This window comes from Trematomus bernacchii, unplaced genomic scaffold, assembly GCF_902827165.1.
Source record: "Trematomus bernacchii unplaced genomic scaffold, fTreBer1.1, whole genome shotgun sequence".
Taxonomy (NCBI): domain Eukaryota; kingdom Metazoa; phylum Chordata; class Actinopteri; order Perciformes; family Nototheniidae; genus Trematomus; species Trematomus bernacchii.
Genome location: NW_022987656.1, coordinates 3,095,337 through 3,167,425, shown reverse-complemented (window position 1 = coordinate 3,167,425; position 72,089 = coordinate 3,095,337). Strand labels below are relative to the sequence as shown.

The window sequence follows — 72,089 nt, the reverse complement described above, 5'->3', positions numbered from 1 at the left end:
ACATACATTATGCAACACTTATTTTATCACTTAGTTGACCCTGTATTTGCATGGCCTAATACCATAATGATTGTCTCCCCTTTAGACAACATAACCATCTCAAGTTATTCACTCACAGAGTGAGGGGTTTGTAGCCCCAGTTAGCTGCAGTCTAACGGTTATATTACATATATTTGCCTTGAGTAACATTAAGGACATGTTTGGGTTTTGTGTAGCCTTATAGTCTCCAGTCACACAGGGCCTGCCACTAACTTAGCATTGGACTGAGAAACAGTTTTGTTGACAGTCGATGTGCACATCAGGCTACAATATAGAAAGAAATGTGGCTCATAATGTTCTCTCACTTACTTTCTGCTTCGTCATTCTATACCATAGGGGGTTCTGAATATATCAGTGATTTTAGCACATTTCGCTGCCTTTTTTTGCAGGATGGGGGTCCATCCTTCCACAATAATTAACCTTGCCGTCAGTTTCAGTCGGTCCAGTCCACACTAATGTAAACAGCAGCGCGCTGGTCTCATGAGAAACGGAGAGTGGAACAACCAATCACATCTTCATTATTCTCCTGAAATTTAAATGTGCCCATTCGCCAGTCTGACACATAGACTGTATATATAAAGGTCTGGTCTGACAGGTGCGTGGTTCTCACTGCGCTTCATACCGGTGCAACTTTGAACACCTTCAATATATGCCACATTAATGGATTTGGCCTGCAGTCACCGCATCTGGGCTGAATTAAACACGTATTATTTTAGTCCTGTGTGTTTATTAGAGGCCATGTCAGCAGGCCACATCACATCATGCCAGCGTTGCGTTCACAAGACATACAAGCCACAAACTGGCAATCGAAACATGCTACAACCTGAGGGACAGTGAATGAGACACACAGACACAGACACACCCACACACACCTTGAGGGAGGGAGAGACAGCTGATCGCAGTGCAGCGATCAGCTGTTCCCGAGCAGAGAGAGAGAGAGAGAGAGCTGCTAGACACAACTCTTATTAATCCCCGTACCGGACAATTGTTATTTGTTCCAAATCGGAACCGGATTTCGGTTCCCGATCCTCATCACATCCCCAGCCACAGCCGTGGTCTTAACCGGTCTTGACATAACATCTCGAGTCCTATAGGTCTGATACAGAGACAATACGAAACCAAATGCAGTCGATTCCGAGACCAATACCGTTAAAAAGTGGTCTGGAGACCGGTCTCGAGTACAACACCAGCAAATATTCTCATACTAATGATTATTAATTATTATTCCCCTCTCTTCTGATACCAATACTGTGCCGATGAGAAAGTGTACCTGTAACACTCTCCAAACTACTGTAGGAGCGGAATCATTCGAAAAATATAATATAGGATAATGCTATACAATGCTAACGGAGGCGAGACGTACGTTATTCACGCGCTTATCCACACGCTTATGTACACGCTTATGTACACGTACGTTATCAACACGCGTATCTAAGATAGCACTTTCAAAGCTACGCCGCCGCCACGTGAGCGCGTACTTTGAGCGCACCTATGATACGTCGCTGTGACGTCTGACGTCTGACAACGTCGTGACGTCGCCTGTATCGTACGTCAACCCATTCAAAATTGATGGAGGCGTTGGCGCACGTTGACACGTCAGTTCTCCGCTCAGTGAGCTTAGTTATCTGCTCTTTGGCACAAATCACACCTCATAGTGTTGAAGTAAAAAATGCCACTGTAGCGCCGCGGCCGCCGCCACTGTGGGCTAAGCCCCGAATGTTTTCAGGTCCAGGCGACGCCCCTGCCCCCAACATAACGCGATGGAGAGACAGAGTAAAAAAGGTCTTTATTATGGAAAAAACTATAGCAAGACTACAACTGAAACTAGAAACATTTGAGAGAAGATGGAAACCAAGTGATATCTGAGCTCCAAACACCTCTTTTATTTTTTTCTTGTATTTATTTTATTTACATATTATTTTTGGTTGGGTATTATTTTCTTTTATATTTGATTTTTAACTAGCCCCTGTTTCGGATTTGTAAGCATACCTGTCTGTACCGACTACCCAGGGAAAGGTCGCGGAATTTAAATGAATGTCTGTATTTATATATAATTTGCCAAGACTTGGAAGGAAAGGGGTAATGTATGTATGTGAGCAATAACGTGTAGATTTGAGTGGACTGTAAACGGAGGCGGGTGTGATTTTTATGTACATCTCCATGTATGTTATATATTTTAGGAATAAATAAAAAGTAAAAAAAAAAAAAAAAAAAAGCAGATGGATCGCTTTGGATGGACCTCAACGGTATCGTGAGTAAACAAGCGGAATACGCTGCTTATTGAACCTGAACCAAAGATCAAGCATTATTATAAATATTACGAAATGTTTGATGAAGAAAACAAGGTAATCCACATAACTTTGTGATCGATAAGAATAAAATAAACTATGAAGCCTACAAAACAGCTGATCACTTCCGCCTCGCCGCTGTGCCAAACACTTTAAAATATGAACCTCTTCTACCAAAGCAATATGCGGATAAAACACTGACTGCCAATGGAAATAAAGTGTCGGAATCAAACAAAATTTTGATTAACAACAATGAACAAAGTGCCTGATTAAAATGACAGATGGAATCGAAATTTAAGTAAACATCTGACGGCGCATTTTGATTAAAGGAGATGGATAAGCGCAGGAAAAAATAATGGATTCTGAACTAAATATTGAACTAAACCAGACGAACAAAACGGAAAACTGATGGCTGAAGGAACTGAATCTGTGGAAGACGAGATGGCCACTGAAATGAATATCAAATCACAACGAGGCATTTAAATCACTCAGTGCAACGCGCAGAGCCAAACTTGCATTGCATTGTACACGCAAAATGAAAGAAATGAATACACTGATGCAAGAGAATGTTGATGTTGAAAATGTACATGAATGTGTTGCTGAATATAAAAGACTGCTGGGTAAATTTAAATCATGTCATGAATCTGTGCAAAGACCTTTACCTGAGGAAGTGAGAGAAAATGAAACTCTGGACTGGTATGAGCCAAAGATGAAACATTTCACAGACTTTTTAAGCAAAGTTGAAAGATGGACAAATTCTCAGTCTGATTGTGGGTCTCTTGTGAATGCATCTGACAGTGTTTCAAGGAGTGGCTCAAAATCATCATCCATTTCATCAGAGAGAATGAAAGCAGCTGCAGAAAAGGCTACTCTGCTGGCCAGAACTGAAGCTCTCAAAAGGAAACATGCACTGGAAATGGAGTAAATTAAATTCAAAACTAGAATCCCTAGAAATGGAAGCAAACATTGCTGCAACTGATGCAAAATGAAAGACACTGGAAGAGGATCACCTGCAGCTCTGCCCGCTGTGAGGGGACCGGTGAGCGGAGCAAAACACACGTTTAGAGTTGGACCTATCACACTTAGCTATTTTATCTACCTCTGAATCTACCTAAATTAGTTATAAATATATTTATTCTTTACTGTCGGATCACTCATTACTGGATCAGCGAGCTGCATGAGACGGATACTGACGGGCTGTCAGGAGAGGGAGAGAGGAAAAGAGAGCGCTGCGTTTACCATGTCAACGGAACACTTTTTGCAAACCGCAAATCGCGGATCTCTGGGTGAAACAGTGAAATAGTCCCACACTGCCGACATGTTGTTTTTTTGTTTTCTTTAGTTCATGTTTTTTTTATATATACAACTACTGGTGCCGCAGATGTTATGACGGAACGCGAGAAAAATTACTTAAAGAGCAACTTGCAGGTTAGAGACCCCAGTGAATAAATGTGTAGGAAAATGATGTATACACTAGATTTTCAAAACAATATACAAAAATATACACTACAGCAGGGGTATTCAACTAAAATTCAACGAGGTCCAGTTAGAGAACATGTCCCCATGCAAAGGTCCGGAACATCAAAATGTCTAACTTGCTTTATGAATTAGTGTGATATATATTGAAGTAGCCTGTAGCTTTATCAACGTCTGCATGTCATCAACAACTGACTGCCAATCAAATAAAGAAAGTACAATTCAAAAACAACAATATTTATTGTCAATGAACATTGAGCTATACAGATATACAGTAAATACTGTGGATATGTGTAATGTTCCTCTCGGGCTGCATTTAAAAATAAAATAAAGAAATAAATAAAATAGCTTTGTTAACCGTTTCACATCATGACTTAACAGTTTCAGACGATTATAGAACAATATCAGTCTTTACACATCATAACAATTGAACAGTTTTAAAGTTTCTCTTTCTTTCCCTCTTATATTGCAGTCCCTCACTCACTTTTCTTTAATTCAGTGCGAGAATTGAGCTTGAGCTTGTCCTGCCAGGAGTTTAAATCTGGGCTGAAATGGTGTCAGGGCCATTCTCATACACACATGCAGGTGCTCATTGGTTAGCCTCGGTTAGCCTGCCCTGGAACCATATTTAGTTTTAATTTTGATCCTGGTGGACTGATCATATTGGGCTCTGAGACTGCTTATTTTTTGTGACCTCAGTTCTGACTTGAGAGGGAATGTTTGGTCAAACACTTTGTGTTTTGTCTCATAGTGGCGTTTTGGCACTTTTAATCAGGGTTGGGAGGGTTACTTTGTAAATGTAATCGGTTACTGAATACCAGAGGTGGGACCAAGTCATTGTTTTGCAAGTCCGAGTCAAGTCTCAAGTCTTTGCGCTCAAGTCCGAGTCAAGTCTCAAGTCTTTGCGCTCAAGTCCGAGTCAAGTCTCAAGTCAGGATGGGAAAGTTCAAGTCAAGTCCAAGTCCTAAACTTTGACAAAACGAGTCTTAAACAAGTCATTATGTGCTTTTCAACAAATGTAATGACATCGATCAACAGAATAATACTTAATAATCAAACTGCTCTTTATTAGTCACATTAATCATTTAATAATCCATTTTCTCTCTGCTGGTAAAGTAACGTGTTTGTCTTCTATTGTAAGAGCTATCAGTAAGGTTAGGCTACCGTGACGGTTTGATTCAGAAGGAGTTTAATTGATAAGATCCCTGATGTTGAGGTAACCAGAATGTTTATTTCCACTGTGTACAACATGTTATAAGGGACCCACAACCTATCTTTATGCAAGGGATAATGTGCAGCGAGGCAGTCTTTATGGGGAAAAGAACACCTGAATCTAGATCCCTCTGCAGGTGGTACTTTAACTATATTTTGATGCTAATACTTTTGTACTTTTACTTGTAACATTTTGAATGCAGGATCTTTTATTGTCACCGAGTATTCCTACACTCTGGTACTTTTACTCAAGTACAAGATCTGAACTTCTCCCACCTCTGACAATAAATCCTGAGTGGTTACCAAAAAAAAACCCTGCTCTGAAGGTTATTTTCATTTTACAAATCCTGCACTCAGCTTTGCTTTCTCCAATATCATTGAAATGCAGCCAGATGCTGCTTCTTTTTTCGGTTTTCGCTCATTTCTTGACTTTTTCCGACGCACTTGCATTTAAATCCGTCTCCCCGTCTCCCCGTGACTCTGTGTAGCTGGCCTGTACCACTACACCTGCTGTCTTTGGAGCGTCTGCCCCCCACCCTTCTTTCACATAATGGTATGATCTTAGTGTGTCCTCGCATATGATTGGCCGCATGGTGGCTCAGCAAAATAAAGTCCCGCCCCTGCCTGCAAGGATTCTCAGCAAGAGTTGCAGCGGCTGAAGATTCTGCTCTTCCTAACGGGAGTCTGCTCTTCAAGCGGCATCTCGCGATCGGCGTGTTGGAGACCCGTGAATTAAAGTATCAAGTCACCTCAAGTCAGAAGGCTCAAGTCCAAGTCAAGTCCCGAGTCATTGGTGTTCAAGTCCAAGTCGAGTCGCAAGTCTTTTGTGATGTTGTCAAGTCGAGTCCAAAGTCATCAAATTGGTAACTCGAGTCTGACTCGAGTCCAAGTCATGTGACTCGAGTCCACACCTCTGCTGAATACTGAATACATGGCTCTGAAAGTAATCCGAATACAGTTACAGTTACGTGTCTTAAAAAAGTAACGTATTCAGATTACTTTTAGAATACTTTATTTTTCCATAACAGATGGGTATGTTTTGGTGAACAGGAGACACGTATTTTACTGTTTTAATGGCTTATCAAGAGCACAACTCAAACACAACATCTTGGTGTCATTCTGGACAGCTCCCTCTCATCTGCACCCCACATAAAAAACATCACCCGGACTGCATTATTTGTACTCTCTTAAACCTTTCCTTAGAATATGTTATGAATTGTCAGGTGTCCTAGGGTGCTTTGAAAGGCACCCCTAAATAGAATGAATTATCATTATTATTTATTATCTGAAACGACGTAATAACTTTTAAAACTGTTTCCAGTCACTTGCCCCATGCATTCAGCAGCAGCAGGCCATTCACTTTGATTTGATCCCGTTATGAAATGTCATCATTTCGACAATAAAGAAGTGATACATAAACGTTATCTTGCACATTTTATCGAACCATCTCCGTTTCTAACTTTCAATATATTTTAAAAGAGATCTCTCTCTCTGATCTGCGTGCGGGGGCGGGGCCTCACAGACACGCTGCATCTCTCTCTCGCTCACAGACACGCTGCAGCGCTGTGCAGTGTGCACACAGTTCTGCTAGTAATGACTATTACATTTTATGAGGAAACTTTTCCACCAATAATTCCCATAAGTATTCCAAAATGTATTCACTTCAGGTTTACGAAAGTAACTGTAATCAGATTACTCGTTTTTCAAATATAACGCGAGCTGAGTACAGTTACTTGATTTTTGTATTCTGCTTGAGCGCCACAGTCTCTGAACAAATGAGACACACTGGTTCTGTGCTCCCAGTGGGCAGGATGAACATGAATGAGTCCGTCCACTCAGGGTTAAAAGCTCTGTTCTCACTGTCCACTTTCCTCTTATTGGAGAGCGCCATGTGTCATTATTTGTCTCTCCCTGTCTGCCGCTAACACGCCTGTTCACTCTCCTCTCCGTCTTCTCTCCCTGTATCGCTAATTATTCTCTTTACTCACTTTCCTCTCCGCTTCTCTCTGCCGCGCTCTCGTCTCTTCTTCTGTGTTTCTCTCTCTGTATCGCTCACTCGTCTCTTTCGCCCCCTGTCGGCAGCAGTTAAAATAGAATCGCCCCGTCAAAATTGAAATCCCCTATTAATGTATTGATTATAGGTCCGGGTCCGTATAGGTCGGCGTCTGGGTCCGGATCCGGACCGCGGTCCGCCTGTTGCCGACCCCTGCACTACAGTGACATCTGGCGTCGTTTTTGTAAGACATTTTTACTTCCGCATAAAAAAAGACCACCTGCGTGTGATGTCACATCAGGGCAGTGGCGAGCCGTCAGGGCCCTCTAGGCCCTCTGTGAGGGCCTAAGATATTCCAAAAAATAATATTTAAAAACATTAAAAAAATATATTTTTTTTTAAAATATATATTTTTTTAATATTATTTTTGTTATATTTTTCATTAGTTTTACCGAAAAAAAACTTGATTTAATAAAATAACATTTCCAAAGAAATAAATCCTTCGAATCTGCCTGTTCAGTCTCTGTTTGAATGTCAGTTACTATAGCGGGCCTCTCTGCGATTCACAGAGGGCCCGCTATAGTAACTTTTTTTTCGGAAGTACGTCACTTCACTTTGTCTTCTTCGTCCCTTTTACGTTCCAGACAGTGGCGGCCGGTGGTCTTTTTTTTTGGTGGGGCTCTTACAATATGTCAATTTATTGAACATGTCAGAAACAAAACATACATCAATACTAATAATAATATATATTGCTTCTTCCTTTTCACTCATAATAATAATAATTATACCAAAGTACAATAAAATAAATAATAATGATAATGCAAAAAAAAAAAAAAAGAAATAAAAAGAAACAACAACAATAAATCTTAAATTAGTCTCTGTCGTGTTCAACAGGGGCAAGAAGAAGCTTAAAAAACTTTTCTGGTCCTACCCCTTCTAGCGTACATTTTCCTTGCAGTATAAATGAAGTAATTAGGTCATCGTCATCAGCGACATGTTTGTCTTGATACTTTTTTACAAAAACAATCAGGAAGTAATTACTTTTACAATTACAGGAAATAACAAAAAGGAATTTTTACAGGTACTGTTCATAACCACTAATGGTTTGGCTCTTGAATAATACTTTCATTTTATATAAAGTTGTACAATTTGTCAGTGCATCACTACATTTATTCCACAGACTAACACCTTTTGATGAGATGCAATGAAGTTTGGCATTTGTACGTACGGGTGGTTTTTTGAAAATGCAGTTTCCTCTCAACATGTGCATGCCTTCTCTCCGTGTAAAAAGTCCCTGGACACCATGAGGCAAATGATGATTTGCGGCCTTGTACATAATTTGAATGGTTTTATAGTCAACCAGGTCTTGTAGTTTTAGTGTTTTTAGTTTGATAAATAATTTATTTGTTGGTTCTCTGTACGAAGTTTTGTGTATAACTCGTATTGCTCTTTTTTGCAGGATGAAGATAGGATGTGTATTTGTTTTGTATGTGTTCCCCCAAACCTCCACACAATACATCATGTATGGAAGTATGAAGGAGCAGTACAGCATAAACAAGGAAGCTTGATTAACTAGGTATTTGGCTTTATTTAGAATTGCTATTGATTTGGATATTTTGGCTTTGATATAGCTTATATGTGGTTTCCAACTTAATTTATTGTCTATGATTATTCCAAGGAATTTTATTTCCGTTACTCTTTCTAGTTGGACGCCATTTATAGTGAGTTTCTTCTCTGTATTGGTCGACCGATTCCCAAATATTATGAGTTTGGTTTTGCTTGCGTTCAATGTTAATTTATTTTGGTCAAACCAGATCTTCATCCTGCTCAGTTCCTTTTCCATTGTGACCAATAGCTGTTCTAGATTGTCCCCACAGCAGAGTAGACTTGTGTCATCTGCAAAAAGAATGGTTTTAACAGTTTTTGATACTTCACATATGTTGTTAATATACAGAATAAATAATAATGGCCCCAAGACAGAGCCTTGAGGCACCCCGCATGTAACCTGTAGTAGTTGTGATGTATGACTTTGTATTTCAACGTACTGATTCCTGTTATAGGTAGCTGGATAGCCATGATAGTGCAACACCTCTAATTCCATATCTCTGTAGTTTTTTTAGTAATAGTTCATGGTCAACCGTGTCAAATGCTTTTTTAAGGTCCAGAAATATCCCTATTGCATATTCTTTCTTTTCTATTGCCTTAGTAATGTGTTCCATAAATTCTATAACTGCAAATGATGTGGTTCTGTTTGCTCTGAAACCATATTGTTGTTCATAGAGTATGTTATGTTTGGTGAAGAAGTCATTTAGTCTTACATAGTAGATTTTTTCCAGTATTTTAGAAAACTGTGGGAGCAATGAAATTGGTCTATAGTTTGACAGTACATGTTTATCTCCAGATTTATGTATCGGTATGACTTTAGCAGTTTTCATTTTATTTGGAAATACACCGGTTTGTATTGACTGATTACAGATGTGAGTTAGTGGTTTGGCTATACATTCAATAATGTTTTTAACTGTATACATGTCAATATCATGACAGTCTGTAGACCTTTTACTCTTTAGTTTTTTAACTGTGTCAATAATTTCATTTTCATCAGTCCCTCTTAAGAATATAGTTTCCTTCACATTTATATCTTTACTTTCTACACCTTCACTACTACCAGTATTTGGAATTTCCCCAGCTAGACAAGGACCAACATTAACAAAATACTCATTAAACTGTTCAGCAACTAAGGTCATGTCATAAATGACTGTATTGTCTTTTGACAGAAAACTGTTTGGGTGCTGTGCTTTTCCATTTCCTTTTTTAATAATGGTATTTAATACATTCCATGTGTTTTTAATATTATTTTTGTTATCTTCCAATAATTTGTTGTAATGATCCATTTTGCTACATCGTATTATCTTTGTTAATTTGTTTTTGTATGTCTTGTATTTTTGTTCAGCCTCTACTGTTCTATTCTTTAACAAGTCTTTATATAATTAATTTTTCTTTTTACAAGCATTTTCTATTCCCTTAGTGATCCATGGTTTTTCAGCATATTTTTGTTTCACAATTTTCTTTACACGAGGACAATGTTTTTCATACAGCCCTGATAGAATATCTAGAAATGATTCATAAGCTTCATTTACATCTGGTACATACACTTTGTTCCAGTCTTGTTTACGTAGTTCTTCTTTAAAATAATTGACAGACTCTGGTGTTTTGTGTCTTGTAATTACGACTGTTCTGGTGTCTTTTTTGATCCTAGTACAGTTCTGTATTGTTGCAAAGACTGGCAAGTGATCACTTGTGTCATTTATTAATATTCCACTTATTACTTTCCTATCCATAACATTTGTGAATATGTTGTCAATGAGTGTAGCACTGTGTGATGTTATTCTGGTCGGTCGTGTGATTGTAGGATATAAACTGTTGCTATACATAGAATTAATAAATTCTGTAGTTGCATTGTGTTCTTGTGGGTTCAGCAAATCAATATTAAAATCTCCACATACAAAAAGCATTTTCTTGCTGCTTGTGTAGTTATAAAGTTCAGCTAGCTTTTTCTCAAATGTGTCAACACATGATCCTGGTTTTCTATACACGCAGCTTATCAGAAGGTTTTTAGATTTTTTGATTTCAATTTCTACTGTTATGCATTCCATGATGTTGTCTAAAGCAAAAGACATATTACTGACAGATCTACTTTTATAACTTTTGTTAATATAAAGTGCAGTCCCCCCAGCTTTAGAATGAGTCCTATTAGTAAAAAACATGTTGTATCCCTCGATTTCAACCATGTCAGCTTGCTCATCACTAAGCCAGGTCTCTGATATTGCTAGGGCTGTAACTTGTTTCTCCAGTTGCCTTAAACAGTGTTTGATCTTTGATACATTTGAAATTAGGCTTCTGCTATTGAAATGTAATATTGATATTGCTCCATCCATCAATCAATTTCTTTTGAGTTGATCTTCTGTGTAGTATTCACATTGGTTATGGATGTTCTTGTAGACATTATTTTCAGGGTCAATATCCTTTTCAATATCTTGCGATTTATGTTCCGTGTATTTGAAACATTTCAAGTCCAGTTTTTTATATTCAGCAATTTTGTCCAAGCTTATCATGGGTGTTCTTAGTGTGTTCATTTCAGTGTGTAGCGATTGAGTTACCTTATGTTGATTTTGATGTTTCATTCATCAAACTGATCCAACTCGGTGATGTCCCTGATAATGAGCACTTTCGCCATCTCTGCTGTTGATCCGTTTAGTTTGATGAAAATTTTACAATTTGTCGACCATGTTGCTTGAATCTTGTTTTGTTTCTTCAGTATACGTGCTCTCCTTGCGATGTCCGCGTTCTTCTTCGTAAGGTGTTCGTTGATGTAAACATTGGTCCCCTTCAGTTTCCTTCCTTGTCTGAGGAGTGCATATTTCTTTTTCCTGTTGAACTGAACGAGAGAGTAATGTCAAATGACAGTACAATTGACCAATCATATCTTCCCTCTAAATGGGTGGGTTTTATTATCGCGGACTTTATGACGAGTTCCGCCCGCTGTGAAACTGTTCTTGTTTCCATAGCAACAACAACTTCCTGTCAACAGCGTGAACTCGCCTTCAAAATAAAAGCATGCCAAATTACACTTAAGACATACAACTGCAATGAAAGTAACAAACACAATGCAATATCATTTTCAATGTCAAAGAACACAAATTGGGTTCACAGGTGTTGTTTTGTGTGGTAGAGGGTCGCTGTCATTGATGCGTTTTGCACCCTGGGCCGTTGTTTTGATATTCCGCTGAAGTATACGCTGTGACGTAATAACGTATTTTTTTCGAGGGAAGGGGTGGGGGTCAGAGGGCCTAGGTATAAAGCTCACGGCTCGCCACTGCATCAGGGAGAGCGGCCGGTCTAACGTATGAATAAACATGGTTCACAATGCTAGTTTTGACACAGAAGAGGTTGAAAATGTATATTCGTATGCATATGACGGACCACAACCTTATAATTATGAGCCTGCTAGGCGTCCAAGAGACCAGGAGCAGCAAAAGGATTAGAAGAAATAACGGCCATCGGAGAGAAATGGAGCTGTGGAGTGAGGAGAACCAGTGGAGAACTGGGCAGCTGTCTTGATGAGTGACCGGCGTTAGCCACAGTTAATGTTAGCTAACGTCGGTCACATCACAACATTGTAAAGTTAGCTATCATATATCAGGCTATAACTAAAGTAGTATTGATAATATAGTAACGTTACTGGCAAGACTGTTGATACTGATCCATAACAGAAACTAATGCGCAACTATCAGCCGTATTTCGCGTTACCTAATGCAACTCCACACTACGTCTTACGGTAGTACCGGAGGGGAGAGAGAGAGGAGCGAAGGGGGGGAGAGAGATGTAATACGGTTTCCTGATAAACGTTTTGTTTGATAGGTGCTTGCTGCTGACTTTAGCACAACATGACTGTTGTTTAATCTTCACATCTTGTAATCATGTCTATAATTTTGAGCACCAAATTATTGAAAAGTATCGATAAGAGTATCAAAAGATACCGGTATCGATAAGCAGTATCGGTATCGGTATCGATAAAATCCTAACGATACCCATCCCTAGTATCTACAATCAGAGATTTGACACACAAATCACAATGGCGCCACATAAGGACGGATATCAACCCTGCAGACATTGCATCCAGAGGTATAAAAGCAAAAGAGTTTCTTGCGGAAGGTCCTTGGCTGAAGGGTCCGGACTTCCTGACTGAACCAGAAAAGGACTGGCCAACACTCCCCCAGGAACGACTGGTACTCTCTGACAGTGACCCAGAGATCAAGAAAGCTGCTGTTTTCACAACACTTCAGAATCCTAGTCTTCTGACTCGCTTGGCTCATAAAACTCAAAGACGCTCTGAGATGCATGAAAATGGAAAGTCAATCACCGCCAACACCTGTAAAATCCTCTTGCTCAAAACAACTGTCTGTGGAAGACATTGCTGAGGCTGAGAAATCCCTTGTCTCCTACATACAACAAAATTCCTTCTGTGACGAGTTGACTTCTCTCAAAAGGGGACAACCCGTTAAAGGGAGCAGCAGGATTTACAAGCTGGACCCTATACTCCAAGACAGAACCTTGAGAGTCAGCGGTAGATTGAGCAAATGGGCGATGCCAGAAGAGACCAAACACCCGGCTATCCTCCCCAACGACAGCCATTTCCCCAGACTACTGTTGAACCATATTCACACTCAGGACTGCGTACTATGCAGGCGATGGCATGGCACTACAATGAAACCTCTAAACTGCGTAACACCTGACCTGCCACCCTTCACCAATACTGGTTTGGAATACTTTGGCCCAATTGAAGTAAAGAGGGGCCGCAGCAGAGTGAAGAGGTAGCGCCTCATCCGAATCATTAAAAAGATCCTCTACTCAATCACAAAGGAACAAGCCTGTCATTGTTAGATCCTTGTTTGTCTTTGACTGTGTTCACGGGGAAGAGTTCTATATGTTACTATTTAGCCTTGAAATAAAGGTATTTTCTGTTTATTCTGCATTTGGGCCTGCCTGCTTCATTCATACAGACAGCCTGTACGAGGTGACGTACAATTTAACATGCTTAAAAAATGACTGTCGATATGCCTCCAGTAGTGAAGAGAGGCACGCCAAGAAGTAACCTCAAGGCCCTGGTTAAGGGAGTTACTACCCGAGTGGGTGGAGGACCTTTTTGGTAGCTGCCGGCCACAGTTCCCAACAAGGCTCCTTTCAAGGACCCTTTCGCTGGGTCTCGTCTGACCTTTGGAGGACCTCTGAGCCTCCACAAGGCTTCAAGGCAGCATGGAAGGAAACGCAAGGCCAGGATTCCAGCCCGTGCCCCAGCAGCCATGGTCCCGGCCCCAGCAGCCATGGTCCCAGCCCCAGCAGCCTTGGTTCCGGCTCCAGTACCGGCCCCAGCAGCAATGGTCCCGGCCCCAGCAGCCATGGTTCAGGCCCTGGTTCCGGCCCCAGCAGCCATGGTCCCAGCCCAAGAAGACATGGTTCAGGCCCTGGTTCCGGCCCAAGCAGCCATAGCCCCAACTCAAGTCCCTATTCAAGTCCCTAATCTAGTCCCTTCTCTAGTCTCTTCTCAAGTCCCTTCTCTAGTCCCTTCTCAAGTCCCCTCTCAAGTCCCCTCTTAAGTTCCTTCTCAAGTCCCTTCTCAAATCCCTTCTCATTTCCCTTCTCTAGTCCCTTCTCAAGTCCCAACTCTGTGTCCTGTTCCGTTGGGGGTCCCGCCGTCACCTGTCTCGGCGGGGGTCCTGCCAACTCCTTGTCCTGTTTCGTTGGGGGTTCCGCTGAGGGTCCTACCAACTCTGTGTCCTGTCCTGTTGGGGGTCCTGCCGACTACTGTTCTGCCGGGGGTCCTGCCAACCCCATGTCCTGGTCCGTTGGGGGTTCCGCTGGGGGTCCTCCCAACTCCATGTCCTGTTCCGTTGGGGGTCCCGCCGTCACCTGTCTCGCCGGGGGTCCTGCCAACTCCTTGTCCTGTTTCGTTGGGGGTTCCGCTGGGAGTCCTGCCAACTCCGTTCCCTGACCTGTTGGGGGTCCCGCCAACACCTGTTCCGTCGGAGGTCCAGCCAGCTCCGAATCCTGTTCAGTCAGAGGTCCCGCTGCCACCAGATCCTAACCCGCCTGGGGTCCCGCCTACACTATGTCCAGTTCTGTTGGGGGTCCTGCTGATGCCTCTTCCGCCGACACCTTGTCCTGTTCCGACGGCGGTCCCGTCGACACCAGCCCTTGTTGCGTCTGGGGTCCATTCGACACCAGCCCTTGCCCCGTCCAGGGTTCCACTGACACCAGCCCATGTTCTGTCCAAGGTCCCGTCTGTGCCTGTTCCATCGTGGGTTCCGTCTGCACCTGTCCCGACGGCTCCGGTTCCTGTCCTAGTTTGTTCATGCTTTTTAGTTTTTTCTGATATGTGCTTTAAGTCATTCATATCTGTCTGGAGCCATGCTGGGTCTGGTCCATAGACTGGTCTGATCCTGACGTTTGAAAAAGGAGACAGGGGAAGCAAAATATAGCACTGGTGTTGCTACAGGTAGTTAGCCAAGCCTTCTTGCTAAACCAGCTCCTTTGAAAGAGCACGTATACTGCCTTCCTCTGTCCTCTGACTCCTGCCTAATGGCCATGTCAGACTGATCAGGTCCGAGCTATTTTACTTTCAGCTTTCCCTCCAGTGTCCTCCTCTCAAAGGGTGTTTCTTTAAGTGATTAAACATAATTTTCCTTCTCCATATTTGCTATCTAGTTTTGTTTACACTCCGTCTCCGTCTTAAGGCCCTGACACACCAAACTGACACCCAAGAACATGTCCCGACGGACTCGATTGTTGTGTCGCCTCACGTCTCCTGCGTCTTGGCAAAGACTTCAGCCGACGGCCAAGTAGCACGTACGCACTGTGCATGCGTGAGTGGCAATAACTCTCCTTACCAGCAAGCGGTGGTAGTGTGTATTCTTAATTCAAAAGAGGCAACCGGAAGACAGACTGCGTGATATATACAAACAACAAATAGCGTGCGTTCCATTTTCACTCTCTTCCATCACAGACTGTTTCACAGACTGTTTCACATAACGACTTATAATCGAAAACATGTTTAGTGCGGTACTGGAAAATGAAAAATAATAGCCGTCTGTGTGTTCCTTCTTCCCTTCCGTTTCGCTTCTCATGCACTGATTCGCTAAGCTGAACAGATTTATTTTGCCGACAGCCTATCGGCGGCGGAAGGTATTGGCACGGCCGAAAAGACACGACGGTGCTGGACACACCAATCTGAGTAGGGCGACAGGACGCTCATCGACGGCCAGACATCTATCGACGGCCGAAATCGGCCCGGGCCTTAACTCTCTCTCACTCAACGTCAATCACTCCCTCTGGTGCTCCTGCTGCCACCTAGTGGTTGGCGGCGCTAACAGCTGCATTAAATGCTCAGGGCGCAGCTTGTGTGCGCCCCGAGCTGCTCCTATCTGTTGCATTGAATAGGTGCGGACAGCGCGTGCACCACTTATAACGAGAGTCAATGGGCAAATAGTTCTGCGCCCCAAGCAGGAAACACGTGACTTGATACATTTTACTGATAAAAATATAAGTATTTTTTAATGACCATCTAGAATGTGGGAAGAGGTGGGGCGGCGCCCCCTAGCGCCCCTATGGGCCGGCCGCCACTGGTTGGATACCTGATTTGTTAAAGAAGAAAACGGTGTGTTTTGAATAATGTATTAAACTCAAACATTACATCTGTAATCTTTAGTCCTGTATATTGTATATGCTGTGGTTTTCTTCTCAACAACTGATTTGTTAAAGATTATGTGGATGCTATACTGTTGTAAACATGAACTGGAATATTCTGTCTCGTGTAAAAGGATCAGATTGTATTTCTTATTGTAAGCTATACTGTTCTGCAGAGGTGGGAGTACCTACAGATGGAGCATCTTATTTCAGACAGTTTGAAACGCGAGGGTCGTGATTGGTCCGTGATTGGTCCGTGATCGGCCCGTGATCGGTTCGTGATGAAGAGCCGGCCCCCAGTCTGACTTGATACCGCCCCCGTGATAAATAAATGTAATTATTGTGAAGCCAGCTGCAATGGATCATTGATCCACCAGGGGGTGCAGTGGGGTTCCACACTGGAGCTCATGTGAAATCAACTTCGATACAGTAAACTGGATGTACAGTATGTCTGGTACTAATGTATAGCGGATCTTTGTTAAGATCCATATGTCACGGATAGGATCATAGTCTGTGCTAAATAAGACATGTAATCATTTACAAAACATCACCATGTTGTTATTTAACAAAATAATGTTGTTTAGTCGAAAAAAACGAACGAGAGGAAATGCAGCGGGCTCTCCCGATTTTGATTCATTTCTTATTTCATAGTTTCTCTTCATTATTATAACAGTTCTGTTTCATATGAGTGTTGAGAGCTGTATCCATAAATCTCTTAATTTTGACCTCAAAGTGCACCAGATTGATGCATTTAACTTCAATATAAAGAAAAACATCTTAACGTATGTTGATTTTTGAATGTTTGCCTACATGTAAATGGGTGGCATTTAGTACCTACCCCCCTCTGAGTGAATACCTGTTGTACCTGTCCGGGGCTAAGCCCATAGGACGATGCTCTGATGTCATCACCCTCGCACATTTGTCATATGTTTACAAAAAACGATGTTAACACTTTCTCGTTCTTAATATATGCTATATTTAGGGTCGATATGTGTTGAATTTACTTTAAAATAGCAGATCACTGTGACCGGATATAGTTTTTTCGGCTTAGTGAACGTGTGTCTCTTCCTCTGCGGCTCCTCCGTGCAGAGAGTTTGCAGCAGTGTGTGTCAGCAACGTGCAGTCAGGGGAGGCACGGATTGGCCGTCGGGAGAGTCGGGACTTATCCCTGGCCAGCTGTGAGTTCTGGAGAATCACAGAACGGCCGGACGCCAACGGCCCGGTTCGCTTACGGCCGACAACACCCCCCCCCCGTCGCACCTTCTAACAGAGCCCCCCCGAATATCAAATCCCAATTTAACCCCTGGCCTCTGGAGCAGAAATGAAAGAGTTTTAAAAATGTTTACGTTTTGGTAAGTTTTTAGGGAAATGTTGTAATATTGCAACGTTGGCCTTAGGTGGGAGCAGAATTTCTGTATTTCTACTCACATTGTCTGAATAAATATATTGAACAACTAAGGGTTAATTTGCAGGATTGATTGCTTACTTAGCCTTATATCAGTATATAGCATGAATAATAATCACACATCACTCATATTTGTTATGAATAATCATTTATCATTTATTAAATAGTAAGTCGCTTTGGATAAAAGCGTCAGCTAAATGCAATTTATGAAAGCCTCACTCAGGATTTTTTTACCAAGTGTTTTTATTGCTCTTGGGGCATTAAAAACAAGATTTTAACTTTAGTTTTTTACATAATATCTGCATTTTCTCTTGTGAAAAACTAAGTCTTAGTTTGGCCATAGTTATTTAATATATAAAGACTATATATTATTGAATTACAAGATTAGATATACTTCATTTGATCTAAAATATTGATGTGTTCAAATGCTCTTCTAAACAAAACTGAAAGTCCATGAAAAGCTGTCTTCCTGTTTTTGTGAAGGAAGTGCCATCTCCTGGTTAAATCCTGAAATTGAAAATCTGGCAACGCCCTCTTTGAAAATAGTGGGAGGGCTTAACATTCCCAGATACTGGTCTTTGGCAGGTCTTAGGCAGGTAACTGGCAGGTAGTAGGCAGGAAGCAGTAAGCTGGAGTCTGAAATAAGATGCTCCATCTGTACATGTGCAAGTCATGAGCAAGTCTCAAGTCTTGACCTACAAGTATCAAGCAAGTCCCAAGTCACTGTGGTGAGAGTCAAGCACGTCAAGTCAAGTCATTGCTCAGGTCAAGCAAGTCAAGTCAAGTCATACGAAATTCTGATGAATAACCCCAGTTTCCGCATTTAAATCAGTTAAGACAGTGGTTATGAAAAGTTGAGTTTTATTTCCAACATTAAAGCTTATTTTCACAACGGAATAGTGTATGAAATAAAAACTAATGTATAAAAATAAATTGAAAATAAATTAAAATATACATCCAAATATGTAAACATTACTGTCATACTAAACATTAGGCTACATCAAACCATGAAAGGTTATTCAAACTATTCAAGTATTATTATTGTAGTATGCCACTAAATACTTGCATAACTAAACATTACATCAAGCCATGGAAACGTATTCAAACTATTCAAGTATAACGGTTTTCAAGCATGCCTGACGTTTATGGAACATGGATGTCTCTTTGACTTTGTGGCAAAAATACTAGCTAGTGTAAATATTCCTGAACCAAACCAGGTGGAATTTCACAAGCAGCAAGCTGGTAACGATTTTGCTGCCTAGAAACACAAGGTGAATAGCCACTTACAATGCTGCATTGCATTTGCAAAAAATTATATTGGTTAGCACTTTGTCACTCAATTGTGAGCGATGGGGTCGCATTATCACCCCGCCATGGCTGAACACACGTTCAACAGGTGCACTTGATGCAGGGACTGCCATAACTTTAACCGCCACCTTGAACAAAGAGGGGAGGGTGTGCCTGTTCATGGCCCAAAACTGAAGGCAGCTTTGTCCATCACAAATGTCCAAATAGTGGTTCAGCTGAATTTGGGGACTGGAACTTGAGTCTTTCTTCTGTTTTTTGCGGTATGCTGAGAACAGCCCAGGCTGGCTGTCTGGCTCTGCCATTGTCATTTGGTCCTGCTCATCGGTGGTTGGGGTGGTCGGGGTGGTCTTGGTCACCTCTTTGAGAATCCAGTCTGATAAACACAAGCAAAAAAAGGTAGTCACAAAATGGATTCAGGGGTTGAATACTGCATACCAACAGTCATAACAAGTGGGTTATCATAAGAAACCATGTCCTGGCAATCTATGTCAATTTATTTTATAACTCATCTCATCTATGGTGTGATATTAAGTTAGATTACCACCAAAAATATAACATACTTTTTATCATCATAGACACAGCCTCCTTGATGTTTTCAGTGACCAAAACATCATGGGTCAACCACATGGTGCCAAATGAGGGATCCAGCAGAGCAGCTTTTAGGAATATAGGGTCAGAGAAGGGTAAGGTTGCTCCATCACTCTCTTCATCTGCCATCCTCACATTGACAAAGATCCCTCTGAATCTTCTTTGGAGTGATCCTTGCAGCCCACGGATCAAGCCACCCAAGTAGCGCACTTTCTCTTTTTGATTTTCCAGGTGGTGATTAAGAGAAAGGATAGAGGGTACCACAGCACTTATGGTCACAATTGTTTCTCCTTGTGTGAGGTCTGTGGCTTCCCCAAAAGGCTGAAGAACATCCACTAGTTCCCCAATCTGATTCCACTCTCTAGCTGTGAATACTGTCTCTTTGTGTCCCCCATCTTCAAGAACTGTAGACAGTCTCAGGTGGTCACAGTTGAGCACTGATTTCAGTTGCCTCAGTGTAGAATTCCAGCGTGTGGTAACAGAGGCAGGGATTCCACGCTGCCCAAACTCCTTCTCAAATTTCTCCTTGAAGGTGGTGCTTGTATGGAGCAAGGAGCTCAACCTGGAAGCTTTGGCGAGAGCTGCATTGATTAATTTTGTCTCTTTAAGGCCATCTCCTATAACCAGTTGAAGAGTGTGTGCAAAACATTGAAGTCTTGTCTGGGTTTTTGCGCTCAAAGAATGTTCAACCCTCTCTTGCTCTTCCACTGTCAGGTCATTCCATATGTCAGAATCATCAAGGTCATCTTCTTCATCTTCCTGTCCTGGAAAACATGTAGTGAAAGCTTTTTTCATATTAGCAGCATTGTCACAGATGATGTGGTCAACTTTTTTCTTGATCTGGTACTGTTCACATATTTGCTCAAACTCTTCACAAATTCTTTCCCCTGTATGGGAACCTTTGAAGCGGTTGCACGCAAGCAACTGGGATCTCATCTGAAGATTGTCATTGTTGAGGTCGATCCAGTGTGCTGTGACTCCAAGAAAGCCTCTCATCCTACGGTCTGACCATATGTCTACAGTCACTGACACATTATCTGCCTTTTCTAATTCATTTTTTAGCTTAATTTGCCTATCTGCCACCAGACCGTCAAGCTTTGATGTAATTGTTCTTCGACTGACTGGAGAGTACCTGTTGTCCACTAGTGACAAAAAGTGATGAAAGCTTTGATGTTCAATGATGGACAATGGCATGTTGCAATTTATAATGAGGTCTGACAATATTGAGTTTGTTATGGCTTTCTGCTGGGGGTGGTTGCAGTTGTATAGCGGCACAGTCCTTGATTCGATGAATTGGGAGATCGGAGGCTGGCTAGGATCACCAGGCATTTTGGTTTGAATGTACTCTTCATATCTGTAGACAGTAAACAGAAGAGACAGAAAATTGATTCAACCCACACTATGATCTTCATTACATACGTTCATTTGAAATCTAATTTAGACCGATGACAATCATATTAGATCAATATTAACCCTAGAACTGCAGACAATATAGCTAGGACTCAATCAAAAAGTCTGTTCAAGGCAGAATTCCAGGTAAGAAAATCGTATATGGCATTTGCCATTACACATATTTAATTTAAATTTCTGTTAAAGGTATGTAAGTTTGAGAAACCGGCTCGAGATACACTTTTTGTTATATTCCATGGAATGCTCTTAACATCCCGATAGCAATGAATATCTTAAGTGCTTTGACAAAAAATCCATACAAAAATGTCATCTGCGGAAGCAGATGACCAATCATTTTAGCCGGCCCGGCTAAAATAACTGGATGGCCTACCTGCCTGTCAGCCTTCCATCTGTGCACAAACTTATCTCGTGCCCTCATTGGTCATGTGCGCGTTCGTGTGTGTTGGAGGAGGGGCTCTGTAAGGAAGTGGCAGATTTTTTCCGGCTGTGTATTTTCAAATTCTAGTGATCTCGAGCTGGTTTCTCCAAAATTACCTACCCCACCTTTAACACTAGAACCGCCAACAGCGTCAGCACCTACATAGATATCATTTTCAAATCATTTAATTTGTTCCTCTTCATAATTTCCTTATAAACTAAGTAGGACGATTTCAAACTCACTTAATTGGGTTAATTTAGAAATTGCTTCAGTTTATCATCATAACAGATCAAAAAGTTCAGATTCATTTTACAATAAATCAAGGAATGATGCACTTCTACAAACAAAAACAACATAATTAAAACATTTAAACAAACTACTAAAAGTAGATGAACTACATTATTCAACAGTTTACAGTAACTTCTGATAATAACACAGGGGAAATAAACGAGGCATCTCTTTTCCTCTCTCTCTCTCCCTCTCCTGACAGCCCGTCAGTATCAGGGTTAGTACAAAAATGAATCCCTTGGCGGTTCTAATGTTAATTTACCGTTTTGTCTTCTCTATGCAATGCTTAATCGATTTGAAACCAAGTCTCAAGTCTAACGTAGCTTAAACTTAACGTTAGCTTCCTAGCTAAGCTAACACAACACATGCACGTACCTTTCTCTGTGGGTCTTTTTATAGTGACGAATGAAGTTAGATGTGGTGGTGGTCGTGTCACTGCACTTTATGCTGCAGACCCTGCATACCGCTGTCCTCTTCTTTTTGGCGTCATCTACAACATAATCTTTGAATCCAAACTTCACAATTTTCGGAGTAACGCTAGCCGCCGACATGTTAAGTGCTGTCTAGTGGGTTGCCAGGTTTGCGCGCACAGCGCTATAATCACCCAATCACGTTTCGAAAAAACTAAACGTAATATCTCACTACAAAAACAAACGCAAATATTTTATTTTAAAAAGTCAAGTCCTTTCAAGTCATCTGTCTCAAGCTTAAGTCAAGTCTCAAGTCATGAATACCAAGTCAAAGTCAAGTCAAGTCTTTTATCAATGTTAGTCAAGCAAGTCTCAAGTCAAAAGATATGCGACTCGAGTCTGACTCGAGTCAAGTCATGTGACTCGAGTCCCCACCTCTGCTGTTCTGTAAGAGTCACGATCTTAGTTTTTGTGTTTAGTTTCCTGTTTTATTTTGACATTTATTTTTCTCCTGGTGTCTTACTTCCTGTGCCCGATTGTCTCATTGTGTTCACCTGCTGCCCCTGTGTTGTCAGTTTAGCTTAAGAAGGTTCCTAACAGAGTGAAATGACTCGGAGGTACCTCAGTGTCCGCCATGATAAGAGATGTTTCAATTCTCTAGTCTAGATGATAGGAAAGGAGCTTTGAAACGTCCTTTATAACCTCGTTTAGTTTAACACTGGACCTCCCTTTACCAAAGGAAAGGAGAAAATACCTTGCGGCCGCAACATTTACCGTGACACAACATTCACTTAAGTGCTTTGTTTTGAACATTCTTCACTATAATAATCGAAAGGAGACTATGGACGTAACTTTTTTAAGGAGATTATCAAATAAAGTCAACATTTCAGTGTTTACTGAGCTGTGTGGGGTTTCTTAAACTCAGTGGTGAGCCGTGAGCTTTATACCTAGGCCCTCTGACCCCCACCAATTCCCTCGAAAAAAAGAAAAAAAAAGAGTTATTACGTCACAGCGTATACTTCAGCGGAATATCAAAACAACGGCCCAGGGTGCAAAACGCATCAATGACAGCGACCCTCTACCACACAAAACAACACCTGTGAACCCAATTTGTGTTCTTTGACATTGAAAATGATATTGCATTGTGTTTGTTACTTTTGTTGCAGTTGTATGTCTTAAGTGTAATTTGGCATGCTTTTATTTTGAAGGCGAGTTCACGCTGTTGACAGGAAGTTGTTGTTGCTATGGAAACAAGAAAGGTTTCACAGCGGGCGGAACTTGTCATAAAGTCCGCGATAATAAAACCCACCCATTTAGAGGGAATATATGATTGGTCAATTGTACTGTCATTTGACATTACTCTCTTGTTCAGTTGCTATAGCGGGCCCTCTGTGAATTGCAGAGAGGGCCAGACGAGCTTCTTTCATGTAACCCTTCACCAGTGGCGGCCGGTGGTCTTTTTTTTTGGTGGGGCTCTTGACGTACCGTAAGTGACCTACCCGGGGGGTCCGGGGGGTTTCCCCCCGGAATTTTTTTCGAGAAATGACCCCTTAAATGATGACTTCTGGTGATGTTAGAGGGGGGGGGGAAAGGAGAAATTGAGGCTTAAAAATATGAGAAGACTGATCAATACCTCCATAATCTTCAGTGTGGAAAATATTATTTATCAACCTGAACATCTACTACTTTACCAGGAATTTGTGTTCTCAGAACTGGTCTGTTTTTTTCTTTCTTAAAACTGTTCATGTTTTATGAACCAACACCTTCACCAAGTAGCTTTACAGTGAACTGCATGTGAGATATAAAATTAATAGCATCTTTTCAGTAGCATTAATTATAAATATTTAAGTGGTTCAATACAAGTCACTACAGCATTTCAAACTGAACTGTGAATAAATGCAATTTAAAAAAAATAACCACAGCACAAAATGTCATAAATTGTGTTTTTTCTTTGTTTCTCTGAGGATTATTTACAAACAGGCTTATTTACATATAGCAATAACTCAGAAATGAAAAAGCTACATCGTCTAACACGAACAACCAGTTAGCATAATGATAATATATGTGTTATGTACAATGTAACTGGCAAGGCTAGAGCAAGAAAGAACATAAAGTTTGCAAAAGGTTTAAATAACTTCAAGTATCTGTCTTCAGATTACGTGGAGGTTTTAGTCCGATGGGAAGCAGATTTTAAGCGACACCGAAGATAAACCAAAAATGTGGTGGAGCTGCAAACCGTGTAGTGTTGCTGGGACAGAACAGGAGCTATAACCGTTGGAAAATACATCACAGACAATGCAACAAACGTGGAGACAGAACAATCACTTCTGTGATAAATGCCCACTTATTAATAAACTTCTAACAACCATGGGAAACCTCCTCTCTACATATAAAGTGATATCCAAGCATGGGAAACAAAAGACAGCATTTACCTGTTTGCATCCAGCTAGCCAAGCCTTTCTTGTGTACCAGCTACTTGTGAAGCCTCGTGTATAAATTTTGTCTTTTTCACGAGATTGCTGCGATATATTCAAATCGGGTTGGTCCGGTGCAAGGTCTTTAAGCAACAATTTATCTGCCAAACTTCTCCTTTCGAAAGGATTGGAGATTAGCTCTTGAACAGAATTAGGCGGGGACCGAGGTCCGGAGACTCCACCTGCACACGAAGCCATCCTCATCAACTACTGCGTCAACCGGATACGAGTCACTGTCCAAACTACTCACAGACTGCACTGGGCGCTGACATTGGCGCCCGGTGACCGTCATCTTTGACGACGCTGATTGGCTGAAATTATATTTTCGCGGCATAGTTTACACGTTACAGATAGCAACAGTCAGCTGCTGGTGGCTGCTGCTGCACTGGTTGAAGGCTCCTCTCTTAGCGCCCAGACGAGAGAAGGTGCATGGGCAAGGCCAGGCAGGAAACATGTGACTTATCAGTAACTTTAGACATCGTAACACAATTTTAAACGAGATTTTATTGTAGATTATACATTTTACTGATACCAATTATATAATATTTACCTTGTTCATTAAAAATAAAAATAAAAACATATATTTTCTTTTAAACATTTTTTTTTTTTTTTATTTTAATTTTAATTATTATTTATTTATTTTTTTTTCAATATGGGAAGAGGTGGGGCGGCGCCCCTAGCGCCCCTATGGACCGGCCGCCACTGCCCTTCACATTCAACAGAGACTGAACAGGCAGATTCGAAGGATTTATTTCTTTGGAAATGTTATTTTAAATACAATTATATCAAGTTTTTTTTCGGTAAAACTAATGAAAAATATAACAAAAATAATATTCAAAAAATATATATTTAAAAAAAATATATTTTTTTTAAATGTTTTTAAATATAATTTTTTAGAATATCTTAGGCCCTCACAGAGGGCCTAGAGGGCCCTGACGGCTCGCCACTGCTTACACTTTTAAAACATGTTTGAATGGTGATATAAACAGTGATAGATGTTAAGGCCTAACGTTTATACTAAATACAGTTGTATTCATTTAAAATATTTACAGACAATCATACGTATTGGGATTCATGTGGATTATTACGTGTTGACCGCAGATGAGCAACAATAAGTTTCACCTTTCCTTTCATTTTAATTCCAACCTAATGAAGAATATATTTTGTTGTCCACATTCATAAAGCCTGCATAAAACAACACCATAAGAGCACAGTGTAAAGTACCTAGGTGCTCTTACAGTAGTCCTCTGTACAGAAAACTGTAGTTTCCCCACAGCAGACGCACATTAATAACATCCACTGGTGCATCATAAATACGTTGGATAGTGTCAGTGCAGTCGGATTCTCTTGAAGCCCTGTCGTCTTTATCTAAATCAGTTCCTTAACCCCGTGACGTTTCACACAGGTCAAGGAATAGTGGATAGGAAAAGACGATAGGAGCTGATTTTTGGACAATTCCACCACAAGCTTAGTCTTGCTTTCCCTAGTGTTCTCTGTGTGTTCGTCTTCGTTTTTCCCTTGGTTTGGTTCCAGAGGCCTGTACTACGAAGCCGGATTTTCCTAACCTGGATATGTTTGAGTTAGCCGGTTGGCCCAATCCAAAACATACGCGATCTCGCTAAGCTGTACTACGACGCTGGTTATCAAGTGGATCGCTCAAGCCAGCCGTGTCCTATCTAGTTAGGTGCGCGTTCACATGAAAGGGGTGGTATTTGGAGCATTTGACCAATCTCAAAATATGGACAAGCGTACTGACAGCGCAGCGTCATACTTCCTGAATGAAAAGTGAACTTTAATATTAGTCAAATATGAAGAAGTTAAACTTTAAACATCCATGACTTAAACACTTTACCCAGGATAAAAGCCACATAGCTGCACCTGCAAGGTGAATACAGCTGATAAAAGAAAAAGCGTTTGAATGCGTACATTAACAGGTTTATGATATCACTGCCCCGTCCAAGACACGAGTGGATCTGACTTTAATTAGGAGAATTTGACTCGAGTGTTTCGTCAACTTAATGTGTTGCTTAAAATAATACTTCTGCATACAGTATGTGACACTGTGAGTGTTGCACGGCCAGATACGGCTCAAGAAGCTGACTCAAATAAGGAAATATATGATACATTATGATGTGATATGATATGAATGATAATGGGACACATCGACGTCTGCACTCACAGTGCCGCGGACTGTACTTAATGTTACTCTGATCCGGTTACTTATGTCGTGGCAGATATTTAAGTAAGCTTTCTTAACGCTAATGTTATAATAGTCAGATTGCTCTGAAGATGGGAGGGGATATTCCATTAATTTTCACGTTCACACAGTCAGTTGATTTTTGCCGGCCGTCTTTCCTGCAACGGCAGTTTTTCTGTATTTCCTCTATCCTGTAATATGACTTGATAGCTTTAAACTCCGCACACGGAGCTCTGATTGGTCAGCAGACGGTGCTTTCACTGAGTTGATCTCTTAGCCTGCAACCTAACCTCCTCCCGAGGAGGTTAGCCGCTCAGCATAAGTTACCATGGAGATCTAGCCCGCTAAAAAGAGAACCAGCGTCGTAGGACCGGAAAGCCCGAGTTTTCCCTGAAGTCAGCCGGCTAAGCGAAAATCCGGCTTCGTAGTACAGGCCTCTGATCTCTTGCCTACATGTTGTTACATGTCCCTAGTCTGCCCTCCTGTGTCTTCTAAGTGTTCCTGGTTTGTTTCTAGTTTTGTTTGTTACTTTTCCTCTTCTTCAACCTCGTACCAGCATTTAATTGAATAAAAGCTCCCTTTTTGTTTATATTCTTATATCCGCCTCCCGTGTTTTTTTTAACTGCATTTCAGGTCTGCTTATTCTTTTTTTTATCGTATTCCACAGCATCCGGACGATCATCAATGTCTTTCCATAATGAGACCAGCATGTTGCCCTTCACTTTAATTGACCACTTTATTATCAAAAATCGTATAACATTCATAAAAACAATGTTTTTGTTATGATGCACACTATATATGCCTGATCTTGAACAATATAAAGTGGGTAACGTGCAAATTGCAAGAGTCATCTGCCGTGTTGGAAAAAGAACAGCTTAAAGGTAGGGTAGGTAATTCACTTCAGAAACACTTTTTGTTGTATTCCATGGAATGCTCTTAACATCCCGATAGCAATGAATACATTAAATGCTTTGACAATAAATACATAAACAAATTTCATCTGTGGAAGCCGTGGTACTGTAAAAAGCACGACCAATCATCTGAGCCGGCCCGGCTAAAATAACTGGATGGCCTACCTGCCTGTCAGCCTTCCATCTCGTGCACAAACTTATCTCGTGCCCTCATTGGTCATGTGCGCGTTTGTGTGTGTTGGAGGAGGGGCTCTGTAAGGAAGTCTGAAGGAAGGGGTAGATTATTTTCGGCTGCGTACTTTCAAATTCTAGCGCACTCGACCTGGTTTCTCCATTCTTACCTACCCTACCTTTAACATATCAAATTATTTACAAAGCATAATAAATGGTCTACACAGAAAGGGTCTAGTGCTGTCTTGCTTGTCTCTTGGTTTTATTGTTGTATGTTCAAGGCACAGCATTTACGTGTCTGCCAGACCAGACAAATTAAATCAATGTTTGTTTAACTTGGCAGACAGTGTTTGTAATTATTCTTTTAGGATGGTCTCTGGGATTTGTCCCCAAGCAGGGATTCTGACAGTTTGTTGAATACGTTTTAATAAAGGATCCAATATTGCAGGTAAACAACAGGCGCACTAAATGAAAGGATATAAGTACATATAATAGCAGCTGATGTTGCGCACTGTGACGTTTCATAGTCAAGAAATTACAGTTAAAGATTGCTCTTTTTTCTACGAAAGCGGAAAGCAGCCATGGTTGGATACAGGTGTTTGACATTATTTAGGTTTTTGGAAAACAAATTATGCTATTCTAGTTTAGGTTTACACACTGGATTTACTGTGGATTGCTGGGGTTCAATCTCGCAATCTCAACAAATATAAAAAAGATTACGATCATGGCCGCTCCGAGCCTCCATAGAAAAATGTAATGGGATCACAAAGAAAAATTGTCCTCACTACACTACATACTGGTTTTACAACCTACAGCTATACTTTAAAATGTGGTCATAACTAACATTTGAATTAACTGTATACTTCTTTGTTTTAAAATTAAATAAACATACATACATAATACATTTCCATACATTCCTTACGCCTAGGTCATATGTCATAATAAGTCATACAAAAAATATATATACAACAATAAGAAATGCACTCAATTTAAAATTTGGGAGAAGAAATGAAAGAATATATTGCGGGAAAAATAATAATAATAATAATAATAAACTATTTATTTTGCAACTTTCATACAAGATGTAGCCCGATGTACTTTACAAAGTAAGACAAGATACAAAATAAAGAGTGAGGAACTAAAATGACCCCAAATGAATAGGCTAATTCAAAAGATAGGTCTTCAATTTACTTTTAAAAACTCCAATGGAGTTTGCTGTTCTAAGATCCAATGGATCTGTTCCACAGTTTGGGACCATAAAAACAGAAAGCAGCCTCCCCAGATTTCTTGTGTAATAGTTCTGGTACTTCTAAAAGAAATACATTGGAGGATCTGAGTGTCCTTGGGTTATAAAATGAAAGGCAGTCACTGGTGTATGTAGGGGCCAGGTTATGTAAAGCCTTGTAAATCACTAAACGCACTTTAAAATCAATTCTGAAAGACACCGGTAACCAGCGCAGTGATGCCAGCACAGGGGAATGTGATCCTGGCCACAGCATTCTGAATTAATTGCAATTTCTTTAAAGATTTTTAGGGAGACCAGTTAAAAGAGAATTATAAAGCACGTTTTATCAGACTTAGACAATTATGTTTTGTCAGGGCTGCCATACAGTCTGTTACTAACTTACTACTTACTATCCAGTATATGTATATACTGTTATCTACCTCATTTAAAGACCAGCTCCACCTTAAAGGTTATCTATAGTGGGGTTTTTCCTCATTTAGTGCACAGGACAACACTAACCAGCGCAGTGATGCCAGCACAGGGGAATGTGATCCTGGCCACAGCATTCTGAATTAATTGCAATTTATTTAAAGATTTTTAGGGAGACCAGTTAAAAGAGAATTATAGTTGTCCAAGCGACTAGTAATAAAAGCAGAATCTGGGTTTTCAGGAGAAATGGAAATATACAATTGTGTCTCATCTATGTAACAGTGATATTCAACACTATGGTTATAATGAACTATCCCAAACTATATTTCCTGATCCTCCCTAACTTTCTAAAAATGTTGAAGTAATTGGCAAATATTCTAGTTGGGATATAACAAAAATAAAACAGATTAGGTTTTTCAGAAAATGTATTTTTTAATATCCCTATGCTCATCTTTACCTCAAAATCATTGAAAGGAGGGAATAAGCATTGTTGGGAAGGTAGGCAGAAAAGTGTTTGGACACGGCCAACACAGGCAGGAAGCTTCTTTGTGATTGGTCTAAACTCTGACAATACTTCCTCTTTTATCTGATCATGAGAGAGAGAGAGTCCAGTTGTGAAACAGCATGGCCACTGAAGGGAAGGTAAGAACGCTGACTTCTCCTCACATGCAATGATAGGAATATCTGTAAAGGTTTAATTTGAGCTGATCTACACACGTTAACATTACCTGTTCAGTCTAGTGTATGGAACAGAGGAAATGTGTTCTCCAGTAGGGGTGTTAAAAGTTAACAGCATTTAATTAAACAAATGATGCGATGATATACAATGACATTTGCGAGTTGGCGGCTCCCCCCCTCCCAGCTGTTGGTCCCGTTCGCGTTGGGGCAGCGGAGGGTGAAGAAGAGATCGATTCTTGCTGTCCATCACGGGTTATCAACTGTAGTCTTCTCCTATTGGCCGGCGTCGACGGGGTCCAAGGCAATTCCTGTCGTTTTTCTGGTGTTAAATTACAGCATTCTAATGTCTGTGGTTATTTAAACATTCCTTAATAACAGTATTGCAGCGTCAATAAATGAGTGTTAAAGACAGTGTGTTTAGTGTACAACACCACATGTCATTTCACTTTCAATTCACGAGGCTCGTCTCAATACCCATCCTCGACTCCTCTCTTCCCCTCCTCCGAAATCGATCAAGACCATAGACTGTATATATAAAGATCAAGACACGCCATGTTGAATGACGTCCCAATAGCTGAAATGCACAGTTGAGGAGGGGGTGAGGGAGGAGGGGTGAGGGAGGAGACGAAAGGGAGGATACACGAGAGCAGACTACGCGGAAGTGTTTTCACTACTCTCGTATAAAAGCCCCGCCCCCACCTTCACAGCTGTTCGATTTCAACACAGGAAAACGGAGAACTGGAAGAATGAGTGGAAAAGCGTCACATAAATGTATAAGTGCTCACAGCTCCGTGGGAATTATTATGTGCAATTCATTTCTTAAGGTTATACTAACAATTTAAGTCATGTTTAATTATCGTGAACGTCACTAAAACATAGCTATTAAGAAAGCTATTTCATAAATGGCTAGATCTTGATAAATAACAATTATTTTATAGTTTTGTGTTAAAATATGCAGTAGTTAAATTATTTAAAATTCACAGTCCTGAATGTGGGTTTGTGGTGAATGTGGGGATCTACAGTAAATAAATAAATATTTAACAACAAATGGGCCGGTTCTAAAGGGTTATTCAGTTAAGGCCGATGAGAGGGGATACAGCTGTGCACATGTCATCATTAACAGACGTCGTTTAAAAGTGACGTTTGAGTGAACGAGGACGTCCCAATTAATACCTGAGGACTCCTCTGTCCTCGCGTCTCCTCCTCAAGTCTCTCGCTCGCATCTTACAGAGGCGGAGCAAAGACGCAAGGAAGGGACGCGAGTGAGGGAAAGGAGGAGGTGAAATATTCAATTGAGATTAGCCTATTGTGTTTAGTGTAAAGCTGCTCCAGAGCCACTATTTCAAGCATACTACGTCATCGAGTGTCGCCGAAGGACTGTTCCAATGTCCAGCATACTTGGAATTCCGGCGTACTTCGTAGCGAGAAATTTCGAGGCTGCACATGTGTAGACTCCGCGGTCTTAAAATCCCCTCAATGCTTTGCGCACGGATCAATTTCCCCAAATCTGTGGCGGAAGATGTAAGGCGGGGCCTCTCATATGACGCACACCTGCACACTTGCTAGCGTGTTCCACTCTTCGTTTTCCGAATGCTAGGAAGTATTCTTGCCTCGCTTCTGAAGCAAGACGCTCGGAAGACATGTGCTACCAAGCAAGCGTACTCGACATTGAGAAACACCCCACATGTCATTTCAACTTCAATTCACGGGCCGTTTCTCAATGTCGAGTATACCTGCTGCAGAGCCACTATTTCAAGTATACTACGTCATCGAGTGGCGCCGAATGCTAGGCATTTAACATGCATTTAAACAGTCCTTCGGCGGCACTCGATGACGTAGTATACTTGAAATAGTGGCTCTGCAGCAGGTTTACTCGACATTGAGAAACGGCCACGGTTTCAAAACGTAGCATTAGCCACATGCTAACCGGAAATGACGAGATTTACTAGCGGAAAACCAGAAGTCATGTGTGAACATTCGGTTTTCAGAATAAAACAGTTTTAAATCAAAAAAGTGTATTTAATTTACGCCATATAAACATTGATTTTATTTCTTACAAATGTCAATGTTTGCCTTGAATACATTTTTGATGGGTGTGTTATACTAGCGTGTTTACAGAGCAGAACAACTGATGGTGAACTGACTGTAACACTAAGTGGATTAAATCACAACAGAGTTGCTCTTGCATGTTGTGTTGTAGGTGATCCGGTGCAAAGCTGCGGTAGCATGGGAGGCCGGGAAACCTCAGGTGATGGAGGAGGTGGAGGTGGCCCCTCCTAAAAGTGGGGAGGTTCGCCTTAAGGTAATGAAACAAGCCAGATGTTGTGATATTAACCCTCATTTATATAAAATACACGCTACTGCAAGAGGCAGTATCAGGCAATGTCCTCCCCTCTGTCTCCCCCTTTCAACTCTAAGAACCTCCATTAAAGACCCTCTCTGGCAAAAAAGTTGAAAACTAAGGGTAGGGGAAAAATCCAATGTAATGTAAAAAGCATAGTTTGGCAGTGTGGTGCACTTCAGCATCTTGTGGCTGAAATTAGTATTACAACAATTAAAACATAAGCAAAGATACATTAATCTTGTTTTCAACCTGTTAAAAATGTGAAACCTAAAAAGATTATCAGCATAAATAGATACAGGAGAGAAAGCACGTTTTACCAGACTTAGACAATATGTTTTGTCAGGGCTGCCATACAGTCTGTTACTAACTTACTAACCAGTATTTGTATATACTGTTATCTACCTCATTTAAAGACCAGCTCCACCTTAAAGGTTATCTATAGTGGGGTTTTTCCTCATTTAGTGCACAGGACAACACTACAGTGAACTTTGCACCATTTCTGGTTATCAGGAAAGTGTTTGCTTTACTCCAGTCATATAACCTCCTAGTAATGTATTCTACCAATCAGTAATTCTTCAACTTACTACTAATACTTTTTAAATAATGAATGGAAACATTTGATTGATGAACTGATTTCTCCATGTTACAGCAGTTTTTCATCTTCAGATGAGGTGTATATTTAAAAGGATGACCATGGATCAGATCTTATATTTCAGGTCGTTGCCACAGGGATCTGTCACACTGACTCCTACACACTCAGTGGCTCCGACCCTGAGGGGGTGTTCCCTGTAGTGCTGGGCCATGAGGGAGCTGGAATTGTGGAGAGTGTTGGGGAGGGGGTCACCAAGTTTCAAAAAGGTTATCTATCTCTTCTTTTCATTCAGATTTTTGCATTTTATGTAAATGCTCAAATGTAAAATGCTGTTTCTCTTTCAGGGGACACAGTCATACCCTTGTACATCCCACAGTGTGGTGAGTGCAAGTTCTGTAGGAATCCCAAAACCAACTTGTGTCAAAAGATCAGGTAAATATTTTCTAATAACGTTTTCACCAGAAAAGAGTTTTGTGTTGTTCAAGCGACTGTGTTTTACATGCCACTGCCACATTTTACTGCATGCTCTTACTTTGACATGCAAAAATCACAACATTAGCAGTTATCTATTCCTGTCTTAAAATTGCCGAGTGACACACATAGATATTTGCTCAGACTTAGATGTTGCAAGTGCTAAAGGAATACTAAAATCAATTTTGGTGAAAAAACAGGCAAAACTTTTTTTTGTGTGAAGCTTGAGCAAACATCTAATACACACCATTGTCGAATTCTACCTGCTTTTAGCAGTTGCTAGTTTACAGTAGTAAGGATACACTACTAATAACATGTTAAGTGCTTTTACCAACAGACTTTTTATGCATTTGTTTTCGGGTTGGAAGTAGCCAGACTGTGTGCTCTTACTTTGTAAATGCGGGAACCCGTCATTAGCAGTAATTACAATCTAAAATGGCTGAGCGACACGTAGATATTCTTTCTGTGTTTTAAGTTTGTCTTAAAACCCTGTGTGTGTTACATGCAAATCAGTAAACATAGACTTCAGATCTATAATTGCCTATTGCCTGTTCGAAAGCTGTACATTTAAAAAGATTTTCATAAAAGTTTTTCATTTACTTGTAAATCAATTTGAAGTATTCACAGAATTATTTTTTTCATTTGTGGGATTTTTTTTTTCAGGCCAGTTTTATATTTATATTTTTCAAACATCGATTTTTAGCATTTGTAGAATGCGTTTCACATCTAAAGATGATACACTACACTGACTCTTCAAACACATAATGTCAAATCTACCTCCATAGTTGCTGGTCAGCTGTCACATCTGCTCTTCTGTCTTACTCTCCAGGCTCACTCAGGGCAAAGGCTTGATGCCAGATGGAACAACCCGTTTCACCTGCAAAGGCAAGAGCCTCTTCCACTTCATGGGCTGTAGCACATTCTCTGAGTACACAGTGGTGGCTGATATCTCCCTGGCTAAAGTGGATCCCATGGCCCCTCTGGACAAGGTGTGTCTGCTGGGCTGTGGCATCACCACAGGCTATGGAGCTGCTGTAAACACTGCCAAGGTCAGTCTGTCGTCACTGTGCTGTGATGAAAGCCAGTGACTGTAATAATTCTCCAATTCCCAGGAAAAATAACACATTACTTTTGCTCCAAAGTAAATATCCCGCTTCCGATATTTTCCAAAGCCTTAACCCTGACCCACATTTTTGGAAATAGATAAATGTAATCATGCTAACAAAGGATTCTGTGCTTCAATCCATTTTTTTACAAAAACGGTTTTACTAGAGTAATAAGACATTTGAGGAAATGAAACAGTCTATTAAGTATATTACAGCACGATATAGCTTACAGTATAATATATAGATTTAAAGAGCTACAAATAATTATTTTTCAGGGTAAAGACAACAGAGGCATCATTACAATACCTCAATAGCAGCAGTACAGTAAAGCCATAGCGTCATTACCTAGTAAAATATCAACAACTTCTCAATAAATTGGCAAACATTTTGAACAACCCTGTCCCAAAAATATGTATTATTTTTTACAGTTACATTTTAAGATTTTAGGTGCAGGTTTAAAACAAAATATGTCCAATACTTCAATTTTGTCCAAATACATGCAGAAATGATTACATTTCCATCAGCCTCTGCTGTGCTATCAATATGTGTTAACATGCTAACTCACCAAAATGGGATGCTAAATGCTATATCAGCATGTTACATTTTCATTGTTAGCATATTGGTATACTTAGCAATTCGGTCAAAGGATCCCTTGCCTAAGTACAGACTCCCAGATCTGCTTGGAGGATTTTAAATGTGGATTTAATATGTCCATCTATTATTTTTTTAACCTATATCTGATGCCAGTTAAAACGCAATTAAAGCCTAAAGAAGCAAACGCATGCAAAACCGTTCTAACCATTGGGTAGCATTCATTTTAAGGTTCTCTGTACAACATCTTATCTTCGCTGTGATGTTCGGAAAGGCGCTGACCTGTATTTGCCTCTCCATTCCTTCACCCTGCAGGTGGAGGCTGGCTCCACCTGTGCCGTGTTTGGCCTGGGGGCGCTGGGTCTTGCAGCTATTATGGGCTGTAATGCAGCCGGGGCAGCCAGGATTATTGGAGTGGATCTCAACCCGGACAAATTTAAAACTGCTAGAGAGTTTGGTGCCACAGAGGTGGTGAACCCGAAGGACCACAGCAGGCCGATCCAAGAGGTCCTGGTGGAGATGACAGATGGAGGCGTGGACTACTCCTTTGAATGCGTGGGCAATGTGGCAATAATGGTGAATTATACAATATTATTAACCATTCCTTTTCCCTTCATCTCTGCATGCTGAGTAAACACAAGAATCCTTGAATATGGCTTTATTGACAGTGCTTTATAAAAAAACATATTTCCATCTATCTGCAATTTTTAATAAAGACAGACAAGTACACATTTTAAGTTCCATTACTTTTGGATGACCTCAATATCAAAGGCAGTGCTAATAAATAAAAGAGAAACATATATTAAAATAAGATGTTTTTTTACTTAAGTGTATTATGTAAGAAAACATAACAATGTAACCTTAGAAAGAAAACAACTAGATTTTTCTGTAACAAAAATATGTCCTCTGCTCTCTGATAGGAAAACCTGTCTTTTTATTAAGCATATTCAGGCAGTAGTCTGTAGACCAACAATAAAACACATAAGCAGATTTCATAATTTCGCTTCGCAAGCCTGTATTTATAAAATATAAAAAATGTATGTTATTTGGAGTTACTATCCCCTGTAGCTGCAATAGCAGATGGCTGAACAACCAGAGTAACTGCCAAAAACAAAATGGAGTTTCCTGTAATCTTGGTAGTTGCTAGGCTTGAAGGTAAAGAAGCAATTCAATTGTCTGTGTGAAAACTGCACCAATATCATTAGATTAGTTTTTACAATAAATACTTCTATTAAATATGATATACATTTAGAATTCAGATTCAGTGTCTTTTAATACAATTATATTCTTGGCAATGTCCAGATAAATTAGGGTGATGTTGTGGTAGCAGTCTGGTTTGGCTTGGATCAGGTTGAGGTCATACTGTCTGTCTGATATTGTGTCTTGGTTGCAGAGAGCTGCCCTGGAGGCCTGTCATAAAGGCTGGGGCACTAGCGTCATCATCGGGGTGGCAGCAGCCGGACAGGAGATCTCAACTCGGCCCTTCCAGCTGGTGACCGGACGCACGTGGAAAGGCACTGCTTTTGGGGGTAACAAGCTGCTTGTTCTTAGTCTGATTTTTCTTGAGATGTGAATGGGTTTCTAATTCATCATATTAGACAAAAATGCGTCGCCTGAAATTCCAAACGGACACCTGGCACTACAGTCACAAACAGTTCTCATGTACCCTTTTCCAAACGAGGCAGTCCCATGGCCAGATCCTGATGTAGAAAAAGTGTTCCTAGTTACCACTGCAGAGGTGCCGGCCTTTGGCCCCAAAAGTTAGTTAAACTTGGGCAACAAATATTTGCCTGAGTGGCCTGAGATAAGCCGAGAGCTGCATATCGGAGACCTAAATCAGAGGCTGGGGCTTAATTCACGTTAGCAACAAAAATGTATGGCGAGTACATTGCAGAGTAGCAAGTTGTTGGAGTATAGTAGAACGTTGTTTAAGAAGTTATCTAATTGCATTAACGACAAGAGTAAAGAGTAACATATTTCAGAAGTTAACGTCAGAGGCTGGAACTGGATTTACATGTCAGTTCATGGCAAGTACGACAAAGGAAAGAATGTCTTTCATAAGCCTAGAAAGTTTGTTCTGCTTTTCATTTCCTTTGGTTTCGTAAGTATAAGAGAATCAGGAACCCAGCTCCAACGCAGTATGCAACTTGTGCTTCGAAATGGAAACAAGGCCATCCAAAACTCTAACTCCAGCATGGAATTTGAACTGGACTCTTTAGTGGAAAGGGGTATGGCCCATAATGCGCGTTGCAAACAAGTCTATCTACCTTCACATTTTTTGCAAGAAGTGCTTTTTGACCCAGAGTTGTAGTCTTGCTGCTTTAAGCATTAACACTTGTTCTGACAGGTCAGAAGAAGAAATGACATTCTGTGATCTGCCCTGTCTATAGCCTCTAGTGATGGAACCCCTGCATTTATTTTCTGTACTTTAATGAGCTATTTCACACTTTTCCCAGGATACAAGAGTGTCGACAGTGTTCCAAAACTTGTTGAGGAGTACATGAAAAAGAAGCTCAAAGTGGACGAATTTGTGACTCACACTCTGCCCTTTGAGAAGATCAATGAAGGGTTTGATCTCATGAATGCTGGGAAATGGTAAGCCTCAGTTTAAGATGTATTTTGAATCTGTTTGTTCTGTTAACGTGAGGATTTAGGCCCCATTTACACGGGAACGCAAACAAAACGCAAACGAAGCAAATTCGATATCAAAAAAGTCTTCCGTTCACACGGATACGGCTCAATAAACGTGTCCCTTCACACAAGACCGCTCGACCCGCTGAAGACGCTGTAGTACATATGCCGGGCCTGTAAGTGGCGCTGTACTTCCGCCACAAAATACACCAAAAGCAGCGAAGAAGACCCAGAGCATGGTTGCCATGGTTGCCTGGTAGCCCTTCTGTTTATTCTCCGCAGTGGATTTAGCAACATCTAGTTCATGTAGTTCTCCATGTCCACTTGTTGCTGATGGTTGTGGTAGAGGAGCTGTAGATTTTGCACTAACATCTGTAGCATGGTCAGTAGCAGTAGCAGTAGCTACTGACCATGCTACAGCAGTGAGCAGCAGAGGTGGGGAGAGGCGGGGCTATGGCTTCATCGTTATCAGGAAATTATCGTATAGGACGTACACACGGAGCCGTTTGGCCCCCCAGAGCGTTCCGTCCGCAGATCTATCCACCTTGGGACCCGTTATCGTTTTAGGGGTCCGTTTCCGCGTTTCCATTAAGGCCTCGTGTGAAGGAACGAAAGAGAAAAGTAGCGGATACAACCCGTTTTGTTCCCGTGTAAACAGCACCTTAGTGTCCCTCTGGGTTTTGTCTGTTGAGAATGTAATGCGTCACTGCTGCCCTCTGTTGAGGACAAAGCTGAGATGTGATGAGACAGGGTTTCATAATAGATTGCACCATGAGGTCTCTTTTCAAATAGGAGTGCTAATTAAATCACAAATGTCATGAACCTTAATCTAATCCAATTTGAATCTTTTCAGCATTCGCGTCGTCCTTCAGTTCTAGATGCACAGAAGCCCAGGAAACCATGATCGCACTCCAAGTTTACCCTGCTCTGTTGAATAAATCTTTCAGTTCCCTCTTCATGTGTGTCTTATTTGAACAATACAACTTCTGACACTTCTTTGATCAGCGTCTCGCCCCTGAAAGAACACACACACGAGAGAGAACATTGTGGAAAGGAAAAAGAGAGGTAACAAAACAAGATTATTCTTTGATCTAGACTGAATGAATAATAAGACTATACAACTACAAACAACCAAATGGCATCAGTGTTGAAAGGTTGTTAATCTATGATGATTCTTCAAGTGGATCTTTGCGATAGCAGCTTGGACATCAAGGCCCGATGAAGCTGTGGAAAGTGAAACAAGCCTTCTGAAACACTCGCAAAACATCCTTTGATTATTCTCCCTGTGGGGTTTGAGAACAAGGCTGCTTTAAAAGTTTTCACTGTAAACGTTAGTGTCCCTCCCAAGCTTGGGTGATGCTCTTTAGTTTCCAAAATGTAGACTTCAACTGGGTTGGACTTGAGAGAATAGCTACAGCAGCTTGTACTCAGCCATGTCGGACTCAGTTAGGCGGAACATGTTTCCCCATCAGCTCAGTTCTTGCTCTGTAGCTAGAACACAGAGCCAAAGTAAGTGTTCCTCCTCAGTTGTTTGTGGTGATGAACAATGTGTGCTGTCTGTTGGGCAGATGTATAAAAGGACACATTATGTTGAAATGGACAATGTGCCTTTTTGCTTGATCGACCTCAAAGTAATTGATTTTAAATGTATTTCTTCAAAACACACATTTTGACTTTGATGTTCCATTTGTTGGATATGAAGTGAGGTTTTTTGTAAGGTTAGGATCGATGATACTAAATGTTAGAAGGAGCGTTCAGACTTCCAATTGTAGTCCAAGAAGTATTGACCAATCACGTTCACGCGGGATTTGGTTGAACACGGGTAAATAATTGTGCGGGGAGCAAAAGAGGCGGAACGCATTTCCCGTTATTGCACTCAAGGTACTTTTGACTTTAGTCTGACAATAATTTAGCTTTCGATCAGCTAAAAAATAAACATCTGGTTCACGTTGTCTCATTACGCCATCTTTGCGTCTCAGGATGATAATCAAACTGTGAACAATGACCACGAGAAAGGAAGTATTGGCCCAATAGACCGGTGAGTCCTGGGATTGAGATTGGAGCACTCAAACTGGTCAATGCAGCTGCACTTTTTCTGTTACGACAATTGGAAGTGTCTTGCCGTCATACATTTGTACCATTGTTGTTGAGGTGCTTTGGCGGTCCTGATTTATAATCTAACAGCAGTTTACTAATTCATTCTGCTGAAACTACCATTTACTACTGTCCGGGGCAATAAGGTACTCTGTATTTATCACTGCAAACTACATACTAAAATGGGCCTATAGAATCATATGTGTGCAGGAGAACCTTCATTTTGACTTTATGAATAAAATGGTTCACTGAAGAAAAAAAGGCAGTAATAAAAGTCATGAATAATTAAGCTATTAGATCATTTAAAGGAGAAACTCGCACACAAGAGCTACAGAAGAGTCATTTATTACTCCATTAGAAGAAATACAAAGATGGCAGAGAAACTGTGATCACATTAGTCCTCTGAAAATAGAAAGAATGCTGCTCTCACCGGGAAAACCCCTATGTGGAGATGAATGGTGACCGTAGAGACAAGGGGAAACACCAGGTAACTTTCCGTGAGATATCCAGCATGTTTTAATTCCTAGACTTACACATTAAGGCTCGATTTGCTACAGCAGGGCTCTAGAAAACACGAAACACTAAAGGAGTTTTCCTCAGATTAACAAGCTCAGCGCTTCAACAACTGTGTGCTCAATGTCATTTCTCTCATTCTCAATATCTATGAAGATACTCTGGTTGCATCACACTTCTCCTAGCAACCGTGGCTGACGTAATCTACTGAAAAAGTTCCGACTGCACTAATAACCATAGCCACATTCAGGATGTAACAATTGAGTGCTTCTAGTGGACACGTCACCAGGTAAATAAGACAGTGAGTGTTTCTCTGGTACTGAGATTGAATACCCAGCAAGCAGGCATGACGCAATAAGTCAATTGATGGTTGTACTTTTACAAACCGTACAGAAATGAGTTTATATGCTATTTTTTTTTGACAAAATCCACCTACCAGCACATCAAAATATCACTTATTAACATGTTACATCTTGTTTGTTAATCCAAACAGAAAACCAATTGTAAAAACCACAAATCAAGTTTTTTTTGTTTAAATTCTGAGCTTTCGAGGTGCTGGAAGGTATTTTGTTTTAAAGAGCTGGTCCAGGTGTTTTCTCCAGCTTCAAGTATTTATGCTAACCGTCTCCTGGTTGTTGCTACATTTTTAATGGACACCAAGGTGTATTGGTCTTCAACCAAATCTGCCAAGTGTATTTTTATAACATCAAACTACTGCTTTAAATTTAGGCTGTTTGGCTCTTGGCAGAGAATGACTTTTGTTGCCTGTACTCTAAACTAAATATAGTACGCTTTATGGCCCGGAGTTATTTTCTATATCTAAAATAAGTTGTTGAGGTTTTGAGAGTTGTTAACCCTGGGAACCCTCCTCGGTCTCTAGTATTGCTGATTCTTTTCAGTCCATCTCTGGGGGAAGTGTGAAGTGAGCAGAGGCTGAGAGAGAAAAGAAGCACGTTGTTACTAGTGTATCTGCCCTGAGCACCACACACACCACAGACAACAACTAGCCAGCCAGTAACAAACTCTGGGTGACATGACAGGCCACTAAGCAAAACCATATCTCATAAATACGTTCCTTCAGAGGATACAGTTTTCACTAATAAAGCGTTTGATATAAGACACATTCAAGTACTTCCATTTATTTCAAGGATATTTAATTCAAAGAACAATGAGAGCGGCAGTTAAACTGAGCTCTAGGAGTGGTGCTTCTTGTTTGTAATATGTGTGAGTGTGTATGTGTGTATGTGTGTGTGAGGCCCAGAGGGTGTCTTGTGTTCTGGAAAAGTCCAGTCCTTGGATGCGTGCGAGTCTACACTTGGTTGAGGAAGTGAGCGCGGCCGTTGTCCTCCATGCGGCGGGTGAGGATCTCGCAGCCGGTCTCCGTCACCAACAGGGTGTGTTCGAACTGAGCAGAGCGCTTCCCGTCTCGGGTCACTGCCGTCCAGCCGTCGGGCCACGTCTCGTCTTGCCAGCCACCTGAGACATGACACACTCACAGATTTAGCTTACACAGCATCAATTAAACAAAGCTGTCAAAACCAACACTTGGAGCCTGACTCACTGGACACCTGTGAGGGTGATTTAAAGCATGGCTGGGTCTGCTCAATTACACATTAAACCTCTTGTTGTGGAAAAACTATTGGATCCCTTCTACTTTTAAATACTAGCCGAAGTATTAACAACCAAATGCACTTAAAAGTATTACAATGTGTTTGTCAATTTTAAATACTTCTAACTGTGATAATACTAATAATATATTTTTAGTTAGTTTTCATCGTCAATATCTTTACTATAACTTAGAAACCTCTATATATATTGTAATATACACATTTTCACTTAATAGTTAAATATTGTAGAATAATGTGCACATTTCTACTCATCTTCCTATGATCATATAATTATCTTTATTCTATTTCAACTCATGGATAATTTTTACTTTACCTTCTTGTGATTATATAAATATATTTTATTTTATTTTAATAAACAAGAATTCTAAAATGGAGCAAGAAAACAGTATAATTAAAGTATTGTGATTATAAGAAATGTAGATTAGTCTGTTTTACCAACTAACTTGCCATGAGACTGTTATATGTCTATCCTGAAAAATGTGTGTCTCAAAATTCACACAACCTGAAGAATGAAAGGTTAATTTCTAGGTCACCACCATTCGCCAAGACAAATAGACCATATAAAACCCTTATAATGTATGTGTAAAATGCATTGTGACAAAGCTGAAATCATTTTCCTTACTTATGAAAGCCTACATAACAGGTTTTCTGGAGGACAGCGTGTTTATGTTTACTCTTTATTCTTCAATATTTGTTTCAAATAATTGCTACAATTGAGCACATTGAGTAATGTGAACAATTATGATAATTGTAACGTCACAAACAAAGGCAGTACCACTCACCTTCACATATCATGGGTTCAATGGTGAACACGTGGCCAGGCTTCATAACTCCCACTGCTTTGTTTTCTGGGAAACATTGAATAAATAAATCATTCTTTTGTACGAGAGCAAGCAACAAAACAACCTTCATACATTTAAGACATGTACGATGGCAGGTGTGTGACTACTCACTGGCATAATGTGGCACATTGGGAGCAGTGTGGAAAAGTCTATGGATGCCGTGGCCGCAGTAGCTGCGCACCACAGAGAAGCCGTTAGCTTGAGCGTGCTTCTGTATGATGTTCCCTAATTCTCTGTAGCGGATACCAGGCTTCACTGTGAAAAAAGGTTAGCATGAGGGTTATCGGTAGGGATGCAAAAAAACCCAAAAACATTTAGATTATTGATTCATCAGCAGATTTCTAGACCAATTGTTTGGTATATAAAATGTCGGAAAATTGTGATAGTTTTCAAGTCCAGCTGTCAGAGCTGCAGCAAGTGTTGACTATTCCTGTAGCCTAACAAAACGTAACTGTAGTTAAAACAATTCCGGGGCTGACAATTAACAAAAAGAAAATCTTGTAATGAGTGTACCAATTGGAAAAACAACATTTATAATGACCAATAACTTTGACTTGAATTTGTTCAATGTAAACTTAATAAAAGTTGGTATTAAAAGTTAATTGTGGCCCTTGGAGACAGGTCCCAAACAGTTAAATACTGTTTCAAAGTTCAGAAATAACTTTAAATATCAACTTCTTCTGGAATATCAGCGCTCTCTTGTGGACAAACTATGTAAGAGTGACACCTTTTAGAAATGTACAGTTCTGAACCGCAATTCTTGTTATTTGACATATATGCTGATACCGACATCTTATTATACTCCACACAGACTGCACGACTCTATACAAATGCAGTAAGGTGGGTTTACTTCCGTCTCCCTGTTCGAGCAGGATTCTCTGTGCACACATGGGTTAAGAAATAAGAAAGCTGGAATTCCTACCGGAGTCGATGGCTTGCATAAGGCATTCATACGTGGTCTGCACCAGTTTCTTCGCTTCTTCCTCCACCTCGCCCACATAGAAGGTTTCATTGAGGTCACCATGGAAACCGTTGTGGTAGACGGTGATGTCCACTGTGTAAGAATGAGCGCCATTGTGTTACAAGACAAATTGGATTCCATTATGTTTGACACAAACAAAGTACTGTCATGAATAACCTGAGATGTAATGGTATGAATGGGTGACCATGTTTTCTTTTAAGGCATCGACCAATAGAGTGGTGCAGTGAAGACGTATTTTTTTTAGGCCGACCCTGAAGTTAGTTAAAGGAGAGGTGTCATGGCCATTTCCACTGATCATAATTCCATTGTTGAGGTATACTAAAATAGATTTATACTGTGCATTTTTCCAAACTCACATTGGTTTCTCATACAGCATCTCTGTAAACTACTTGTATTCACTGAATTTCACTATCTGCCTTTAACGGCTCGTTGTAGCTCCCAAAGCTCCAGCCCCCACCCTCCCTGTGAGCACAGTGTGCTCTGATTGGTCGGGACGTTGTGAATCGCGCTGAGCTCCGTGGAGGTGTTGTTTCCTTGTTTAGGATACATAGTGAAACACAGCCAAACTCATCCTGAGCACACACAAACTCACATCCGAAGTAAAAACAATAAGTGTGGCTTGATATTGAGTAAGAAAAAGGTTGATAAACGCTGTGAGAATGGGTCTGCAGAGAGAATTTTGCCGCGATCCCAACTGTCTGTTATCAGCCTGCAGCCAGGGAGGAGAAATCAGCTGAGCTGCCTGCTCCCTGCACACAGATGTGTGCGTGAGGAAGTCCGTGGATTGGTCAATTTGGACCAATCAGCGGGGGCTTCACGTAGCGGCTCCGCGGACGTAACGTAACGGCTCCACGGATTGGTCCATTTCGTTCCGGGTACGGGTTGACATCATGCCGTCCCGGAAGAATCAAATGGACAATGACGTATCTCCAACGAGGCGTTTTGGGGAGGTATTTTCTGTGTTAGAGTTTTACTCGCTACAGGGTGTACTTTGAGGGTTTTGACTCTGCACACCGTTTACATGCATATGTAAACGGTGTGCAGAGTAATTTATTTACGACTTATAAAAGCTTCAGACATTAACAAGGGAGGTATTTATGAACATATTTTATGTTAATAGAACAAAAGGTGAAAATCTCTTCAGCTTGTGTTAACCAGAGACATCATTTCAGGCATCTAAGCAAAACACATACAAAAGCACGTTGTCTTCGAGACGAGGTAATCTGAAGTGGTAACATTCCTGGTTTCAGGACTCATTCCTGCACCACTCTATTATTAGATTATGTTTGGCATGTCCCCAGTTTACAGGAAACAGACAAGAGTACCAGCACACTACTTTTGAGATGAGGAACAGGAAGTGGTTAAATGCTAACTCATTTCCAGATTTTAGGACTCATTCCTGCATCATTCTATTTGCAAGGCCAAATTACTGATGAAAATGGAATTGCTAGAGGGCAAACTGGGACTCTTCCCACTTTAGGAGAAATATAGAGCAGAGGATCTGACAAGCACATCCCCACTGCTAAAGGTTGATGAAACTATTTGTCTTGTCGGCGCATGCAGCGAGAGATGAGTTGTTGGCCAGCGCTCCATCAGACACTCTGAGGGGGAGTGGCGGATGGAAGACATCGCCTTCGCAGAAATATTCATGAAGAGGCTAAAATTGGCCCAACTCCCGCTGTTACCATTTCAAGATGCTGGTACAACCATTTGTCAAGGCAGAGGAATCGGTTTTTTCCCCCCCACTCTTTAATAAAACATTTCCCTTCATCCTAACTTAGTTTTACCGTTTATAGGACATGGTTTCATATACAAAATGTTACAAAAGTAAGAAAATGTGGGCATTTAAAAACTTAAGGAAAGATTAGTGTTTGTTTGGTAGAGATCTTTCATATAAAGAGGTTCAGGATGGTCAAGAAACTCGTTATTTTAAGTCCAACATCAGTTATTTTTTGTTAATTCTAACAGATAAAAAGATAGTGAAGCAATCATGAGGAAACAGCTGTTGGTTACATTATTGGCATACCGTTGAGGATATCTCCGTCTTGTAAGGGTCTCCTGTCCGGGATTCCATGGCAGATGACTTCATTGACAGATGTACAGGAGGATTTAGGGAAGTTGTAGTAGTTGAGAGGGGAGGGGTAGCAGTTCCTCGCTATGCAGGCCTGAAAAGACAAGGCATGTTAGTTACAGATATAGAAAGACAAGAAAACGTTTGTGTTTGAGTGACTTTGGGTAAGATAAGTTTGTATGTGTACCAGATGTACAGCATGGTCGATTTCTTCTGTAGTAACCCCCACTTTCACCAACAAGGCAGAGATGTCCAGAACTTCTCGTGCAAGCTGCAAATAGCATACAGTTAAATTAAACAAAAAACTAACAATGCACACCATGGCAACATCATGAGAGCAGCAACAGTGAAGTGTTACCTTGCTCACTACCCTCATGCCTTCAATGTCCTCAGGACAAAGGGCCTTGATCTGTGATGTCCCTTTCAGAGACTGCTCGGACTCAGATATCCCTGAGGAAAGGAAACAAGGACAGACAATCAGGTATTTTGGAATATTGCAAACACAGGTTTATGATACACGTTTTGTTCAGCATGATAATATCCATATATTAACGGAATTTCATGTAAATGCAATCCGCAGAAGTAAAAATTATGCTATAAACTAACTAGTTCATGGTCGCACGGCTGCACATCACCACTGCTAAGATAAAAGCGGCTAACGTTTGGTGAGATGACGTTTAGTAGTCTCATTTGATTTTTTTTTAGCAACCACATAGAAGCTTCGGAAATTTCCCAATGGGGATTTTATTGACATATTTTACGTCGTTGAGCAAAACGTAAAAATCCCTTAAGGTTGTGTAAACCACAGACCTATTTCAGGCCACTAACCAAAAAGAAGTTCAAAAACCATTGACTTGAGCGAGGGCAACCAGAAGTGGTAATATGTTTACTCATTTCCAGATTTTAAGACTTATTCCTAAACCACTCTAGGACCTTGCTGCTGTAATTCAATCCTCTTTTAAAAGTAGAAGCAACTTGGACCATCACAGCCAGATTTTTTGTAATCTAGGGTTCCCCATTGAAAGTCGCTGAGTTGATCATCTCTGTTCCTCCCCGCAGGGAGAGAGGTCGCAGCCAGCTTTAAGTCAGAGGGCCGGTTAACGGAGAGAGGTGCTGTAAGGACACGACTGGAGATGCTAGCACCAGGGAGCGGTCCCAGAAGGGGATCCTCCCATACCGAGTATGTCACTTATGTGCCAAGATTATGAAGGAGAAAATAGTCGTATTGATTAACATTTTAAAACACTAACATACTACTCATTGATTTAGTTTTAAAATCATAAGTGACAGTTGATAATATGTCATTGTCTGAGAACTGGGTTTAACAAAATGTAAATGGTCAATTAGCGTTTGGCTTTGCATACATTGCTTATCCACACTTGTGATGTTTAAGCTATAAGATGAAACATTTTGAACATGAAAAGTTAAATAAATAGTGGATTTATAACAAAGAACAAAAGTCATAATACTAAGCGGAAATTAAATGACATTTCTCTAAATAAATTAAATATGAACTTAAAAAATGAAAAATGGCAAGAAGTATTTGAGACTCAAGATGTAAACGAATCCTATAATGAGTTTGTAATGATTTTCATGCAAAACATGAACGAATGTTGTCTATATATAAAAATTAAGATTTGCAAAAAGAATAATAATGACTCAAAACCCTGGTTCATTCATGGACTGAAAAACGCCTATTGTAAGAAAAATGCACTCTACAGGAAATGTTTGAAAAGTAAAAGCACTGCAGATGAAAGTCGTTATAAATTGTATAAAAACAAATTGACTACAATACTTAGAAACTGTGAAAAACGATACTTCTCTGAAAAATTTGAAAATGCCATAGGAGATATGAAAACCACTTGGAAGGTAATAAATAGTATAATTAAGAAGAACAGAAATGACAACAGAAATGAATTTAAGAAATTCCAAACCGAAGGAAAAACCCCAACAGATGTTGCAAATAGCTTTAATGAGTTCTTTACTGAAATTGGCCCCAATCTGGCGAGTAAAATCAGTCCAACTTCATGTAAAGTTGATGATTTTCTGAAAAATTGCAACAAACATAGAATGTTCTTGAACCCAATAACAGAAAAAGAACTGCTTGATATTGTCAATACTCAACACAGTAAACAGTCCAAAGATTATTTAGGACTTAGTATGAATATTGTTAAACAAGTTGTACCAAACATTGTAGCCCCCCTAGTAAATATATGCAATAAATCGTTCCAACAAGGTTTCCCCAATTAAATGAAAATTACGAAGGTGATTCCGGTTTTCAAATCTGGTGATAAATCAAGTCTTAATAACTATAGACCCATTTCTTTACTACCAACATTTTCAAAAATCTTGGAAAAAGTCTTCAACAACCGTCTGGAGTCATTCCTCAGCAAATGTAATATACTATGCCCAAGCAAATATGGATTTCAGAAAAATCACTCTACTTCTTCAGCAGTAATTGAACTGGTTGAATAAATTACCAACAACATTGAGAAAAAGATTATTACAGCTGGTATATTCATTGACCTTAAAAAGGCTTTTGATACTGTGAACCATACTATACTGCTACACAAATTAGAACATTATGGCATAAGGGGTCAAGCTAAATAATGGGTTAAGAGTTATCTGAGAAATAGGCTACAATATGTGGATATAGACGAAGCGAAATCAAACAAGCTTCCTATAATATGTGGAGTCCCACAAGGATCAATGTTAGGTCCAAAACTGTTTCTGATTTATATTAATGACATTATCAACACCTCTGACCTGTTAAAATTCATTTTATTTGCCGATGATACCACCATTCTCTGCTCCCATCATAATCTTGGCGATCTTGTTAAAATTGTGAATGCGGAATTAGAAATACTATGTAACTGGTTTGCAGTTAATAAATTATCCCTTAATGTGGCCAAAACAAATAACATGTTATTCAATACAAAGTCTGAGAGTAGAAATGACTGCATTATACGGATTTGCAATACCGAGATAGAAAAAGTTGGTGCATGTACATTTTTAGGACTGCTTGTTGACGAAAAACTCAACTAGAAGCACCATATCAATTATGTACAAACTAAACTGTCAAAACAATAGGTATTTTGTATCGTACTAAGAACATTCTGGAGGAACTCTTTATAACAGTCTATTTCTCCCTTACCTTTACTACTGCTCCGAAATATGGGGAAACACGTGCTCAACAAATCTACAAAAAATAATAACATCCCAAAAAAAAGTATTACGAATAGTCTGTGGTGTTGGTAAATATGAACATACAACTCCCATATTTAAAAAACTCAATCTATTAAAATGAGTTGACATAGTAAAGCTTAAAACAGTACTGATTATGCACAACATTTTCCATAACAAAATGCCTAATAACATTCAAAAGCAGTTCCAAACCACAGTCAGGAAATACCCAACTAGGCATCCTAACTGGTTGTGTAGCAAGCCCTGTAGAACAACCATCAAATCACACAGTTTATCCATAATCGGAGTTAGAACGTGGAATGGACTTCACCCAGACCTTTCAAGTATCACTTGTCATCAACAATTCAAAACTAAATACAAAAAATGTATATTTGTAGATTACTCCAGCTAACAAATATTGGGTATTCCCAGAATACATTTTTTTTTTTAGAAATAATAACTTCTCAGTTTGTTTATTTATTTAATATTGTTTACATGACTTTTTATTTATTTTTTCCTTCTTATTTATTTTCATCGTTATGCGGTTGAATTATTATTTCAGCCCTGGAAATTGCCTTGTAATATTTGTATTGGTGTATATGAGTGCATGTGTGTACTTGTACACCTGAACATATGGTGCTTATGTATATGTTGTGTATGTGTGAACATATGAATGTAAAAAAAAGTCACTTGAAAATAAGTGTCCACAATGTTTATATGCATATATTATTATATGCATATATTATTATTATTTATTTGCCAAGTACATGTGTACATATATATATTTTTATATATAGTATTTTCGTTTTCAAAAAAGATAGTCAACTGCTATTGACATGTGCAGAAAATGACCTTATATCTAGTTTTCATATATATATATATATATATATATATATATATATATATATATATATATATATATATATATATATATGCATTTATTTATTTTTTCCCTAGTTTTTCTTTATTTCTTTGTACTCCTTAATTTCTATACGCTTTTGACGCAATAATGCCAATGTTATATTAGGATGATTCACGGGAGGGCTACTTCCCATAAGGTATGCTTCAGCCCTCCCGCTTCTACTAATTTTGTTTATCTTTGTGTGTATGAATTATACTTTATTTCTTTTTTTGGATGAATTAGTAGAATAAATAAAAAGATTTCAAAAGATTTCCGACAAAAAAATCAAACTTGAAAATGGGAATTTGAAACATGTTCCGTTTGTTAATATCTGCATAAATACCACCCATTCAGGCTGCTAACTACTTCTCAAAATTGCCAGGAAAGGTAAAGCTTTGCCTTTTTGTTTGATTTTGTGTCACAGCTGTGGAACTCTTTGCTTTGAGATTGCTCTCGGCATACAACATTGTCTTTTAAATCCCTCATCTAAAATCGTCTCCAACTTAAGGCCTTTGTTATGCTCTATACATCGAAACATTCTTCTGTTATGGCATATTCTAACCAAAATAAAGGCTTCTTGCAACGCTACAGTACTGTTCCCTTTAAAGACACTCGTGTCAGTGCAGTCAGCAGCACATTTACTACCTGCATTTTCACTATAATTTAAACACAATATTTGTTTAACTGAAAAGCATAGCGGACAGTATTTAAAGGCACTGGAGTAATCAACAATTCACTGATGTATAATTTATCAACTCAAGATGATTGCTGGTTGAACAGTTGCCTAGCAACAACAGGTTTGTGTAGCAGTCAAAGACAGTGCTCTTCTTGACCTGCAGCGCTGACTTGAGTGCAGTGATCAATTAGACTTACTCACGCTTTGATACAGCCGCTCAGAAAACAGGAAAGGCATCAGAGACCCAAGAGTGAATGTTATAACGTCTTTATAATGGTAGGGTCCATTTCCTTATATGTTCATTAGATTACAAGTAATATCAAAGGTAAATTATATAAAATATTAACAGTTCTAGTATAGCTTTCAGCTCACCAACAGCACCGTGTTAAAAAAACATTAGCCTGCAACAATTGTGCTTTGGTCCCCGAGTAGGCATCCCAGGAGAATGAGAGGAGACTGTAACCATGACTACCTGAGTGTGGATCTATGCAGTCAGATATCATGGATGTAGAGGTTGCCATGGTTGCAAAATGAATGACTAGCCCATAGTAACAGGTGTAAATACACAAGGTTACAATGAGGTTATTAACACAGAAGATAAAACTGGTCATAAAAACTGAGTGTGACATCATGCCGGTTATTTAACCTGCGATGAAGCTAAAACCAATAATGGGAGATTGATGAGCTGTTTAACTGAACAAAACTGATCCCAGATTAAGGTTTAAAAGAAATATCATCAGGGGAAAGATAACTTTTAATGATTCTTACGTGTTAAAATACTAAAATAACTAAGGAATTGAATAAATTGTTAAAATACATATTCTGCAAACTTTCTAGTTCATATTTGTATCTCTACTGGGACATGTCTCCATGATTTAATGTTAAAAAAGCTCTTTATTTTTCTCATACTGCCTGTGCTGCAGCACCTCTGTTCACCCTCTGTCTGAAACCAGAGCCCAATCTGCTCTGATTGGTTAGCTGGCCGTCTCCGTTGTGATTGGTCAACTGCTGAGAGATGTCCGACCCTTGGCCTATAACGTAAGATTTGTTGGAGCGCTAGCCAATAGAAGCATGAGTGTTTCTTAGTGTGTGGGAGAGAAACTCCATCTGGAAGGAACTTAGCGATTTTAGCCTTTGCAGACCATTTACATGCACAGAATCCTATATATAAAAAAGACAGGAAAGACACCCACAAAAAGCATTATAAGGCCTCTTTAATATCGATGCAAAAAACGGAAAAAAACCTCATAAATTATATAAAAGCCCAAATCAAGCAATAGTGTTCATAGTAATACTGATTTAATTTAAATCCAGTGAAATTATTCTACAATATCTACAGAGAATGCAACATCTCACTTGTCAGCCAGCGTTTCCGCCAGGCGGGCGGCTTGCCGTCATTTGACGCCCTTATTCAGCTCGGAACGCCCTGAACTCGAGCCGAGGGCGTCCAAAAAAAAATATTCGAGAGAAGATTGCGAGTTTTTATCGCTTGAGATGACGAAAAGGAAAAAGGACAAGGACATCCCTTTGTTGGAGGGGCAAAAGAGTCTGGTGGGATTCTTTTTTTTTCCGCCGCCAGCAAAGCGTGTTCCTGTGACGGAACAAAGTGTACTGCCAGCGAGCCTTAACGTTGGCGCATGCGTGCGTTCTTTTAACAGTTTGACTTCTACAGAGCCCTGGACAAGTTTCTAGCGGAAAAACACCGCCGCATTTTCCAAGGACCATGCCAGGAGGGGTATCCCTGTCGGCAGTGGTGATTTGATACTAGGTAAATGATGTATCATGTATTGACAAACGTTAGTATTGTCTATTGTGTGTGTGTGCATACGTAAAGAGATAGTATATATAAGGGACGGCGCAATTCAAAATTATGTGTGTGTGCATCAGGGTTGGATTTTCACGGCAGCCATGACGGCCATGGCCGTCGTAGCCCCTCGGTCTGGCGGTTATGCCCCACAAATAATCGTACGTCCTACGGCCACCATGGCCTTTGGGCCCCTCACACTGTTAAAATCTCGAAGTTGCTTTAAAAGCGTCAGAACAGTGGTTTCTGAACTGCATTATGCTGCGTTCACAACGGACGCGATGCGAATATTCGCATTGCACTAACCGCTGGAGTTTCACCGCGGCTGTCAGCTGTGGTTTGTACATGTATAACTTTTGTCCAGTTTCTGAACAGCTGTGAGGACGGACACACACACACACACACACACACACACACACACACACACACACACACACACACACACACACACACACACACACACACACACACACACACACACACACACACACACACACACACACACACACACACACACACACACACACACACACACACACACACACACACACACACACACACACACACACACACACACACACACACACACACACACACACACACACACACACACACACACACACACACACACACACACACACACTACACACACACACACACACACACACACACACACACACACACACACACACACACACACACACACACACACACACACACACACACACACACACACACACACACACACACACACACACACACACTGGAGCTTCACTGTGCACTGCTGAATGATGTATGTGCAGAGTTTGATACATACATATACATATTAATAGAATTTTAGATTTTTTGATTTGATTTTGGATTTGTGAATGGGAGAAGTAGTAGATGGAAAACATACCAAACACTAATTATTCAAAGTAAAGTATTTCATATACGGTAATACTAAGGAGGCATAGGCCTATATGATGATATAATGTTTGACATTAAAAAAGTGATTTGTTTTCCATGTCATTCGTGTTTTTTTCTTATCAGAAAGTGAAGTTATTTATTTGTACGCTCCAAATCCAAATGTTTCCCTCAATGGCCTTTGTGCCCTGGCATGAGGCCTTTGCGCCCTGAAAAAATGTGTGACACCAAAGGCCAAACGGCCTTGCCCCTAAAATGACAAAAATCCAAGCCTGGTGTGCATACGTAAAGAGATAGTATCTATAAGGGACGGCTCAATTCGAAATTCAAGTCACGTGACGTGCACAGAGATCTTTAGCGTACAGCACGAGACATATCAGCTTATCTGTGAAGTGATGCAAAACCTTTCATACAGTTACAGGACAACCCATGCATGCATTACTGCTTTGTCTGCTATTGTCACACATACCCCATTCACACCAACGGTGTTTCAGGGCCGGTTCGGAGCTGGAGCTTGAAAAGCACCGGGTTTTCCTGTTCACACCGCAGCAGAGCAGCCTCTAAGCTCCGGAATCCGGTTTGTTTCGAGCACCAAAAAGTTGTCCGTCGAGAAGCAAGAACCGCATACGTCACGCTTACGTCGGAGGGGGGCGAGATTAACCTGAGCTAACAGTTAAGGCGAGTACGGCAAATAAAAGTTGTAACCAGCAGTAGTGCTGAGCAAAGTGACTAGAACGCAACCACACACTTGTAAAAAAAAAAACACGCTTTATAAAGTCAGGCAACACTAACCAGGCTTCGTGTGATTCTGTTTATTTGTACCTTACTTTGACCATCCGTTCGCTGTTATTGATCATTGTGGAGAGCAGGCAGACGTTTTGTTTGTTATTATAGCAGCTATCGGATGGAATCAATACATGGGCTGCACAGGTTGTCATGTCCGACTATCACAAGTAGAATCATAATGAAAAATACGCCGGTAAAAAGTGCCTGTATAAAACGGCTTAGCAAGTAGTCAGTTTAGCTTCGGTTGCTATGCTAACATCGCCCATGTTATACCAGAGAAACTTTCATAACAGCGTTGTGATGCCAAACAGCGTCAATTCAGACTGACACACATTCACTTAAGGGGAACTGGGGATATGTATCAGCTGCTTGTGTGACAGTCAGACAGTAAATACTTTAGAGCCGTGTGAGCTAACCCGGAGCTAACGGGAGAATACACTCCCGTGGAAGAGCAGCCAGCACTGCAGCGGTCGGTACATGCCGCTGAAACACATTAATAAACAATGAACCACGGCACTCTGGAGAAAAATATAAGGTTGGAGAAGTCGTTATTTAATTTAATCTGGCTTCGTATGATTAAAAGCAACACGATCATCGACCCGACGCAGTCCCCGGCCCGTTGTTGTTGTGAGCTCCGTTGGGGAGAAAATCAGCGACGTAAACTGTGACGTCATGACGCAGCAGCGGCAGCACCAGTCGGGCTCTGAGCGGTGTGAAAAGAGCCGGAGCTAAACCGAAGTACCGGTTCTGAACCTGAAAAGCTCTAGCACGGAGCTTGAACCGGAGTTGCGTTGGTGTGAAAGGGGCAACAGTGAGAGAGGCCTTCAACAGTTTGGGAGATCTTTGGATTTTATGACAAATCTTTGCAGGATACGGAATAACCACTCTGTGACTAATGTTAGCAAAAGCACGAACTGTAGCGCTAACAAATTAGACAGGCTGACCAACACACACTAGGGATGTCCCGATCCGATCACGTGATCGGGGATCGGAGCCGATCACGTGATTTTCACGTGATCGGGGATCGGGAGAAAAAAATCGGGGATCGGATTTTTTTTTTTTTTTTTTATAAAATATTTTTATACATTTTATTTAATGTTACAAAACAAAAATGACCATGTTCACGTCTTAAAGTCATCCTGAGGCCTTAGTTTTGGGTTAAAATTACACAACATCATGTATGTGTTGCTTCTTTTGGGCTTGTTTTCATAGACCTGGTTGCTTATTTCTCTCAAATCTGGCAACAGAGTGGGCGCAGTGTCTAATAGTAGCAGTAAGCTAACAAGAGGCTACGTTCAGCTGGTGACTCGGGAGTCGGGACAGAGAAAATGTCAGGAGTTTGGAAGTATTATAAAATTGAAAGCGAAGGCAGTGTAACAGCCAGATGCAATGTTTGCAAGGCGGAGGTTCCGCGTGGTGGAAAGAACAGAGCTACGTTCAACATGACCAATCTAATACAAACACCACCAACAACAACACGACGAGTACACAGCGGCCACTCAGGTAACGGCACTGAAACAACCGACACTTTCAGAGACTTTTAAAAGGAAAGAGAAACTACCCCAGAACAGTGAAAAGGCCAAAAAAATAACAGCCAAGATAGCTGAATTCATCGCGTTGGATGACCAGCCGTTATCTGTTACCTTTTTTTTCCTCTTAATGCATTGCATAAAGATCGGATCGGGAAAAATCGGTATCGGCAGATTGTCAAAATCAAATGATCGGAATCGGATCGGGAGCAAAAAAAGGTGATCGGGACATCCCTAACACACACTGCAGCACTTTCACAAAACTTCAACCAACTATGGCAGGGGGCAGTAATGGCGCGTTTCCACTATAGCGCGGAGCACGGTTTAAGAGGGCTGTGACGTCAGCGGCCCGTCTTTGGTTGCGTTTCCACTTGGCCTAGTACCGGCCGGCGGGTCCTAATTCACAGTTTTTCTGGCCTCATAAAATCGTGGGTCTAGGGCCAGAGACAACGAGGCTGAGTCGGGCTGAGTATGCTAAACTAGAGGGAGCATCGCTGGCAAGGGGGCTACAACTACAACAAGATGGACATATTTGACCGTGATTTAATTGTAATACACGTTTCAAAATGATGCCGAAGTAACAACATACTGATACCGGTTAGTAAAAACCATGAATTAATGCTTTGTCAAGTCTGCAGACAGACGGCAGGCGAAAAACCTTTTAAAATGCGTGTTTTCTAAATGGAGATTGGCTAAGCTAACGCAGTATATGCTCCGACCGTCCACACTCACAACAACGGCCTATACAGACATAAATAAAGCAGCGACTGTATTCACCATGACACAGACAGTCTGTGGTTTGTACTTGTTTAACTTTTGTCTAGTTTCTGAACATATATGAGGAGCTGTGAGCTCTGAGTGCTAACAGCTAACGGCTGTGTTGTTTTTCTGGGGTTCTCATTGAAGACGACGTCACGGCTCCGCCTACACTGCGTTACTATAGATACTACCCCAGTTCCTAAACTGTAATGGAAATGCGCCATAAGTCTGCCCTGTGCCAACACAGCATTTTGGATAACAATGGCTTTCCTCTGTAATTACACTGCAGTGTGAATGTCAAAGGGGAGCTTTGCCAGTGGAATAAGGTAGCATCGGGTGAATGTAAATACCATCATTTTACATTTCTGCATGCATTTTCACATGACATTTTATTTTCTGCAGATGCCAGATTGTTTTAGCTGTGCTTCCAGGTAAATAATATGTAAGACTACATAGCAAGGATTTTGTGTTGTTCATATACATTTCTATAGTAACAAACAATGCTAAAATACTGTTTTTTTTTGCTTTTTATATTAAACAATGTGAGTTTCCACAAAAAACAAATGTCCTTGTTTGAAGAGAAGCACCATTACCTCTGGGATGATCAGCATAGTCAGGTCTTTGGATGTCACCAGGCACGAGCCTCATGGGAGTCTGCGACAGGGGCCAAGAAGAGGACAGATTAGTTATAGAAAAGTCAAATGAAAATCTAATCTAGTTCTGTTTTCACATGTGCTGTCCTTCATTTTTTGTAGGAGAAGATTGGATATAAAAAAAAATAATAATAAAATGAAATCCAAGATGACAGATATTACTGTTAGATCATATTATGGATTTTTCATGGTTTCACATTTATGGTTGTGTAATTAATGACTACAAGGCATGAAACCACACATTTGAACAGGTATTTTTTAACCAACAAGGTGAACAATTATGTCACGGTAGAGAAATCAAGGTTACGAAAATGTGTGTTAAAACATTAAAAAGTTAAAATGTCTCTTCCCAGAAGCAGATCAGTTTACCACCGAGTACAAGAAGTTGGAGACAAGGGTGGCATTGCTAATGCATGTCTGCACTTGAGACTTCTTTCCATTTAAGGAATCATACATGGCAAAAGACGCAAAATAAATACGTTTTTTTAACAGCAACTTACCAGTGGGTAGTGAGGGTGTAGTATTCCTGTGTAGCGGTAGCCTGGCCATGGGTCTGTGTTGATGTCATTCTCCACACAGTTCTTCGAATCATTCTGGTTCTTGTCGTCCTCTAACAAAACACAGGAGAAGGTATCTCAAGCATCTGGCACCATTGTGTTAGTTCACAGTAATATGTATGTATATGCTACAATGTTCAACTGTTAGTTTTTAAAACCTCAACTAAGTACGAGGGAGATTCACAGTACAGAAAAGACAATGATCTGTAGTACTTACTTGCTTTTTTATGCAGCGACTTGTGAGACACCCAGCTCCCTTTGAAACATTCCTGGGAATAGAAACACAGATTAAACTTTAAATGGGGATGTAAAAAAGCTGATACAGTATGCAAAACCAATTCAACCTCAACAAAAACGTTGGTTGCATTTTGTGACAGATATTGCACTCTAGAAAGTGCCCAAAGAACTTTACAAACGTACATGAGCACCTTAACATGTATTGCTAGATCCAATGGTGTTTTAATTGGACAGCAGATAGAGAGACAGAAAAAAAATATATATATATATATAACATGGTCGAGTTGCAGACAAAAATGCAATCCAAGCTAAAACTCTATGGTCACATACCATGGCATAACTGCCCCCCAACCTTACTATTTATAAAGCTTTTGACTAATAGAACATTGCAGAACACTTCTGCAGACAGAGCAATTGCTGTATATTAACATTCAAGGCTTTATTGACAGACATGTCCAATGTAGGATCAGCACAAATAAGAAAGGTATCAAGCATCTTTATGGATATGATATAAATGTGATTTGTTACAAGTCTGCTTGTACAACTGTAGTCAAATTAGATCTGACAGTAGTTTAAGTTATCATACTGCTTAGACAAAATCCTGCTCAGCTGAACAGATCCAAAGGAAGTGTAAAGTAGCTTCTGTTAAGCCATTTAGGGTATCAGCAGAGTATAAAGTCTGGATAAAGAAACCCATCTTTAAATTGACAGAATTGTGAATGGGGTTTGGTCTAGGGGGACAAGTACCAGGGTGAGGGTCAAACAACGTGACACTGACTGCTCTGATACGCAACATTAACTCTGTGTCACTTGTAATTTCTTGCAGTTTATTGCTAGATAATAACTATACATGTTAAATTCCTACGCACAATACAGTATTCAATACAGTTGCCCCTGTCAGCAAAAAAACACCCCACTAAACGCTTTTTATTTTAGCTCACTTTAGCTAATCAGCCAATAGTTAGCTAGCTCCCTCGGCCTACAGTTAACGTATAACTTAAGCATCAATTACAATCAATGACTGTATGTATACTGCCATTTGTATAGTATTTCACAGCCAAAGGGGAAACCACAACGTATAACAAATACGTTATTAGCGGTTAACGAAGCACCATGTGTACGTAGCTTGACAGTTAGCAGCCTCGTGATGACACAGAGGGCCTCGTTGAGACGCTACAGCGGACGTTTAAACCGGACAATTCGAAAAAGCAGTAGTACCTGTGAACAGAAATAGGAACCTGGAATACCGAGCTTGATACATGTGGGACACTGGAGTTTGGCGTCCTCGCTGCAGCCCTCAGTCTCACACTCCCTTCTAGCTTCGGTGCTCGCCATGCCTTCGTCTGCAGGAGGGGTGGAGTCGCGGAGAAGCAGCCAGACAGCGCCGGCACACAGCGCATGTCCGCGGCGGACCGTCACGTTGAGCTGCCCGGTCCAATGAGACAGAAACTTTTCCAACAGAGATTTGTAAGATGGCGACCGCCGAACCGGTGAGCACTTTCTCTAAAGAACATATCAAAACGTTTCGGGGGCTTCTGGCCGCTATAACAGGGCGAAATTACAGTTAAAGTTTATGTATAACTTTAAACATTAGTTTCCAAAAGTATATTGATAGTTGTTACAATGACACGTGCTGTTAGGACTAGTTTTTCAAGTTTGTCTTCTGTGCCATGAGCGTATAAGACGAACGCTTGTGTGTGGAGATCTCCCTACTTTAAGGCTGACGTTACAGCTAACCGACGTGCCGTTCAAGTTAGCGAGGAGAGCCAAACCGCGTTTCATTTACGAATGAGTTTGCTATTACCTAGGTTATCTGCATAAAAGTACATACCTGAGTCAATATTATTCAAAACAGGTATAATAATTAGTAGATATCAGTACATTCGGCGTGTAATATAAGCCACATTTCAAGTTACAATAGGGTTTTTGCAGGTAAAATTAAGCTGTCAAACTTGGTTGACAGGGCTCGATGCTGACCTCTACTATGCAGCGTTGGCCACTTTGGTGGTTGAGGTTAATGTTAACTTGGCTAATGCTAAATGATGGAAAGATAGAGTGGTAGTTTCAAAAGTGTTTTTCTTATTGATATAAAACATGTGGTAAACGAACTGCAAGCCGAATTCAAGACTGTGTCCAGATGGTTGGTTGTAAGGTCATGCCATAGCGGAACTTTTGTACAAAGTAATCAAGTAACGTCAGCGAAACTTAACATGGCAGATGAGTAGCGTTATATGAATGGGAATTGCGTTGTGTTCTTTTCGTTTATCAAACAAACATATTCGGACTGAATACAATCGTAACTAAAAATCATAAGTGTGCAATGTTAGCTGTAGAGTCTACTTTAGTTAGCCAAACTAGCTTCTCATAGCAGTGAAATGTGTAACAGATGTTCATATCGGGTTTCACTAGTAAACGCTGATGTCACGGCTTTAAAACAAATGTTTTTAACCATATTTAAAATGTATTCAGAAGACTGCCAATCCCTCTGAGGTCAAAACCCCAGCCTAAAAAAACAACAATATTGTTTTATTTAGTTGGCTCTTTTAAAATGTTGACTTGTATTTACGTCTAACAGCATTTAGTTGCCCTGCCTTATGTAATCAATAACTGGGAAAAGAGTAGTTACATGTGACTGTTACAGGAGTGTCTCTCCAGTTTAACATACTGTGTGGTCATTTGCAACGAGAATATAAATCAAAATGCCTCGGCCACTTCCCATGCATTTCACCTTTACCATTCTTTTTATTTAGGAAATCAACCCTAGTGCACCCCATGCTGATGAAGATGGAGTTGAGGAGACGGGACAGGAGCTAGTGAACCCAGAGTCCTACATCAAACACCCCCTCCAGAACAGGTTTGCTCTGCATTTAAAATGAGATAGACACACACGTATTAAGTTATAATGTCAAATAAGAACTCCCTGAACAAGTACACTGGTAATAACTTTGTGACATTAAAGAATCAACTAGTGTGAGTGCTACAGAACAAGCGGAAACAACAGCAATATTTAATTCTGTTTTGTATTAAAACCAAGCAAAAACATCTAGATATTTGCTGCTTCTCTCAACATTTTATAATTGTAAATGAAATATCTTATCGGCTAAGAACTGTCGATGTTTAAAGACATCACAGTGGGCTTTCAGGACTTGTCATGGGAATTTTTCACAAGTTTTTTGATGTAAAAACAGTTGGTTAATCAATGAAATAATTGACTGATTAACTGTGAATACAATATTAATGTTTTGTCTGTAAAACGTTGGTATATGTACAGGGTTTTGATTGAAAATGTAGGTCAGAATGTAATTTAAATAAACATTTGATATTTGTTTGGACTTTCACTTATGAGGCAAAATGGAGAATTAGCATAGAGCTCTGGAAAAAAGAGACCACTCCAACCTTTCTTAAACCTCAATCTCTTCATATATGGCAGCCATTCCATTCCAATGTTAGTTGAATTCCATCACAGATAAATGTTTTCAGTAGTTTATAGAATAAAAAAAATAAAATAATAATTGTACTCAAACACATACCTATAAATAGCAAAACCAGAGAAACTGATAATCTGCAGTGGTCTCATAATTTTGTACAGAGCTGTATATTGGCCCTGATAGGTAAACTTATCTGTTTACCTACTGGTTTAAATGGGCTGCTTCCAAATGTGAATACATGGAAACTAGATCAATGTCAAGCTGAAAAACTGAATGTATAAATCAAATTCAAGGGAAAAAAAATGTGATGTAAGGATCTCTAATTATAGTTAAAAACGGATTGATATGTCTTCCACACAACTTAATCTAGTCTTAGTATTGTCTGTGCAGTGCACTGGCTACATATTGTTGAATAAACATGAGCAAAAATCAGTTTTCAAATGTATAAGTAAAGTTTTATGAAAATAAATATATAAGACTAATTACATTTTGATAATTTATTTCGTTTTCGTTTGGTTTTAGCTACTTATTATGTATAAATATGCCATTTAATGATTATAATGTCGTGCCTACAGTTCCTGTGGGTGTTACCAGACTTTATTTCCCGGTCACAGTTAGACTTAGATTGTCTGTGATGGTCTGGTGACCTGTCTAGAGTTTTTCAATGTTTTTCTCCATCCTTACTCCGAAACATTCAGAGTCCCTCCTGTGTTGAATACAAATAAGCAACAATTGAATATTTTATATATATTTAAATTCCACTGAGATATTTAAGTCCAAAAAGGGTCAAATAGAAAAAACAAACTCAACTTGAAAGCCAGCTAAAGGAAAAGTATGACCGTTTGAAATGCATCAGTAGCATTCTAATGGCAACTATAACCCCAAGTTGACCTTTTTAAATGATTGAAATTAGTGAGGATAAACAGCATTAGGATATATGAATTCGGCCTATTATTTTTTTATGGGGTCATTTGTGCATGAGGATATCCCAGCACGCATTAGAATGCAAAGAGAAACCCTGTAAAGCTCCGTCTAATGGACTATACAATATGTGCTGCCCCATTATAACCCATAATCAAACATTTAAATATTTTAACAGTCAAATAAGCTAATAATAATACACAAATATGTCATAATCTAAGTCATATGTGCCCAACTAATGTTCTGTTGTACTCATACAATGCCACTCAAGAGAATTACATTTGTATCAGTATTTAATTTTCTTGCCTTTATTTGGACTGTGCTTTCGACTGTGTTAGACTAACTGCTTTTATGGCTTTATAATAGTGTCTTCAACCACATTTTGCTTTATCATTCCTCAAAATAAAGAACTTGCTGAGCTATAACAGGATTCAGCGTCGTATGTATGACAAAGTGTTCACAATTAATTGACCATGACAGTGATGACATGATTTATAGAACAGTTTGTGTCACACGTTGCATCAAAAGCTTTTGGTTACTTTTTGTTTACCTCGTGTTTAATGAGGGGCTTGTTACAATTATGCAAATTAATTTTCTGTTTTCACCTCAACAGCTGGTCCCTGTGGTTCTTCAAGAATGACAAGAGCAAAACATGGCAGGCCAACCTGCGGCTCATCTCCAAGTTCGACACAGTTGAAGATTTCTGGGCGTAAGCGGCAATAAATCTCTCCATACTCCTTTCCTTTCACTGTATTCTGTGTTGGAAATACCGTTTTGTTAATGCTGCTGTTTCTTTATTTCAGTCTCTACAACCATATTCAGTTGTCAAGCAACCTCATGTCAGGCTGTGATTACTCCCTCTTTAAGGTACGTTTGATTTGTTTACCATGTATGTGAATGAGATTTAGACGTTCTAATACAGATTAAAGAGTCCTATTCTGCCTTTTGGAGATTTCCCCTTCCTGTAGTGTGTTCTATAGGTTTTTTTGGATGTAAATGGTCTGCAAAGGCTAAAGTCCCCGTAGTCCCTCCAGAGGGAGTTTCTCTCCCACAAACTCCCCCCTGCCTGAAACACCTTCATTCGACTCATTTGTTTACTTCCGTAACATAGTGACATCAATATGTAACACCCGCGCTTCTATAGAATGCCACAGTGACGCGTCCTAAAACCCGGAAGTAAGTTAGCATTTTACCACTTCCGGTTCCTTCGCCAAAAAGCAATGCAATTTCTCCATAGGATTTTGGAAAATAGCTCGAAATAAGGTCTGTGGTTGACACAAATTGAAGAGACGGATCACGTTTTGTTCTACGACATTAAATACATCAGCAGTGACCCCGCTGGTGATTTTTGAAGAGTTTACAGTACGTGTCTGAAAAACGATGGTTGTTAACATGTGGCTGAATAGGACTACAGAAGTTGTCGAGGCCATTGTACGTCATTACGCCGAACACGTAAACACTCCTCTAAGTTTGTTTTTCCCCGTGTTCTGCTTGAAAGCAAGTACCTGCCTCCTGCAAACTGTTCAAACAAACGCTTCAACTTGTACCATTTAGAATCTGTAGTTTTGAATATGGATCTTAAGTTGGCGTGACGTTGAAGCAGCGACCCTGCTGTAGTTCGTTTATAGCATAACGTTAGCATTTTGCTTCTGGCGACTAGATTTATGATTCGAAAATGATAAAAGTAGGGTAGACATGTGGATATTATCCGGCTGAACAAAACGTGATCTGTCTCTTAAATGTGTGTCAACCACAGATCTTATTTCTAGCTATTTTCCCAAATCCTATGGAGAAATTGCATTGCTTTTTTGTCGAAGGAACCGGAAGGAGTTTACTTCCGGGTTTTAGGACGCGTCACTGTGGCACTCTATTGACTAGTCCTCCAACCCATTGTACGTGATAGGCTAAGGGAGCGGGACATCTCTAAGTGCTTGACCAATGACAACAGAGCCAGCCAGCTAACCAATCAGAGCAGACTGGGCTCTGGTTTCAGACAGAGGGTGAAAAGAGGTGCTGCAGCACAGGCAGTATGAGAAAGATAAAGAGCTTTTTGAACATTAAAGCATGGAAACATTTAACAGTAGAGACACAAAATACAAATATGAACCTAAAAATGAACAGAATATGTCCTCATTAAAATATTTTGTTATGCCTCTACCCTCTTTTGTGCTTAGATACTTAAAATGTCACACCAGTGTCTACATTGCATTGAGTGTAGGTTGACAGCAGTGTTTTCTCCCTATTTCTTCTCAATTAAACTAAAAGGACCATAGGAGAGACTACATTTACATCATTAGACATTATGTTGCAAGCTAACTAACAACATTCAATTCATTTAGTTTCAAATTGTCATCCTTGTGAGAATAGTTTAATTAAAACATCGAATATAATTGTCCTATCACAAGTTCACAAGAAATCCCCCAAAACGAGATTGTAACATCAAAATGATTTAAATTTGACTAGATATAATTATATATTCTTAATGGATCTCAAATTGGAGAATTGTTATGTTATATCAGCATGTAAAACACAAAATAAAAAGGAAAAAATACTTGATGAAATATAAACATCATCATTACTGGAGTGTAGACACGATTTTCTCTCTGTGTCAAACTCGGCTATTATTTAGTTTACTAGTTAAATTGCAACCACTAATTATACCGTGTGAGACATTATAATAAATGGGAAGGTAGTTATCATCACTGCAGTCTATAATCAGTGTGTTCTTTTTTAAATCATTAGCATGATCACCTCTGGCGAAGATCACCTTACATTCACGGCAGGGGAGTTTGTTTATCATAACGTGTATCATTTGAATTGTATTCTTAGAAAATGCAGCTTTTTTACAATACCCTGCTGCGTGAGTCAGAATGTTAAGCGGAAATTATGAAAAAACACTTTAAGTATTCCACCTGCAATCACATTTTAAGAGTTTCTGTTGGGATTATTAAAGAGTAAAAGATGAATTTCTTGCAGTTAGTGCTGAGATCATGCTGAAACCTCACTAAAAAGGCTGTTTTGAAGTTTTTGGTGCAGTGGCCTGGGATGTGTATTGACAATTTGAACCTTCGCTGCAGGATGGAATTGAACCCATGTGGGAGGACGAGAGGAACAAGCGTGGCGGGCGCTGGCTCCTCACCCTCAACAAGCAGCAGAGGAGATTAGACCTGGACCGCTTCTGGCTGGAAACTGTACGTTTGACTAAATCTGTGATGCTATTACTCATGTCTTGAGCCTCTAGTACATTTGTTACCTACATACCACTTCTATCATTACATCCTGTCATACCTGCAGTGAGTCAAAGATCTAGAAACTATATACTGTGGCCTTGACTTTATGCTGAGCTGATGAAAAGTCTAACTAGAGCAGCTGAAAATTGGCCTGCTTGCTGCTAAGTCTGCAGTCCACACAGTGTTAGCTCTAAAGGTCACTGACAGTGATACAGGCGTCAAGAAAGCCGTGACCTGCCAGTTTGCACACGGCACTGATTTTACTGCTTTTTACCACTGGTGTTTCTAGGGGGAAGGGGGTAATGTTGTTTGTTAACCTCTTAAGCACGGCGGTCCCCCCATTGGACCCCTCCCACCGTTTTTTTTTTCGAGATAATGTCTCAGGGCTTCTTAACATTTACGAAACTATTAATGTGTAGCACCAGATTAACGGGAAGAATCTCAGCTAACTGAAGATATGAACCATTTTTACCAAAACAAAACACAAGTCTCATAAGAAGCGTCTAAATGACCCCTGAGCAAAAAAATTCTAACGCACTGCGGCACACAATTCAAGATAAAGATACCCTTATTACTTATCGTAGCTGCACATACAATATAGCCGATTAAAGCTGAGACTCCACTGATTATTTAGGTATAGTATCATCACTGAGCGATCCGAACTTGCGACAGGGGAAGCAAACGCAGACATCACAACACGTACCTTTACGGAGCTTTTACGGCAGATCGTCTCACCGTAGCTGTCAATTAGGTCAAAAGACGTGTTCAATGGCATTAAAACGAAAAAAAAAATTGCTACAACTGTTGATCCATAGGTTGATAATGTACCTGTGCTTTTTAAAAAATTATTTATAATCCATAATTCCATTTTTTATGTAAAAATCGGAGCGGAAAAGTTAGCTGCTAATGGTAGCCACCAGAGTGTATGCAGCTTCCGGTTTTGGTAACGCGTCACTCTCACTCCTTATTTGTTAACGTTTTGGTGTGTATATAACTTTCCCTCGATTCCATTGGCTCTAGCGGTTATAAAGAGATTTCATTCATCAAAATCGAGCAAGGGGGGCCAGAGATAGGTCAAATCCACCCAAATTACCCCAGAAGTGGGGGTTTTTGGCTAAATCTCTCTAAAAAGGTCAAATTTCACTTGTTTTGAATCAATCTTGATACAGGGTACTTATTATATGTTGTAGTTTGGATTCCTAAAGCTTTTAGTCTACTAACCCATCATCCAAGGGTAGTTTGCACTATAAGTAAAAAATAATTTTTGGACGGACACTATAATTTACAGTTTTTTACTATGTAAAATCTGAATTTTCTTTAAAATAAAAAACATCTATATTGATTCTGACTTTTCTACATCCAACTCACAGGTTTATCATTACTTTGAGAAAAAAGATTATTAATTTAACCCTTTTAGAAGGGAAGATATGGTCATTTGTTCTGGGAATGTCATTTTCGAGCCTGATACCTGAAAAACAGGCTCAGGGCTTAAGAGGTTAATGACACTCAAATTTCTCGTATTAAGCTTTAAACGAAAACATTTTAATGATTGTCTCAACAGTTGCATGGATCTCTAACTCAGGGTTCCTGCGGGGTCTTAAAAAGTCTTAAATTTGATAATCTGAATTGAAGGCCTTAAAAAGGTCTTAAATATGACCAAAAAAATAAGAAAGGTCTTAAATATGATTTAGAAGGTCTTAAAAATGATGGGACTTGAAAGGTACTTCTGTGTTGCGATAGCGTCTAAATGTGTTTTGGGGGAAATGTCCGGGCTGCAAAGTAACCTGTACGGTAAGAGCCTTTCAGTTCCCCCCAACAATTTGTATTGAAATAAATCAACATGGAACCAGTAATCACTAACTTTGTTTCCCCCCGGCCCCTTATCGGAGAACACCCAGCTAGTAACCTAGCAACCAAGCTTCAGATAGCGGCAGTCAGAAACTCATGTCTCTTCGAATCTACTTACAAATAAATATGGGGAAGTGTAAGTTCAACCGTATTTGGTTGGAAAACATCGAATTTAGTGCTTGGTTGAAACCAGTGGAGGGGAACGTGTTTGAAGCCCGCTGCACCTTTTGCAAAAGAAATTAGCTTTTGTTTTGCTAATGTAGCGTTAGCTAGTGCAGCAGCTCCCACAACAACACCGGGGGACCTCCAGGCGACGTTTGGGTCTACGTCAACCCTAAAAGCGGAGGTGCTGTAGACGCTAAATACCGTAGTTAAACACCAATCGTACAACAGCAACGATGAAAGATTGTAGCCAAGGCAGCAGAGCTCTGAATATAGCTCTTGTCACTCTCTCACATTCTCACATTCTCACACACACACACACACACACACACACACACACACACACACACACACACACACACACACACACACACACACACACACACACACACACACACACACACACACACACACACACACACACACTTTTTGGCTAACACAGTTCTGTACTGTTATGCTGTTATGTTCAGTCATTGTTCTTATGTTGAACATGAATACATTTACTTTATATGTAATTATGGGACGTATTTCTTCTTTCATAGCAATTTTCCTTCATACTTTCTTGCCGTGAAATAGGTCTTAAATTCTATTCAAAGTGGTCTTAAGAAGGTCTTAAATTTGAGTTGGCGAAACCTGCAGGGACCCTGCTACCTGCATATTGACCGGTGCAGTGATGACCTGGGATTTAGCATGGCATAGGGCTCCCTCGACAAAATACAGTGGGATTTCTAATTTGGATTTCAGAAGATTGCAGAAGAAAGGCGCCCTGATGTGGCCCCCACACTTTTTGATACTATCACTTTTTGTTCAGCGGGATAAACTCTGCATATTGACATCACTTTTATGATTTTTGAAGCGTAAATGCAATTGCCACAAGTAAAAAGCTAACGTTATTAACAAACTACATCACGGTCACATGACTTACGTCACCACCGCTTAGCTAAAGGCGGCTAACGTTCGGTACAATAATAATAATTCATTACATTTTTTATTAGAGCGCTTTTTCAAGTGCTCAAAGCGCTTTACATCAATCAATCAATGTTTATTTATATAGCCCAATATAACACATGTTACATTTGTCTCAGTGGACTTCACAGTTTGTACAGAATATCAGTATGACAATACGACACCCTCTGTCCTTGGACCCTCACATCGTACAAGGAAAAACTTCCAAAGAAACCCCACAGTTTAATGGGGAAAAATGGGAGAAACCTCAGGGAGAGCAACAGAGGAGGGATCCCTCTCCCAGGACGGACAGACGTGCAATAGATGCCGTGTGTAAATTGAACATATTACATGACATATTACACATATTGCGATTACGTGTCGCTGGTTTTAAAAGTGATTTATAAGAGTCATGTTTAAAGATGTGCAATACTTAAAACGTTTATAAAGATCCTCTGAGTGTGTGTCATTAGTTAGCTGATAAAATGTTAGGGATAAATACCTTGACATATTGACTACAAGAGCTTGAATCAAACAAGCAACCTTGTATTTGAAAGATTAACTCACATAGCAACAGTCACACGTGTATAAGTGGTGTGGCTGAGTACTTTAAAGGGTTCATGAATAGAGGGGGCTTGAATGTGAAATAAGAACAAGAAAATAAAAGTCTAAATGCATGAAAAAGCAGCAGAATATTTGAACTGAAAACTTTAGAACTAAAAGCATACGTCACCAATAATGTCTAAAATATGTGGAACATGTTGAAGTCAGTATGAAGTCTCCATCAAACGGAAAATAATAGGCTGAGACAGTCTGTTAAACTCCAGTGACCACGTCATTAGTCTGCTGCTCTAATTATGTCAATTGGAGTTATGACATCATCGTGTTCCATAACACAGGTGTTTATATTTGTGTCCAGAGATCAAAGGTTTCCATGGTGATCAGTGAGAGGAGAGCTTTTTCGTTGTTCTGAATGAGAGATAAACCTGTTACATGTGAACGTTTTGTTGAAGAACCGTAACAGATATCGGTGACATTTCACGCACTCTAAAATCTGAAGAAGGCCTCTACCAAGGTCTGAACAATGTTTAATATCTTTAAAAGTAAGAATCAGATTTAAAAGTTGTGTTACATGAATAATGTCAGAAAGATGTGTGACATTTTAAAGTTGGAATGAGGTTTCTGAGTGAAAGTATGAATGAGCAGTTAGCAGTTGAAGGAGCAGTTAGCAGTTGAAGTTGCATGAAGATTGTTGAAGTCTGAAGAGTTCTCCATTGACTTCCATGTTAAAAATGGGATGTATTATGGGATGTATCTCTGGAATTATGAAAGTTATGAATGATAAAAGTAATAGCCATTGATTCCCGACCGAGCTGAACGTTTTGATGTTTGAACTGAGTTTCTGCGATGTTCAATGTGGGAGAAGAAGCGGCGCAAAATAACCCGGTGGAATAATAAAGAATTGTGTGCGTAGCATAACAGATAGTGTGAATGCTGTGTCAGCATTCACACTAAATGACGGTTCATTTTATGTCAAAGAACAAAACCTGAAAAAGCTTAAGCTTGTGTTAAGCATGCATAGTCCTCCTTTCGGGCATCCAACTAAAAAAAGATTGACTTCAAGAAAAGAAGTACCAGAAGTAGTAAAATGCTTACCCATTTCCAGGTTTTAGGACACATTCCTGTACTTCTCTATTACATGGATTTTGTGTTTGTGAGAAATGCTTGATTAGATTAGTAAGATTTGATAAGTATATGATATAAGCCTCCTGCCTCAATGGCAGACCGCTAGGCAGACGGTGTTACATTTTTCTACCACGGTCCAGGCAATATCTTGGAAGAAATAAACATGAGAATTCTTAAAAGAAAGAAGGAGAAAAGTGGGTGAGGCATACAATGATTTCTGTTAAAATAGTTACAATGAGTTACTTTATATTTGTATAGTTTATATTTTGCTATATATTCCCAACAATTCTATAAGTTTGTACTTCAAAATGAAATTCTTCATGTAATAAACTTTTTAAGAAGCACATTTGTTACTACCGTACTGAACTTAAAACAGGAATTGCAGGAAATGGCAGCAAAAGCTTTCTTGTAAATGCCATGAAGGTGAAAGCTAACACTACCCAGGTCCAGGCTCCTTTATGAGAAATTGGAGAATTTATAGTTCAAGTCAAATCGAAGGTGGGATTTAAACTTTTGGTTTTTTTCCTATCCTCAAACCAGCTCCTGTGCTTAGTCGGAGAGGCCTTTGATGACCACAGCGATCAGGTCTGCGGAGCCGTGGTCAACATCCGCACAAAAGGAGATAAACTCGCTGTGTGGACAGCGGACTACGAGAACCGGGAGGCTGTGACACACATTGGGTGAGGCTGGTATACAGTTTTAAAGTATTTACAATCATAACTGCAGCTGAAGGCATCTTTCACATCCTCTAACGGTGTCATTTACCGTCAACAGGAGAGTTTACAAGGAGCGCTTGGGGATTCCCATGAAGATGACGATCGGCTTCCAATCTCACGCAGACACATCTACCAAAAGCGGTTCAACCACCAAGAACAAATTTGTTGTTTGAGAACATGCCTCTTTCCTTTTCTTGTCTTATTTGTTGTTGGTTCATATGTTTACTGCGCTGCAAAGACTCTGCGGAATACAATCTGGAAGAAAGAAAAATCCAATCCTACGTGCCAAATGTTTCCATAACATACCCAGAACTTGATCTACTTGTAAAAACACACAGAAGAACATGAATCTATCAAAACACTAACAATAAGAGGGATTAATAGTGAATGAGAGTGCTGCATACTCTACTAAAGAAAGTTTCGTTTTTTTCTTTAATGTCAGGGAATCCTGAAATGCGAGGGAATCGAGTACATCTCTCCCTTTTACTACAGCACTGCTGGTTGCTGTAATACTTAATGCCATGAAAGCCTTTTAATTTATTATTAATTTGCCTGCATATGATTAGATTGTTAGACCTCTGTTTTATGCTTCTTTTTTTTCCTTGAACTGTTGCACGTAATCAACCTTTTAAAAAAAGTATTTCATGACTCATATTCACTTGGTGTATAATTAAAACATTGGTTTTGCAATTACTAGTCAATTGTGTAATACTTGTATTATTATCATATATATTTAAAATAATACTCAAGGAGACTGAATAGAGTGGTGCAGGTAGGATATCTTTATGTCCATCTGGAAGTTAGCGTTGCATGGGCTCCTGCAACAGGTTGTTTCCATTGAAAATTGCCAAAAATAAGCTCTGGCAAACAAACATTAATGATACTTACACGTTTTCAGCAGGAACATCTCCACATATTAACAGTTTTATAATTGTTCATGCATAAATGCTATTACAAGAAGTAAAAAGCTAACGTAAACAAACTCCATGACAGTCACATGACCCCTGTCATCAGCGCTAAGCTAAAAACAGCTAATGTTTGAAATTATGACGTCATCTAATTTAGTCCCTTGTTAGCAACCTCTGTTTTTATAAGTCACAGAAGTTTCAGACATTCACGAGTCGGGTATAAACTAGA

The 72,089-nt window shown here is 40.0% G+C and overlaps 3 protein-coding genes across 3 annotated transcripts; 2 read left to right on the top strand and 1 right to left on the bottom strand.

Moving 5' to 3' along the window:
* Window positions 1-30,061: 30,061 nt before the first annotated feature.
* LOC117486752 (alcohol dehydrogenase class-3 chain L) lies at window positions 30,062-38,851 on the top strand. Its single transcript, XM_034135286.1, has 9 exons — window positions 30,062-30,124; window positions 32,361-32,462; window positions 33,221-33,362; window positions 33,441-33,528; window positions 34,397-34,616; window positions 35,580-35,840; window positions 36,658-36,793; window positions 37,721-37,859; window positions 38,749-38,851. Exons 1-9 carry the CDS (start codon window positions 30,107-30,109, stop codon window positions 38,771-38,773), a joined length of 1,131 nt encoding a protein of 376 aa, XP_033991177.1. The 5' UTR covers window positions 30,062-30,106; the 3' UTR covers window positions 38,774-38,851.
* Window positions 38,852-40,318: 1,467 nt separating this feature from the next.
* Window positions 40,319-59,438, bottom strand: metap1 (methionyl aminopeptidase 1). Its single transcript, XM_034135224.1, has 11 exons — window positions 59,235-59,438; window positions 57,997-58,048; window positions 57,723-57,832; window positions 57,163-57,223; window positions 46,384-46,475; window positions 46,213-46,296; window positions 45,981-46,119; window positions 43,895-44,026; window positions 43,084-43,227; window positions 42,913-42,978; window positions 40,319-41,978 (listed from the first exon to the last, which is right to left on the bottom strand). The coding sequence occupies exons 1-11, from the start codon at window positions 59,349-59,351 to the stop codon at window positions 41,812-41,814; spliced, it is 1,164 nt and encodes a 387-aa protein (XP_033991115.1). The 5' UTR covers window positions 59,352-59,438; the 3' UTR covers window positions 40,319-41,811.
* eif4eb (eukaryotic translation initiation factor 4eb) lies at window positions 59,291-71,653 on the top strand. Its single transcript, XM_034135225.1, has 7 exons — window positions 59,291-59,506; window positions 60,767-60,870; window positions 62,979-63,074; window positions 63,169-63,232; window positions 65,443-65,556; window positions 70,777-70,916; window positions 71,011-71,653. Exons 1-7 carry the CDS (start codon window positions 59,489-59,491, stop codon window positions 71,123-71,125), a joined length of 651 nt encoding a protein of 216 aa, XP_033991116.1. The 5' UTR covers window positions 59,291-59,488; the 3' UTR covers window positions 71,126-71,653.
* Window positions 71,654-72,089: the final 436 nt, after the last annotated feature.

Bases quoted from the DNA above. Each gene is read 5' to 3' on its own strand.
- metap1 (XM_034135224.1), bottom strand. From the start codon at position 59,351: ATGGCGAGCACCGAAGCTAGAAGGGAGTGTGAGACTGAGGGCTGCAGC. The intron at 57,833-57,996 runs GTAAGTACTACA...GTGTTTTGTTAG, and splicing joins GTCGCTGCATAAAAAAGCAA to AGGACGACAAGAACCAGAAT. The intron at 57,224-57,722 runs GTAAGTTGCTGT...CCCCTGTCGCAG, and splicing joins TACACCCTCACTACCCACTG to ACTCCCATGAGGCTCGTGCC.
- LOC117486752 (XM_034135286.1), top strand. The intron at 33,529-34,396 runs GTAAATATTTTC...CTTACTCTCCAG, and splicing joins AACTTGTGTCAAAAGATCAG to GCTCACTCAGGGCAAAGGCT. The intron at 35,841-36,657 runs GTGAATTATACA...TCTTGGTTGCAG, and splicing joins TGGGCAATGTGGCAATAATG to AGAGCTGCCCTGGAGGCCTG.
- eif4eb (XM_034135225.1), top strand. The intron at 60,871-62,978 runs GTTTGCTCTGCA...TCACCTCAACAG, and splicing joins AAACACCCCCTCCAGAACAG to CTGGTCCCTGTGGTTCTTCA. The intron at 63,233-65,442 runs GTACGTTTGATT...CCTTCGCTGCAG, and splicing joins GTGATTACTCCCTCTTTAAG to GATGGAATTGAACCCATGTG.